A 72,089-nucleotide genomic window follows, 5' to 3' on the forward strand; every position below is an offset into this window, starting at 1 on the left:
TTCTGAGAAAGTGATAAAATGATTGATGAGGGTAGGGCAGTGGATGTTGTCTACATAGACTTTACTAAAGCTTTGACGACTCCCTTCTAGTAGACTGGTCCAGAAGATTAAGTCACATGGGATCCCCGGACGGTTGGTAAGTTGGATACAAAGTTAGCTTGGTCGAAAAGACAGAGGGTAGTTGTGGAGGGGTGTTTTTCCGACTGGAAGTCTGTGACCAGTGATGTTTCACGAGGATCTGTTGTTTGTAATATATATATGAATGACGTGGATGAAAATGGAGGTGGTCTGATTATTAATTTTGTAGATGAACAACAATTGGTGGTGTTGGGGATAATGAGGAGGCTTGTCAAAGGATACAGTTGGAAAGTTGAGTGGCGAAATGGAAGATGGAGTTTAATCCAGACACGTGTGAGGTAAAGCATTTTGGGAAGAGGAAAGTATACAAGAAACGGCAGTACCCCAAGGAGCATTGAGAAATGAAGGGTCTTGAGGTCAAAGTTCATAGCTCCCTGAAAGTGGCGAGACAAATGGAAAAGGTAGTCAACAGGGTGTACGGCATGATTGCCTTCATTAGTCATGGAATTGAGGGCAAAATTTGGCAGATCATGTTGCAGTTGTGTAAAACTTTAGTTAGGCCACATTTGGAATATTGTGTGTAATTCTGGATGCCGCACTATAGGAAGGATTGGGAGACTTTGGAGAAGGTGCAAGAGAGGTTTACCAGAATGATGCCTGGATTGGAGTGTACCAGCAATGAGGGGAGGTAGGACAAACTTATATTATTTTCACTGGAGCCTCAGAGGTGAGGGAGCGACTTGGTAAAAGTGTAAAAAATTATGAGAGGCATGGATTGAATGGTTAGTTGGAACCTTTGCCCCAGAGTAGAAATGTAAAATATTAGGAGGCATAGGTTCAAGGTGAGAGGGGAAAGGTTTGAAGGAGATGTGTGGGGCAGGTTGCTTTTACACAGAGGGTGGTAGATGCCTGGAACGTGTTGCCAGAAGAAGTGGTCGAAGCCGATATCATAGCAATATTTAAAAAGTATTGAGACAGGCACATGAACAGGCAGGGAACAGAGGACCATGTGCAGGCAGATTTTAGAATTGTGCTGTAATGTTCGATATTCGATGTTCTAATGCTGTTAGGGAGGGAATTCCAGGATTTTCACCCAGCAACACTGAAGGAATAGCAATATATTTCCAAGTCAGGATGGTGAGGGGAACTTGTTGTCCCCATGTATCTGTTCCTCTATATATTTAGCACCGCCTCGTACTCCCATGAGGAGGTTGAACAGTTCATCAGCTTTACCTAACACCTTCCACCCCGACCTCAAATTCACCTGGCTTATCTCGGAAACCTCCCTTCCCTTCCTGAACCTCTCCATCACCATCTCCGGTGACCGACTAACCACAGACATCAACTGCAAGCCCAGCGACTCCCACAGCTACCTAGACTACACCTCCTCCCAGCCTACCTTCTGTAAAAATGCCATCCCTTATTCCCAATTCCTCCGCCTCTGCCACATCTGTTCCCAGGATGACCAATTCCACCTCAGAGAGTCCCAGGTGGCCTCCTCCTTCCACAATTGCAACTTCCCTTCCCACGTGGTTGACAATGCCCTCCAGCGCATCTCGTCCACTACACTCACCACCGCCCTTGAACTCCACCCTTTCCAATGCAACAAGGACTGAAGTCCCCTAGTCCTCACCTTCTACCCCACAAACCTCCGCATACAACACGTCATCTTCTGCCACTTCCACCACCTCCAAATGGACCCCACCACTAGAGATATATTTCCCTCTCTACCCCATCAGCATTTGAAAAGACCATCCTCTCAGCGACTCCCTCGTCAGGTCCACACCCTCCACCAGCCCATACCGCACTCCTGACACCTTTCCTTGCCACCGCAGGAAGTGCAAAATCTGTGTCCACACCACTTCACTCACCTTCATTCAAGGCCCAAATGATCAGTCCACATCTGTCAGAAGTTTACTCATACCTCTACCAATGTCATCTACTGCGTCTGTTGCACCCAGTGTGAACTCCTCTACATTGGGGAGACAGAACGCCTTCTTGCAGATCGTTTCAAAGAACATCTCTGGGACACCTGCACCCACCAACTGCACTACTCCATGGTTGAAATCTTCAATTCTCCCTCCCATTCCATCAAGGACATGAAGGTCCTGAGCCTCCTCCACTACCAAACCTTTACCACCCGAAGCCTGGAGGAGGAATGCCTCATATTCCGCCCTGGGACTCTGCAACCACACAGGATAAATGTGGATTGAAACAGCTTCCTCATTTCCCCTCCCCTCACATTATCCCAGTCCCAAGCCTCCAACTCAGCACCACCCTCTGGACCTGTCCATCACTCCCCCCTCTGACTTATCACCTCTTCCCTCACCTTCATCCACCTATCAATTTCTGAGCTACCTTCCCCCAGCCCCACCCCCTCCCATTTATCTCTCAGCCCCGACCCGCAAGTCTCATTCCTGATGAATGGCTCATGCCCTAAACGTTGATTCTCCTGCTCTTCGGATGCTGCCTGGCCTGCTGTGCTTTTCCAGCAGCACAACCTCGACTCTGATCTCCAGCATCTGCAGTCCTCACCTTCTCATCTCGTTTATCTGTTGCACTCACTTCCTGAACCAACATAGACTGCATTCACACTCTGAGAAAATCACTTGCCTATTTCCCATTGGGCTTACTAAATTCTGATCTCTGAGGAAATTTCCTTTTTGCAAGTGAATATGGGCGACTGCTGGTCTCTTACACATTGCCAGTTTCAATCACTTCACCGTTGACCAACACATATTTTCTTGAAAGCTCTTAAAGACTTGGGCATGGGTCAAGTGAAAATTTCAAAACCTTAAGGCTGGGTGACTCCTCTCACCTTCATAACAACATGAACAGTTTGAAAGCAAGTCCCACTAAAAATAATTCCACAGCATAAAATACCATCTAAACAGAGAGAAGGACAGAGTGTGCCTGATGATTATTTTAGAGAAACACTGGGAATATAGGACAAACGTCAGCAGGTCTGGTAGCATCTGTGGAGAGAAAGAAAAAACTGACTTAACATTTCAGGTCTGATATGACATCTTCATAATGGTCATAATTTTACATTCAGTGCAAAAACATTGTAATCATGCTTGTGAAGATGTCGTCTGCTTGGCCATTGTGTTAAAATTATATGAAGTTGACGTTCATAGCAAGGAAAAAAAAGTTTCAAATTTCCTGAAGGACAGCAGATTTTGACAAAACAGGAACAACGCTGATATTGAAGTTAGAGTTATGCAATCGTAAAGATCTACAACATTGAAAGAGGCCCATCATCCCATCGAGTCTGAGCCGGTCAATGACAAACACCTGCTATAAATTTATTTTCCAGTATATTGCCCATAGCCTTGTATGCCTTGGCATCACAGGTGCACACATCTGAATGTTTCTTAAACGTGATGAGGATTTATGCCACTCACACCCTTACAGTCAGTGAGTTCCAGATCCCTACCACCCTCTGGGTTTTTGTTCACTCACAGGATGAGGCATCATAGGTTAGGTCAGCACGTATTGCCCTTCCCTAATTGCCCAGGGGGCAATTATGAATCAACCACATTGCTGTGGGTCTGGTGTCACATGTAGGCCCGACCAGGTAAGGATGGCAGTTTCCTTCACTAAGGGACATTAGTGAACCAGATGGGTTTTTCCAACAATCAACAATGGATTCTTGCTCATCGTTAGACTCTTAATTCCAGATGATCTTTATTGAATTCAAATCCACCATCTGCCACAGAGGGTGTAAAACCTGACTCCCCAGCAAATTCCCTGGGTGTTTGGATTAACAGTCCAGCGATAATGCCATTAAGCCATTGCCTCTCCTTTGTGAAAATCCCTCCAGTCATTAATCCCTCCATCAAGGGGAGAATTATTTTCATGTCTACCCTACCTATGCACCTCAGAATCATCTCAATGATTTCCCTCACAGTCTCTTCTGCTCCTGGGAAAATCACCTCAGTCTATCCAATCTCTCTCAATAATTAAACTCTCCAGCCCAGGCAACATCCTGGTAAATCTCCTCTGCGTCCTCTTCAATGCAATCATGTCACCCTTATAATGTGAATTCTAGAACTGCACATAATACTCCAGCTGTGGTCTAACCAATGTTTTATAGAGTTTCAGCAGAACTCCCCTATTTTTAAACTCTGTGTGTTGGCTAATAAAGGCAAGTATCCTATTTGCCACTTAAGCACTTTATCTATCCGACCCCTACCTTAAGGGATTGGGGGATGGACGTACATAACAATGTCCCTCTGATCCTCGGAGCTTCTCAGCGTCATACCATTCATCAGGTACTCTCATGACTTATTTGTCTCACCGAAGTGCATCACCTCATATTTAGAGGTGCACTTAGAGTTATAAAATGAGAAGTCTAATCTATATTTAACTGAATACTGGAAGGACCACTGCTGCGTGGAAATGTAGTGAGTCCCTTATAATCCTATTCCTCAAATCAGATCGTACAAAGTCCCCTGAGCTGGTGAGCAAGATTCTATGAGCTGCCAATTCCATGCCATAGAGAAGCAGAATGCTATTGAAAGAATCCAAACCACAAATTAATTTCACAAAGGACAGGGTTTTATCTGGACTTGTACAATGCAGTGGATCAATGCTCTTAAAAAAAAAGGACATTTTGAACCAATGCACTTATTATCAGCCATCAAGATATGTTACTGGTCTCCAGAGATTTACAACAAAGACTACTGATGACTACTGAGGTTCTCACAGTTGTCACTGTAATCTTCTACAGCTCAGTCCCTGGGGTGCTCCAACACAGAAGAGCCAACCTTCCTAAAATGCAAGCATTAAAGAGCTGTACTTTCCACTTTGAGCACTTATTTTACGAGTTGTGACTTATCTTGAATCTAACTCTCAAGGGGATGGATGGTTGTCCTTGAAAGCAGCTTAAATTGGGCACAGGCAGTGATACTCACAATTGTTTCACAATATCACTCCAAGACAGTGAACAGCATGTGTGCATTTTCTATAATATATTTATTATCAGCCCACATTTATTCAATTAAAGGCAGAAAACATTTCTGATACACTCCCATTCCTGGAGGGTATGTAATGTTTAAACATATTCCTATTTTCACTGATTAAATTTGGGTAGCTTTATGAGATTAGCATGCTAGATCTCAATGCCACTAACTTATATTATTACTTGCAACACCCACTGACACTATTTTCACTCAGCTAGAGAAGGCACTGTTTCATGAATATTACTCATTTATTATCACCATAGTCTTAGAGAGGCTGTTGCCAGTAGTTAGTTTCTCCTCTGCTTTATTTCAAGCCTCCCTCAGTTCACAGCTTCATACTATCGACTCAACCAGACTTTTCTTTTTGCCTGTTCTGTTTTTCAGTCAATTTCTCTTTCTTTTGTTCCTATGGACATATTACCAAGAATTCATTTCCAATTAAGTCCACACTTGTCTCTATTTCTCTCTCTTATTGTACTTAATGACCTTTTTGGCTCATGAATTTCTGTTGGGGTCTAATTCACTGACTTGTCTTTCTATCCATCCAGCTGATCCTGAATGTCCTCCACATTTCAAACACTCTTAACCTCCTCTCTTTCTTCAGGGTCCGACTCTTACATCTGTAGTATGCAACATCCTGTCAGAGAGTTACGGCTGGGTGTTTTTATCAGGTGAACATGAATGCTTTTGAAGTTCCAAATGTCAGATGCTGCTGTTGCAGATCCTCCCACCAGGAGGTTTGCTGTCATGATACGTCACACTTATCCATCTATGCACTATCCTCATATGTCCAGTGTGGCTTGTCTGCAAGCCCCTTGTGCTATGCTCCATCCAACTTTGGCTAGATTGAGTCCTCTTTCAGCTGCTCTTCACATTGGCCTCTCGAAGCAATCTCGGTAGCTTTTCAGCTCTGATCAGACTGATTGTCACTTTGCAGAGTTCTTTTCATTTTCAAGTAGCTGTTCCTTTGTCTTCTGCCTCAATACAGAGTGGAGTCATCGCAACCCCTAAATGGTGGTGAGACACTTGGGAAAATCGGGTGAGGTGTCCAGTGGGAACCATATTGACATTGAGAGCAAAACCACCCATTTTCCAACCAACTATTTAACAGCGAGAAGTGATTCTCACTCATGAGCAGTGAAAGGCCTATGAACATGGATCAGCATTTGTTACTACTTCATCCTGTCTTACTAATGTGCAGTTACCATTCCACACCCCCAGATAGAAACTTGACTCCGAGAATTCCCAACCTGAATGCCATAGCCGTTATCTGGAGACTCCAGCTTGCTGCTTGTTCCTCTGGACCTGTAACGGTTCAGGGCACATTTCGTTGGCAGTGACCACATGCACAACATATCCATGGACCTGGGCAAATGGCATGGACCAGGCTCACTGCCCCATCATGGCACACCTCCGATCTACTTCTGGTATGGTTCTGAATGTCAGTGCTGCACTTTGGAGTGTACTGGCATCTTCCATTGTAATGCTGCTACCAGGACACTATGCAATGCAGGGTAGAGCAAGCAGCTTATGGATAAGACTAGGATATACCTCAGAACTCCTCACTCGCTGGCTCAGAGATCACTCACTTTGTGCCTACTTTGATGCACACAGCAATCCTGTCTATTAGCACTTTGCCCCCTCCGCCAGACCTGAAAGGATCACGGTGCTTCTATCTTGCCTTGCTGCTTAGCCCAGACACAAAGCCTGGCAGCTTGCCATGTTTGTCAGCAGTCATCAGTTGAGGAGGTGGGCATGTTGTTGTATGGCACTGTGCTACGTCAGTCTCACAGTCTCACAGTATTTCTCAGCAGCCTACAGAGCCAACACACTGTAGGCACATCAATCAAACAGCCATATCATAAATTTAAAAGGGTTCAGTCAAATCGAGGGGTGTTGTCATCAAAATGCCCCAGTGCAGTCAGTCAATGGCAAGCTCAGGTGTCTGTTCGGGATGGTCAGTGCCAATGGTTCTGTATCCCCAAATTCCAGGGAGTGGGCCATGGTCATGGGTGGTACGATGACTCAGTGGGCAGCACTGCTGCCTCATAGCATCAGGGATCCAGGTTCGATTCTACCCTCAGGCAACTGTCTCTGTGTGGAGTTTGCATGTTCACCCCCTTTCTGTGTGGCCTTCCTCTGGATGGTCCATTTCACTTCCACAGTCCAAAGATGTGCAGGTTAGGGGGATTGGCCACAGTAAATTTCCCACAGTGTCCAGGGATATGGTGCATTAGCCATGGGAAATGCAGAGATACAGGGATAAGGTAGGGGAAATGGGTCTGGATGGGAAGATCTTCAGAGGTTCACTGTGAACTTGATGGGCAAAATGACCTGCTGGCCACACTGTAGGGATTCTATGATTCCAGGGGTTGGGCAATGGTCAGTCCTGGACATCAATGCAAAGTCTAATGGGATTCACAGAATGTCAGTCAGTCTTGGGATCAACACAATGCAAGTCAAGTTGAGCCATTGGGGATGTCACGGCTTTAGGAAAATCAGTGTTGGGAATTGGAGGTAGCAAACCCGGGATGTGAAGGGGACAAAGAAGGAAGGGTCAAGTGACATATAGTGGGAGGAATATGGTCGTGCAAAGTAGCACATGGAAAGGTGCAGGAGAGGAGTGTTTATTATTGGGCACTAGTACCATAGCCTTAATAATTGGGTCGGGCCAAGTTTGTGTGTATGTCTTGTGGGAAGGACTAAACTGGAAAGAGCAAACTCTATACCCGACTAAATTAGGGCTTGGGGGATGTAATGACAACAGTGGCAGACGTCTTTAAATGTAGTGCGTGGGAATGTGTGGGAGATCAGTCATGATGGGCTGGATGACCATAGAGTGCCAGGTAGAAAAGGAAGTGGACGCTTGAGAGGCGAGGCCTTCATGACCAGGATGAGCCTGGAATGCATGGTGCCTAGGGCCATCCATGTTGCTTTCCATGTTCACTTGAGTTCCAAAGGTGACCTATGTTTGGAAAGTTATTGCAAATATACCTAGAGTGGGTGAAGTGAAGTGAGTAATTTGGTTCTTTCCTGTTCCCATGCACCACCTTCACGTCCGAGGAATGGGCTTCCCTTCATGGTGCAATTCCATTAACCAGTGCACTTGCAGAGTACAGTCATTTGTAATCTCACTGTGCATGTGAAATGCATGCAGTGTACAACTGAGCAATGCAAATGCTGGTCACAACACACTTTGAAGAAGTATTAACACAAGGGAGTCAATGAATGGAAGGGCCCTAGGCTGCTCAGAAGAACAGAAGAAGCATGGAGTTGCTTGTCCACAGATCCCTGAAGGCAGAGGGACATGTTAATAGGGGAGTTAAGAAGGCACACAGGACACTTGCCTTTGTCAGTCATGGTGTAGATTATAAGAGCAGGGAGGTTTTGATGGAGCTGTACAAAACTTTCATTAGACCTCAGCTGCAGTTCTGGTCATCCCACTCTAGGAAGGATACAATAGCACCAGAGGGGATAAAAAGAAGTTTCACCAGGATACTGCCTGGACTGGAGCAGTTTGGTTATGAAGAAAGGCTGGATAAGGTCAGGTTGCATTCCTCAGAGCAGAGAAGACTGAGGGGGGATCTGATTGAGGTGGATAAGACTATGAGGGACATGGACAGGTGGGTAGGAAGCAGATGTTCCCTTTAGTCAAAGGATCGATAATGAGGCGGTGCAATTTTAAGGTGAAAGACAGGAGACTGAGGAAAATGTTGGGGTTTTGAAAAGCATTTTCTGAGAGAATAGTTGAGACTGCAAATGTCATAACTTTTAAAAAATACTTGGATGAGCACTTGACATTCAAGGCTATAGGTCAAGTGCTGGAATGTTGAACTAATGTAGATTTAGAGTGTTTTTTTTTGTCAGTGCAAGGGCCAAAGGACATCTTCTATACTGTGTGACTCTATGATTCAATTCGAACTAAGTTATTAGTCAAAGTTTGAAGTTAGTAATCTCTTGTGATGGTGCCAGACACTTGGCTCTGTGGCTCAGTAGTTAAACAGCAATAGTGTCGGAATGTGTATTTGCATATGGAAGAAAGTGTCTGCAGTGCCATCTCTGTGCCCAGTGAAGCACTAACTTCTAGTTGTTGTCCCACCACATGTACAGCGAAAGACAACTCCAGACCACTATGAAGGACAATTCTGGACCACCATGAAGGACAATTCTAGACCACTAGGAAGGGCACTTCTAGATCGCCATGAAGGACAATTCTAGACCGCCATGAAGGACAATTCTAGACCGCCATGAGGGACAATTCTTGATCACCATGAATGACAATTCTAGACCACCATGAAAGACAATTCTAGACCGCCATGAAGGACAATTCTAGACCGCCATGAGAGACAATTCTAGATCACCATGAAGGACAATTATAGACCACCATGAAGAACAATTCTAGATCGCCATGAAGGACAATTCTAGATCACCATGAAGGACAATTCTAGACCACCATGAAGAACAATTCTAGACCGTCATGAGGGACAATTCTAGACCGCCATGAGGGACAATTCTAGATCACCATGAAGGACAATTCTGGACCGCCATGAGGGACAATTCTAGATCACCATGAAGGACAATTCTAGACCGCCATGAAGGACAATTCTAGACCACCATGAAGGACAATTCTAGACTGCCATGAAGTACAATTCTAGATCGCCATGAAGGACAATTCTAGACCTCCAGGAAGGAAAATTCTAGACCACCATGAAGGACAATTCTGGACCACCATGAAGGACAATTCTGGACCGCCTGAAGGACAATTCCAGACCACCATGAAGGACAATTCCAGATCACCATTAAGGACAATTCTGGACCACCATGAAGGACAATTCTAGATCGCCATGAACGACAATTCTAGACCACCATGAAGGACAATTCTAGACCACCATGAAGGACAATTCTAGACCTCCAGGAAGGACAATTCTAGACCACCATGAAGGACAATTCTAGACCACCATGAAGGACAATTCTGGACCACCTGAAGGACAATTCCAGACCACCATGAAGAACAATTCTAGACCGTCATGAGGGACAATTCTAGATCACCATGAAGGACAATTCTAGACCACCATGAAGGGCAATTCTAGACCGCCATGAAGAACAATTATAGACCGCCATGAGGGACAATTCTAGATCACCATGAAGGACAATTCTGGATCGCCATGAGGGACAATTCTAGATCACCATGAAGGACAATTCTAGACCACCATGAAGGACAATTCTAGACCACCATGAAGGAAAATTCTAGACCGCCATGAAGGACAATTCTAGACCACCATGAAAGACAATTCTAGACCACCATGAAGGACAATTCTGGACCGCCTGAAGGACAATTCCAGATCACCATGAAGGACAATTCTGGACCACCATGAAGGACAATTCTAGATCGCCATGAACGACAATTCTAGACCACCATGAAGGACAATTCTAGACCGCCATGAAGGACAATTTTAGATTGCCAGGAAGGACAATTCTAGACCACCATGAAGGACAATTCTAGACCACCATGAAGGACAATTCTGGACCACCTGAAGGACAATTCCAGACCACCATGAACGACAATTCCAGATCACCATGAAGGACAATTCTAGACCATCATGAAGGATAATTCTAGATCGCCATGAAGGACAATTCTAGACCACCATGAAGGACAATTCTAGACCACCATGAAGGACAATTCCAGACCACCATGAAGGACAATTCCAGATCACCATGAAGGACAATTCTGGACCACCATGAAGGACAATTCTAGATCACCATGAAGGACAATTCTAGATCGCCATGAAGGACAATTCTAGACCTCCAGGAAGAACAATTCTAGATCACCATGAAGGACAATTCTAGACCGCCATGAGGGACAATTCTAGACCACCATGAAGGACAATTCTAGATCGCCATGAAGGACAATTCTAGATCGCCATGAGGGACAATTCTAGACCACCATGAAGGACAATTCTAGATCGCATGAAGGACAATTCTAGACCACCATGAAGGACAATTCTAGACCACCATGAAGGACAACTTGGGACCACCAATCCTAAGCATCTGTTGTTCTAAGATGGGATGCCATCCTGGAATGTCCTGGCACATGAGAGTACGTGCTGAGGAGCACACTAAAGCCCAGTGGGGAAAGGCCACTGTCTGAGGTCTTTCTGCTGAAGGTAAATGAGGGTCTGTTCAGTTGTCAAACCATCCTGGTGCATCAAAGGCATGTAAATATAGTCTGGTTGATGTAAGAAATGCCCTTAGTTTGTTGGATAGAATCAAACTCCAATATTTGTTTGTTGCCTTTGTGACTATGTGTGTATATGTGTAAACATTTTTTATGAATAAAGTATATTTTTGAAATAAATAGAAACTTCTGCCCACAGCAAGATGGAGGATCGGCTAGCATCAGAAGATTAGGGCACTGTAGGTATGTGACATCCAGCTACTGAGGTGAGTTGATACAATAGCATGAGAAAGCCCTCTCAGTCTCACAGAGAGAAATGCTCAACGAAACTCAAAGGAAGTGACACTGAGCCATTTTCTGGTAAAATTTAGCCCATTGAATTTTTAGAATATGCAACATTTCAATGGTCTAAGGTTTCTCCAAGGACCTTTACATATTGTCCAGCTTTTTGCGGCATACAGGAAAGTGAATAAAATGTATCATCTTATCTTCCAATCGTCACAGGTTTGAAAATCCATCTGGATAATGGTAGAGAAAGGAGTTGAATCAGAATGACTGTGCATTGTACGCAGGTTCCAATAGTCAATTCACTTGGTGGTTAATGGGATTAAGTTTGAGCCACTGTAGCAGCTCATTTTGTGGTGCCATGAGGATTTCTAGCCCTGAGTGCATTGCATTATATGAATTGTTATTGTTGAGTAAAATTATAGGCATATGCCCTGTTAATGTTACTAACTCTAACTGCTATTCACATCGGGTCACGTCAATTAAGAGGCTGCAGATATTCTGGCTTGGGAGTCCTGCGATCCAGAATCATTCCGTTATCTTTGCATGTGTTAAAATAAATAAGGCACAGAAGTGTACATTCAATAGTATGTATACTGCACAGAGTGTGCACACAATATCCAAAATGATTTTTAAAATGTAGGAGCAGATTACTGCAGATGCTGGGATCTGTACTGTAAACAACAAATGCTGGAAATCACGGAGGGGGGTCAGGCAGCATTCATGGGGAGAGAGCAAGCTAGCATACCGAGCCTAGATGATTCTTTATCAGAGCATTATGGTAGCTCCCTCATAGCCTTGCTCAGTAAGTAAAGGATTATGTGGTTTTATAACAATAAAAGGATTATCGACAAAATGAAAAAGTGAAAATATGGATGTAGAGAGCACTATAGGAAGTGTGAAACTTAAAGCAAGTGCCAATCATATTCAACACTTTCAGTACCCTGACAGATAACCATATTAAGGGCATTGTTATATTTAGGTTTCAGTTTGATGGAGTTTAGTTTGGATAGGTGCAAGGTGCAGCATTTTGGGAAGGCAAGTCTTAGGGGGACTTGAACACTTGGTGGCGGTGTCCTGGGGACTGTTGCTGGTTGGGGAGACCTTGGGGTGTGGGTTCATGGTTCCTTGAGGGTGGAGTCGCAGGTCGATAGGAAAGTGAGGGGGGCGTTTGGTATGCTTTCCCTTATTGGTCAGAGCGCTGGGTGCGGGAATTGGGGAGTCGTGTTGCGCTGTGCAGAATGCTGGTTGGGCCAATTTTGGAGTGTTGTGTGCAATTCTGGTGTCCTACCGATCAGAAGGATGTTGTGGGACTTGGGAGGTTCAGAAAGGATTTACATGGATGTTGCCAAGGTTGGAGGGTTTGGGCTGTGGGGGGAGGCTGAGTGGGCTGAAGCTGTTTTCCCTGGGGCATGGGGCCTGGGGTTTGGCCTCATGGAGTCTTGTGGAGTCGTGAGGGAATGGATGGAATGAATAGACAAATGGCCTGGGGTGGGGGCGTCTGGGGTGACAGGGAAAGATGTGGGAGGGACCTGGGAGGGCAACGTTTTCACATAGAGGGTGGTGCGCGTATGCAACGAGCTGCTAGAGGAAGTGGTGGATGCTGGTACAATTACAGCATTTAAAAGGCATTGGATGGGTATATGAATAGGAAGAGTTTAGAGGGATATGGGCCAAGTGCTGGCAAATGGGACTAGATTAGGTTAGGATATCTGGTCAGCATGGACGAGTTGGACCAAAGGGTTTGTTTCCATGCTGTACATCTCCATGACTCTGTGTAACTACTTTGAGCAACGCAGATCAACTTGTCACCCAAGTATGTGTGGTGTTGGAAAAGTACAGCCAGTCAGGCAGCATCTGAGGAGCAGGAGCAGAAGGGCGTAAGCCCTTCATCAGGAATGAGGCTTGTGAGCTTACACTGAAACGTTGATTCTCCTGCTCCTCGGATGCTGCCTGACCTGCTGTGCTTTTCCAGCATCACACTTTTTGACTCCGATCTCCAGCATCTGCAGTCCTCACTTTCTCCTTCTCACTCAAGTATGCCTGGGTTTGTCGAATGTTTGCCTCTGAGTCAAAAGATTCCTTGATGTCAGCCCAAATTTGGCTATTTAAGCTGAATCCTCACACTCAGTCAGCAATAATCTTCTGGTTATTTGCATTCTATCTTGTGCTGATGCACACATTTCTGTTCAACCTCAGGTGCAATTTTTTTATTGGCTCATGGGATGCTGGCTGGGTCAGCATTTATTGCCCGTCCCTAATTGCCCCTTGAGAAAGTGGTGGTGAGCTGCCTTCTTGAACTGCTGCAGTCTACTTGTTGTCTGTGGAACCACACAGTGCCCTTAGGGAGGGACTTCCAGCAGACGCAGTGATACGCAGCACCAGGTGGAGTTAACAACACCTCGTTTTCCAATTAGGCACCTTCCAGCCTTCAGGATTCAACACCAAGTTTCACACACCAAAACAGAACATGCTGGAAAAGCTCAGTTCTGAGGAAGGGTCACTGCACCCGAAAGGTTAACTCTGATTTCTCTGCATGGATGCCGTCAGACCTACTGAGCTTTTCCAGCAATTTTTGTTTTTGTTTCTGATTTCCGGCATCCACAGTTCTTTCTGTTTGTATTAAGCTCAACAATTTCAGACCATGAACTGTGCCCTCTGCTTTGATAGTTGTACCTGCCCTGAGCCTTGTGACTGTATCTTAGAGTCATAGAGATGTACAGCATGGAAACAGATCCTTCGGTCCAACCCGTCCATGCCGACCAGATATCCCAACCCAATCTAGTCCCACCTGCCAGCACCCGGCCCATATCCCTCCAAACTCTCCCTATTCATATATCCATCCAAATGCCTTTTAAATGTTGCAATTGTACCAGCCTCCACCACTTCCTCTGGCAGCTCATTCCATACACATATCACCCTCTGTGTGAAAAAGTTGCCCCTTAGGTCTCTTTTATATCTTTCTCCTCTCACCCTAAACCTATGCCCTCTAGTTCTGGACTCCCTGACCCCAGGGAAAAGACTTTGCCTATTTATCCTATCCATGCCCCTCATCTTGTTGATATTATTTCTGCTTTTATCACAGCTGACCTTTATTTTGCACTAACATTTACACCGGACCTATGCTTTCCTCTTACTCCACAACTTTTGCTCTATGGTCGGTCTCCATCTCCTTCTGCCCCCTAACCTTCCCTTCTGTTCCACTTGTCCATTCCTATTGTTTTTCAACAGCATTACACCCATCACCTTTCTCGCCCCCTACAGTCCTGAAAAAGTCACATCGGATCCAGAAAGTTAACTTTGTTTCTCTCCAGAGAATGCTGGGAATCTCCAGCACTTTTTCAACTATGTACAAAAGTGAAACTTTATCAGCTACAGCTGCAGTCAAATGCCCCACCACAAGACACATTTGGTCTGCCACTCCAAGTCAATACTGAGGAAGTGCAACACAGTCGGATCTCATAGAGTCATACAGCACGGAAACAGACTCTTCAGTCCAAACATAATCCGAGCGTAACCCTAGCCTAAACTAAACTATCCCTCCTGCTTCCCCCTGGTCCATTTCCCTCCAAACCTTTCCTATTTACGTATTTATCCTAAAGTCTTTTAAATGTTGTAACTGTACCCACATCCACCACTTCCTCAGTAAGTTCATTCCACACATGAACCACCCTCTGTGTTAAAAAAAAGCCCCTTGTGTCTTTTCAAAATATCTCTCCTCTCACCTTGAAAATATGCCCCCAAGTCTTGAAATCTCCTATCCTAAGGAAGAGACAACTACCATTAACCTAATCTATACCCCTCATGATTTTATTAATCTCTATAAGCACACAACCTTCTACGCTCCAGTTAAAAAAAAGTCACAGCCTTTCCTTATAACTCAAACCTTCCACACCAGGCAACATCCTGGTAAATCTCTTTGGAATCCTCTCCAGCTTAATAATACCCTTCCAATAACTGGTCGACCAGAACTGCACACAGTATTCCAAAAGAGGTCCCACCAAACTCAACAAGATAATCCAACTCCCATACTCATCTTTGGGATGAGAGGGTACATGTAGCCTGCTTTCTGAATAGGTCTATTTTGAGGATGTAGGAGCGATCTTAAGCTCTTTGTTGCCTTGCTGATGTAGTTCCAGTTGGGTCAAGGAGCTCAGATCTCAGCGACAGGATAAACAGTCTCTTGTTAAACTCGAACCCAAAGCCTGTCTCCCATTAGAAGCTAACCATGCAGGAACAAAGTTAACAATCACACCGCACCAGGTTATAGTCCAACTATGGAAGCACTAGTTTTCGGAGCACTGCTCCTTCATCAGGTGGTTGACAACCTGGCGTTGTGTGAGTTTTAGCTTTGTCCACTCCAGTCCAACACCGGCATCTCCAAATCATGCAAGGAACAAGTCGCTTTGAGTCCTATCCAAAAGACAAGGCGCCAGTCCCTCTAGTGGTGGGTGTGAGAGCGAATTTGCTTCGATTCCAAACACACGGCGCCCAGAGAGGAAAGGGAAATTATTGCAGGTTTCCCATTGATTCAGTGCATTTGCTAAAACCCGCTGTCAATACACGAAGCAGCAACAATTATAACCTCCAGTGTTTCAGTGCTTATTAAAGACTCATTAAACTGGGACACTTGTCAATTATTTGGGATGGGGGGGGGGAGGTGAATGTCTTGCAAAACGTATAAAAGTTGCATCTTGAAACCCCAAATCGATTGGGTAGATGTGAAGTTCGCTGAGAACAATTTGAAAATCTGTCGCGTCGTTTTTTTTTAAAAAAAAACTGTATATTTGTTGTTTAATTTGGTCAGTTCCTCGATGTGAGCGATTGCCTTTAAGAGCAGTCCACGCGATATTGCTGTTCGGTCCTGGGTCAGGCAGGCACTGGGTGCAGATATAAATTATTGGAGTTTATTTTTCCAAATGCAACGTAATTTGGCGACGGGGAAGCGTCGCTTTTTTTCTCTCTCTCTCTCCTTCCTGGAGTGTCGTGTCTTGCAAACGGACTGAATTAGCTCGGGTTGCTGTGAGTAATCTGACGCAGAGAGGAACGGGGAAGCCAGGCCGGTTGAACAGCGCTGGCGTTCTTTGAGGTGCTTGGCGACAGCCTGCAACACACCAAATCCGCAATGAGTAGCTCTGTTTTTCCTGCTCCTGGTCGGGAATTCCAAAGAGCTGGGTAAAAGATGGACTGAGGTAAGCACGCTTCAGATAAAGCATTTTTTTTTAAAAAAGGTAGGGATGGAGAGAGATGTAGGAGCAGATCACTGCAGATTGCTGGGATTTGTACTGTGTGTGCATTTTAAATATTGCATTCAAATATTTACTAACGATTGCACACCCCTCCCCAATAGAAATGAGCATCTCTGCTCATCCTTCTGGCTGGGAGAAGCAGATGTTTGACAATTAACTTGATGTCTCCCTTTAGAGAGAAAAAAATAAACATGAATTGAGAGATGGGGAGGACTTGCTTTCAGATGGCTTAGCTCATTCGGTTTGCTCTTGTCTGCTGGCATTCCGCGTGAGTTCGCCCCCTCCTTTCCCCACCTTACAGTCTGCAGGTGGAAAGTTGGTATTTCATACCTTTGCACATTTCTGATACTTGTTTGGTGAGCGTATTCCCCCCCCCCCCCAAAAGCCCTCCCCTCTCCACATGAGTCTTGGGGGTGATAAAGGGAGGTGGTAGGGAGGCTGGATATGAGGAGGATTAACATTAAGGAAGGGTTTGTGCTTTCTGCTTGGTCTCAGGGCAGCCAAGAGACAGAGACGCCAGGATGTCAGACCCCAGCCTCGAGAAGTTGCCCAGCACTGATTGCGAACAGCAGAGTCTCTCAGGACTGACCTGCAGGTGAACAGCGAGTTTCAAGCTTTTAAATAGCAGAGCCACCTTTTAAATAAACAGAGACAAGAGAGAAAGTAAATATCCACACAGAACTGCGGATGCTGGAAACCTGAAACGTTACAGAAAGCACAGGAGAGGCGCTGAAGAAATTCAGCAGAGTCTGCGTGCATCTGTGTGGAGATAAAGACCGTTCTCTTCGGGTGACTGCAGAGAAAGGGAACAAGATTGGTGCAAACTTGTGACTCTCCACCCTTTGCCTCTCTCCTAAACAATCTACTCCCAACCCACAATCCAACCACCACCATCCAGGCTGTGCCATGTGAAAAAACAAAAGCCAGAGAGAGAGAGAGAGAGATCGATCCCTGGGCAAGGTTTTGCTCCTGGTGTTAGTGTGAAGATGGTGGATCCTGTTCCCCTGTGTCAGCCAGTTCCACGCAGGGTCTACCAGGGAAGCGGCCAGGAGCATGGGTGGCGAGGGCCGCCTCTTGCTAGCTCTCTGAATAATGTCAACCAGAGAGATCTCTCCCAGGCACAACAGTGACAAGGCAGCAGCAGCGCAGACCCCAGTCAAGGAGGTGATCCGGAACCGCATGAAAATGGTCATCGACCAGCTCGAAGTTATTCTGCAGGAGCTCAAAGAAGTGGCGAAGGAGCTGAAGGAGGTGAGGCTGATTTATTCCCATACCCCCTTATTCTCACCCACCTCTGTTTTGAACAACTCCCAGACCGACTCCTCAAGAGAGTCGTTCCCCCCCCCCGCCTTCCTTGCATTTCTTTGAATCGTTTGCATTCTCACAGAGGCCGCTGTTAATTTTAATGAAGCCGTGCAATTTAAACATTTACTGTGACTAATATCCAGACCGTCCTCAGTTTGGTATTCAAGAGAATCCTCCCCCCCCCCCGCATCTATTTAAATCCTTTGCATTCTACTGGAGGCTGTTGTTAGTTTTAATTTTGTATTTGCCTCCCCTCCCTTGCACTTATTTTAACCGTTTGCATTCTCACACAGGCTGCTTTTAGTTTTAAAATATGCCTTGCAATTTAAACATTTATTGTGACCAACTCCAATACCGTCCCCCTGTTTCTTATTCAAGAAAATCGTGCCCCCCCCCCCCCAACTTTCCTTGCATCTATTTTAATCCTTTGCATTCTCCTAGAGGGTGTTGTTAGTTTTAATTTTATATGTCCCATGTAATTTAAACATTTATTGTGACCAACTCCCAGATCATCCCCCTGTTTGGGATTCAAGAAAACCTTGCCCCCCACCCCCTTTCCTTGCATCTATTTTAATCCTTTGCTTTCTCTTAGAGGCTGTTGTTAATTTTTTGTTGCATTTTTTTAACATGGCAAACGTGCACCATAAAGATTTGAGGGTAGACCGAGCTGAGATTTGCAGAGGAAGGCGAGAGAAACCCCCCCCCCCCCCCCCCGCCTCTAACAGTTTAAACTTTGTCCGTCCCCCTCGTGTTGTTGCTTACTGAAGGACAGGGAGGGTGAAGTTGCTGAGCTCTAATTGCCTTGACACTGCAGGCTTTGTGCAGAGATGGTCTGAATTGTGGAGACCTCTCCAGTGTTGCACCTTCTGACAACATCCTGCAAATATTGGCCAAACATTTTCAACCTAAGTCTCGAAGAGAAACACCAGTCCTAGTTACGATCTGTCCTTCAGAGCCGCTTGCTCCCCACGTCTTGGCTAATATTGCACATTTAATCTGAAACCACCTCGCTCTAGCAATACGAGACAATCTGCTACCTCTTCGTGATTGCTACTTTTATTTTGTTGCTGTATGTCTCGCAGCGAGTCTCTTGCCTTTGCTTTAATCGATTGTTTGTTGTTACAACGATCTGTCTCAGTAAATTCACGGGCTGGAAGCGGATTTCTGCCCCCCCCCCAGTTTCCTAATCATGCTGGACGCATTTGCCACATGTCCCCGGTCCTAAATTAATCCCGATTGACTGAAATCTATTTGTTGAAGTCCTGACGATTACTATATTGTACAGCTTCTTGTGAAGAGCCAGTTGCCATTAGTGACTAAGATTGCTGGGGGGGGGGGGGGGGGGGGGAGGGCGGTGGTGGGGAGAGCCAAAGAAGGGGAGGAAAATAGAGGGAGAGATACAGGGGGAGATAGAGAGAGAGAAAAATAGAGGGAGATATAGAGGGGGAGATAGAAAAATAGGGGGAGATAGAGAGGGAGAAAAATAGAGGGGGATAGAGGGAGATATAGAGGGGGAGATAGAGAGAAAAATAGAGGGAGATATAGAGGGGGAGATAGAGAGAAAATAGAGGGGGAGATAGAAAGGGAGACAAAAATAGAGGGGATGATAGAGAGGGAGAAAAATAGAGGGGGAGATAGAGAGAGAGAGAAAGACAAAAATAGAGGGGGAGATAGGGAAAAATCGAGGGAGATATGGGGGGAGATATAGAGAGAAATAGAGGGGGAGATATAGGGAGGGAGACAAATGGAGAGAGATATAGGGGGAGATAGAGAGAAAAATTGGAGACAAATAGAAAGGGAAGATAGAGAGGGAGAAATATAGATGGGGAGAAAAATAGAGGGAGAGATAGAGAGGGAGAAACAGAGGGAGATATAGAGGTGGAGAAAAATAGAGGGAGAGATAGAGAGGGAGAAAATAGAGGAAGAAAAATAGAGGGGGAGATATAGAGAGGAAGACAAATAGAGGGGGAGAAAAATAGAGGGTGATATACAGGGGGAGATAGACAGGGAGAAAAATAGACAGGGAGATAAGGACCAAATTAGAAGGAGAGACAGAGGGGTGATAGGGAGAAACACAGCCAGGTTTATGGAGGGAGAGACAGAGAGGGATTGTTATAACAGTGGGGATGTTTAATTTTTGGCACAGATTTGATGCTGTCCAATCCATGTAAGTATTTTCTTCCCCCTAAAATCATTAGTATTCCTAAGGTATGATTTCTTGAATATTTTCAGAGCTGCTTGTCTCTCTCCACTGTAGGTAGTGAAACAAATCGACAAGTTGACATCTGATTTTGATTTTGAGATGGAGCCAGATGACTGGACAATTGCCACAATGAGTAGCACCTCCAGCAGTGACACAGCTAGAAACCACGACAGATGTGGGCCTTTTTCTGATTACGGGCAGCTCGGGTTCCTGACTCCTGACATCCTGTCGGATAGCTGGGAGTTCTGCTCCTTCTTGGAGCTTCCAGGAGAGTCGAGTAAGGCCGAGGCAGGCAGTGACGACAAGGAGCTCCCCCACACCCCGTCTGAGGTGGACTACAGGATGATGAACGGAGGATTGATCCCCAATGGGCCTGAGGGGTGTGTCCCTGACACATCCAGCGAGGACACCATTAGCAGTGCCCCTAGTCACAAGGCCCTCCTGAGGACCTCTGGCACCAGGGAGCGGGTGCGATTCAGCGATAAAGTTCTGTACCACGCGTTGTGCTGCGATGACGATGAGAACGAGGAGCCCGAGGAGGAGGCAACAGCAATCTCTGCAGCGAGCCCTGGTGCAGGCCCCAGTGAGATCCGCGAGGGGGCGGGCAGTGTGGCACCCAAAGCATTGTCCTCGCCATCCGCTTCCAAACCCCATCATCACGGCCCGCCGTCCACAGTGCCAGCCAAAGGAAACCCTTCCTCCAGGAAAGTAACCATGAGGAATAACAGCACACAAACCGTGTCCCACAAAAGCACTCAGACGCTCCTGTCCTATGGGTCCTCTAAGACACAACAGAACTCAAAGAAAGAGGGGCCAAAGTAGCCATCAATTCCTCTGTCCCATCTCCCCCACCCCACCCAACCCTAGATGGGATACTGCTTGACTACCTATTGGCATCATGAGACTCAGGGATTTTCAATAGAATATATTAAGAAAAAAAATTGTTTTACAGAAAAGGTAGATTCCAAAATTTTGCACCCATTGACTAATTGCATAAAAATGCACTTTAAGAATCTACTTTTTTTTAGCTTTATTTTACCTGGTACCCTCAAGATTGTAGGAGGCTTTTATTTTTGTCTTAACTCGCAGTATTTAATCTTGCCTGAGTACTGTGCCTGTAAATAGAGCGTGCTTCCAAACAAGTCTTTCTGTCTTTGTGCTCTGCTTTCTTGGCAATGTCCTACAGTTAATAATGGTTTTCACTCCATTCTATATTAATTTCTAAAGCAATTAAATCTGTCCCAATTTAATTGGTTCGTTCTTTATTTTCTAAAAAAAAGGAGTTCCAGCTGCTGATACCTGTTCGCCATCCTTGCAGGTGTTTTTGCTGAACCACTATCCCATTTCAGATGATCCAACATCCACATTAAGTGACACTAGATGGAACCACAATGAATGGGGGAAATATAATCCTATGTGCTGTTCCTTAAGCCAATTCCATCAGTTGAATGAACTGAAAAATCTGAATTTTATGATTTTTTAAAAAAAAAATGCATAAAATGCTTCCATAATCTTCAGCAGGAGATTTAACCCATCGAATGCTATCAAAGTCTAGTTTGGAGATTGCCTGAATGGGTACAGTCTGTAATGTTACCATTTTAGAAATCAGACAAAGGACAGAGCAGTGTTTTAAATCAAGACAGAGCATTTTGTTCCGACAAGATCTTTCTTTGAAAGACACTGTGAAGCAGTCTGCTTGGAAAAAAAGTTTACACGTTTGATTTGTAAGTCATATGTATGGTTTGTTTGATGCAGAACATTGACTCATTTGATGCAATAAATTAGTGTCTACTTTATCTAAAATATCTTGAGTTTCAAGGTTAATTTAAAGAAAAAGTGCAGACTGTACGTAATGTCTAACTCAGCTGACCATGAAAAAATTGTCACACAGCAAATGATGGTTAACATAAGAGCTGAAAGAATAGATGCTGGAAAATAATAATCACCCAGCATCTGAGATATGTATCTTTTTGTTAGATTAGTGTCAATTACATGTATTTACACTAAATTGGATTCATGGTTCCTTGAAGTTGGAGTCACAGGATAGTGAAGAAGGCATTTGGTATGCTTTCTTTTATTGGTCAGTGCATTGTATATGGGAGTTGGAAGGCTGTGTTGTGACTGTGCAGGACATTGACTAGCCTACGTTTGGAATACTGCATTCAGTTCTCCTCTTCCTCTACAGAAAAGATGTTGTGAAACTTGAGGGGGCTCTGAAAGATTTGCAGGGATGTAAAAAGATTTGGGGGGGCTCGGAGAGTTTGAGCTATAAGGAGAGGCTGGAGTGTCGGAGGCTGAGCAGTAACCTTATAGAGGTTTATAGTAACATGGAGGGGCGTGAATACGATGAATAGCCAATGTCTTTTCCCCAGGGTCGAGGAGTCCAAAGCTAGAGGGCATAGGTTTAAGATGAGAGGGGAAAGATTTAAAAGTGATCTAAGGACAACATTGTCAAACAGAGTGCATGTGTGGAATGAGCTGCCAGAGGAGGTAGCTGAGGCTGGTACAAGGCATCTGGATGGTTACATGACAGGGAAGGGTTTAAAGGAATATGGGCCAAATGTTGGTAAATGGAACTAGATTAATTTAGGCTATCTGGTCAGCATAGACGAGTTAGACTGAAGGGTCTGTTTTTTTTGTGCTGTACAGCTTTGTGACTCTAAAGTATGACTTCTGGAGTTAAAAAACAAAAGAATTGCAGATGCTAGAAATCTGAAACAGGAACAGAAATGACTGGAGAACTCAGAAGACCTGACAGTATCTGAGGACAGAGAGAGAGAGAGCAGAGTCAGTGTTTCTTCAGAACTGATTGTAATTGGGAAAAGCTTATAAACCAACTCTTAGCTACAATTAGTTCTGAAGAAGGGCCACTACCTGAAACGATGACTCTGCTTTCTGTCCACAGATGCTGCCAGACATGGCAATGTATTTTTTATGGACACCGATATGTACAATATTATACTGTTGGGAGAATAATGATCAGAACTATCTCTTTAATACCAGAATGTCTGATCAGCACAATTTGTGTTGTATACATTTATATATTTTTAGAAACCAGGAAGATATAATATTTTGTGCTAAATGAGTGGAAAAGAAATGGCCTGTGTGACAGGTGAGTTTCAAAAATATATATTTTGAATGCACAGATGTCAGTGTGATTTAGCAGCAATTAACTCATTGAAAGAAAATATATTAAGCGTCCCTGTGTTTGTATTAGTGAGTGAAAGACAAAAAGCTTCAGCAACATCTTTTAGGCATCAACAAACGAAACAATAGAATCGGTGTTGTCAGTTATGAGAGAATGGGAAGTTAATTATGGAAAATAATGGCTGACTATAAATTAATTAGAGCATCTATCAATGAAAGGATTTGCATAATACCAACAGCTAATGTTGGAACAAAGTGCTAGAGGTTTGCAACATTGAGTGTAAAGTTGGTGAATTTCTCCTTCAGTAAGGTTTCCGCTGTGGCCAATGGGTATACACTAATATCCTATGCAATCTGAAACCTTCTGATTGTGTATTCGGATTACCTTGAGTTGAATATCTTAGAATATAAGATGCTGCCAGTGATCAGATATGCAAGTATTTCGGATGTAAGGTATACTGTTCCGTAAGAATCTGACAAAATGCCGAGTCATTCTTAAAGATGGGATGTAATTCAATTTGAGTTTCATTCAGATCTGCATTTACATGGCATCTGTACACTTATTGATATCTCTCATCACTTGCTTGCTCTGTGTTTTATGATTTTTAAAACTGCTGATTGGGGAATATTTTGTGGACAATTTACAAAAATCAAGTTTACTCTGCAGGCAGTGTGGCAGCTGGCCCAGTTTATGTCACTGTGACACCATTGAGGTGGGGTTTCTATATAAAATTCTTGCTCTGGGCTGCCTATAGCCAGCTGTCATGAAATATAGTGCAGCGACAAAGGGATACCAGCAAGTACATAGAATTTAAAGCTTTATTTGTCAGTCTAAACCTGATTAGATTTTTTTTAGATTAGATTAGATTCCCTACATGGTGGAAACAGGCCCTTTGGCCCAACCAGTCCACACCGACCCTCTGAAGAAAAACCCACCCACACCCATATTTACCCCTGACTAACACACCTAACTCTGTGGGCAATTTAGCATGGCCGATTCACCTAACCTGCACATCATTGGAGCACCCAGAGGAAACCCACACAGGCACGGGGAGAATGTGTAAATTCCACACAGGCAGTCGCTGGAATTGAACCCAGGTCCCTGGCGCTGTGAGGCAGCAGTGCTAACCACTGTGCCACCGTGCCACCCCATGTATTTCCCGTTGTGCCCCATAACTTCACATCCGTGTCATTAGTGCGTGTCAAAATCATCAGCAATCCTAATTCTGAACTGGTTCAGCAACAGTGATTCACAATAACTTTACTCAGTGGATGAAAATTAATAGCACTATTGATTCATTTTCTTATTGATTTCCAATTGATGCCTGGATATAAATCATGTTACATTGGCTCCTGTAAAGTACCGGGGAACAAGTCACCTGCAGGTATGTAATTTTAAAAAATACTACATGAAGTTCCCGGTATATGCTTTGTTGAACTGCATGGGAACATAGTATTGGGTTTATACTTTACTGGATTTAAAGTTTAGGAAGTACTTTACAAGTCTTCTTCAGACCCTATCACACAGTGTGATCTTGGATACACTTTCCATACTCTGATTAACCATAGGGTGAGAAAACCAGAATCGCCCTTGATCTGCCTGCTAATAGCTTTCATTTATTTAACTAGAAGCATGGTCCATTTTGAAATAAGGAAATTTGAAGCAATCCAAACACTGGAGTATTGCCTTAGACATACATAATAGTGTGATAGTAGTGTCTAACTTGATGTTACTGCTTAAAAGTCTGTTATCTCAGGCTGTCTGATAGGGACTGAAGAACACTTTTAAAGTACTTAGTAAACTTTAAATCCAGGAAAGTAGGAACCCAATATTATATTCCCATGCAGTTCAACAAAGCATATACCGGGAACTGAATATAATATTTTTAAAATTACATACCTGCAGGTGACTTGTTCTCCAGTACTTTACAGGAGCCAATGTAACATGATTTATATCCAGGCACCAATCAGAAAGAATTCTAACTTGATACGATGTAGAGAGAGGGTGGTATGGTGGCTCAGTGATTAGCACCGCTGCCTCACAGCACGAGGGACTTGGGTTTGATTCCACCCTCGGGTGACTGTCTGTGTGGAGTTTGCATATTCTCCCTGTGTCTGTGTGTGTTCCCCTCTGGGTGCTCTGGCTTCCTCCCACCACCCAAAGATAGGTGGGTTAGCCATTGGAGGTGCAGAGATAGGATAGGGAGGTGGCTGTGGGTGAGATGCTGTTCAGAGGATTGGATGAGGGCCTGTTTCCACACTGTAGGGAGTCTATGAATAGCGGCTTAGGCCCCTTCACAGATTTGAGCACCAACTCCCAAAGGGTTCTTGCACCCCTGTTAACTTTGTATCATTCAGCATGGGTTAGCCCCCTCATTTTTCTGAACAAAATGGCTTCGCAGGTTTCTGAGCTAATTTTGAACCACCATTGCAGTGGATTCTTATTGCAGCATCCTGTCAATGTCCTCTTCAAGTGTATTACCATCTTTCTTACTGTTTATTGCACCCAACAGGTTTTGTAACTTGTGCATATGTAATCATTGTGCCTCATAACTTCACATCCATGTCATTAATGTGCATCAAAATCATCAGCAATCCTAATTCTGAACTGGTTCAGCAACAGTGATTCACAATAACTTTACTCAGTGGATGAAAATTAATAGCACTATTGATTCATTTTCTTACTGATTTCCAATTGATGCCTGGATATAAATCATGTTACATTGGCTCCTGTAAAGTACCGGGGAACAAGTCACCTGCAGGTATGTAATTTTTAAAATATTACATGAAGTTCCCGGTATATGCTTTGTTGAACTGCATGGGAACATAGTACTGGGTTTATACTTTACTGGATTTAAAATTTAAGAAGTACTTTACAAGTCTTCTTCAGACCCTATCAGACATTTTTAAGCAGCAGTGGAGTCATGGGTTTTGTGGAAAAAGCAGTAATGTGGAGTTGAGGATTATCAAATCAACCACTATGTCATTGAATGGCGGAGCAGGTTTAATGGGAAGACAGGCCTACCTCTGTTCCTGTGATCTTACTGGTGATCTTAAAATTTAGAGAGACTGTTTAGGGAGTGAGTGTGGGGCCCACGATTATGACATAGGTCGATCCATCTGGAGGTTAGATCATCAGCCTTAAGGTCCGAGGGAGTGTTGCTGAGCAAAGAGACCTTGGAGTGCAGGTTCATAGCTCCTTGAAAGTGGAGTCGCAGGTAGATAGGATAGTGAAGAAGGCATTTGGTGTGCTTTCTTTTATTGGTCAGAGTATTGAGTACAGGAGTTGGGAGGTCATGTTGCAGCTGTACAGGACATTGGTTAGGCCACTGTTGGAATATTGCATGCAATTCTGGTCTCCTTCCCATTGGAAGGATGTTGTGAAACTTGAAAGGGTTCAGAAAAGATTTACAAGGATGTTGCCAGGGTTGGAGGATTTTGAGCTATAGGGAGAGGCTGAACAGGCTGCGGCTGTTTTCCCTGGAGCGTCGGAGGCTGAGGGGTGACCGTATAGAGGTTTACAAAATTGAGGGGCATGGATAGGGTAAATAGGCAAAGTCTTTTCCCTGGGGTCAGGGAGTCCAGAACTAGAGGGCATAGGTTTAGAGTGAGAGGGGAAAGATATAAAAGAGACCTAAGGGGCAACCTTTTCACGCAGAGGGTGGTACATGTATGGAATGAGCTGCCAGAGGAAGTGGTGGAGGCTGGTACAATTGCAACATTTAAGCGGCATTTGGATGGGTATATGAATAGGAAGGGTTTGGAGGGATATGGGCCGGGTGCTGGCAGGTGGGACTAGATTGGGTTGGGATATCTGGACGGCGTGGACGGGTTGGACTGAAGAGTCTGTTTCCGTGCTGTACATCTCTATGACTCCATGGTGTTTGCTGCCAGACAATATACCCACAGCTTCTTGGAAAAATATGCATAACGATGCATACTTCATTTAATGTGCAAATTGTCCAACAGGTTCAGGAGGTTAGAAGAAATGCTGTGAGTTATAAATCTCCAGAACCTGTCATCCGATTTATGCCACTCAACGATTTCCTTTTCATTAATGGCATCCTGCCCTCAATATCCTCATTATGTATTAGAATTTTGCTGAATTTCCATATTAATTGACCATGAAACTTTCTGCAGAAAGTTTTAGCACTCATAACGGAACGGTTTAAATACCCTTTTGATAAAGCAATAATTGTTACGGAAATGCTAATCAATCTCTGATGCCCAATTTAAGCCTCAAATAAATTCCTCTGCAGGATTTAAAATACAAAGAAATGTAATTATTTATTTTCCTTCCTGCCTTTTGTTCCTTGTCTTAACTCTTAATTCCCTCTTTTTATTTCCTAACTATACACAATTTATCTCTTTCTCCAATTCTTCCTTTTTCAATCCTTCAATCTCATTGGCTGTACAGAAATATAATGTTGGATTCTGCCTTTCATTGAGGTACACTTTTAACAGCTTGCTTTCTCTATAAATTATGTGGCAAAACATTCTCAAGCTGGAAGTTGAGGCCAGTTGAACTCATGCACTGGCTCAGTAGATGCCTTCTGGAATGATTTAGGTGAATTTAATTTGTTCTGACTCATTTCATCATCCAGATCTCTGATGTGTGGAAAGCACTTTGTTATCACTGGTTAATCAGAAGGCAATGCTCTTACCAATGACACAGATTAACATATTGTTAAATTGCAGACCAATCAACTATCTATTTGAGCACAGGCTAAAGATTTACAGATGAGAACTAAAAACCATTCTAATGACATATTTCATTTTTTTTCCTAATTCTGGTTTATGTTTAAAATTAATACAGCACACATCACTGTGATAAACCTACAGTGCCTGTTATTAAACATTAAGTAATTACCTTATGTTTTGCATTGTGTTTAACATAGCCAAAGACCCATTCAACTGAATAAACATGTGTTTATGCAGGTGAGTAATTTCTAATTATAATATCCATTCCTATATTAAGCCCTTTTGAAGCAACTTAATGCCCGAATACTAATGCCACATACCTTTAAGAATTCTGGCAAAAAAATGATTTATTTTTTAATCTAATGGTTTGGAAATTCAGACTCATGATTGTATTGGGCTCAAAATGCTCTCAATGAAATCTATGCCATGAATTAGTATCAAATTTTTTGAAGAGTTGACAAGAATATAAATAGGAATTTCAACAGTTGATTTGGTAATGCTCGAGCACACATTTCCTGAAGCAATATGGGCATCATTGATTGGACCAATATTTATTACCCATCTCTATTCGCCCTTGAGAAAGTGGCGTGAGCTACTTTCTTAAGCCAAAACAATCATAAGAGTTGGGATGTCATGTTTTGGCTATTCAGGACATTCATTAGGCCACTTTTGGAATACGGTTTTCAATTCTGGTCTCCATACTATAGGAAAGATGTTGTGAAGCTTGAAAGGGTTCAGAAAAGATGTACAAGGATGTTGCCAGGGTTGGAATGTTTGAGAGAGAGGTTGAATAGGCTGGGGCTATTTGCCCTGGTGTGTCGGAGGCTGAAAGGTGACCTTAGAGAGGTTCATAAAATCATGAAGGGCACAGATAGGGTGAACAACCAAGGTCTTTTTCCCACGGTGGGGTAGTCCAGAATTAGAGGACATAGGTTTAAGGTGTGAGGGGAAATATTTAAAAGGGACCAACCTGAGGGGCAACCTTTTCATGCAGAGGGTAGTGTAGAGGTATGGAGTAAGCTGCCAGAGGAAGTGGTGGAGGCTGGTACAATGACAGCATTTAAAAGGCAGCTGGATGGGTATATAAAACAGGAAGAGTTTAGAGGGATATGGGCCAAGTGCTGGAAAATGGGACCAGATTAACTTAGGATATCTGGCCAGCATGGACGAGTTGGACATAATAAGAACCAGGAGTAGGCCATCTAGATTTTTGAGCCTGATCATTGCTGATCTTTTTGTGGTCTCAGGATTAGTGGTGCTGGAAGAGCACAACAGTTCAGGCAGCATCCAAGGAGCTTCGAAATCAACGTTTCGGGCGTGTTTTTACCTTTTTGTGGTCTCAGCTCCACCTATCCATGCTCTCACCATATCCCTTAATTCCTTTACTGCTCAAAAAAAAATCTGCCTTAGCTTTAAAAGCATTTACTGAAGCAGCCTCAACCGCTTCACTGGGCAGGGAATTCCACAGATTTACCACCCTCTGGGTGAAGAAGGTCCTTCTCAATTTAGACCTAAATCTAAAACAGATGGAAGATGGCTGCTGTACATCTCTATGACTCTGTGTTGAAGAGATGCATCAACGTTGCTATTAAAAGAAAGTTCCAGGATTTTGACCCAGCAACCGTGACGGAATGGTGACTTAGTTGCAAGTCACAATGGTGATTGGCTTGGAGAGAAACATGCCCCTTGTTACAGCATCTCCTACGAAGGGAAACATCACGTGGCGGTATCTGCTGCCTGTGTGCTTTTAGGTGAAAGTCCTTGTGTGTTTGGAAGGTACCATCAAAGGACTCACCACTGAAATATTTCCTTACAGAATAAAGCATGACTGGATGGATTTTCAGGTGATGTTTTCTTTCATAGGAGAGGGGGCGACATTGTTTGCTTGCTTTTGAAATGGAGGAGAATCTCTCTCTCTCTCTCAGAGGGATGTCAGTCTGTGCAATTCTCTTTACCAGAAGACAGCGGTAACTGGATCTCTGAATTTATTCAAGGCTGGATGAGATACGTTTCTGATGGACCTCAGGGAGTGTGACTATCTGTGTGACTATGGTATATTGACCATATCATGCACAGAGCTTGACTGTAGCCTATCCCATGACGTTGCCTGTGGATGTAATAATGTGAGCAGTGGGTTTGTGATAAATGTGACCCAAAAGGAAATTATACGTCATTGTGCTTTAATTGCTTGTCAGCTTCGCACTACAGAAAGATAATTAAGGTTTGAAGCTCTGAAAATTACATATGTACATTCCAGTTTCCTTGTCTGTTTTAGGTGAGGAACTAACACATTTTAAGCAACTTTGCACCCTCTTCACTAAGGTAACACTGTGGGAAATATTGCACGCCTTCAGGAGACCCCAAAGCACTTGGAAGCTAATAATGTATGTTCAGAGTGTAGTCAGTGTCCGAACAATATGAGGCAATGTGTATTTAAATAGGAAGCTCCCACAATTATCAAGACATTTTGATATTTTCTGTGGTGATCTTTTTAGATAAATATTGATCAGGAAATTGGACAGAACACCCCTGGTTTTCTTTGAATAATATCATGGGATCTTTTTATAGGCTAGATGGTCTCTTTATGTAACACCTCATCTAAAAGGAGAAAGAGAGGACTGCAGATGCTGGAAATCAGAATTGAGAGTGTGATGCTGGAAAAGCACAGCAGGTCAGGCAGCATCCGAGGGACAGGAGAATCGACATTTCGGGCATAAGCTCTTCATCAGGAATGAAGGGCTTGTGCCCAAAATGTCGATTCTCCTGTCTCTCGGATGCTGCCTGACCTGCTGTGCTTTTCCAGCATCACATTCTCGACCCCCAGCTCATCCAACAGTCAATACTTCTGATGGTGTTAGCCCAGATTTCTAACTCGGAGAGAAGAATATTACCCTTTGAAGAACGTAGGACTGAGGAGAAAGTCGGATATTCAGTTCATCAGGCGTGTTCTGCAATTGAGTAATATGGCTGATCTGATCATCCAGTCTCCTGTCTGTCCTCTACCCCTCCGCCCCCACCGTCCCATAATCCTTGACTCCCTGAGGTCCATCAGAAACGTACTTCATCCAGCCTTGAATAAATTCAGAGATCCAGTTACCGCTGTCTTCTGGCAAAGAGAATTGCACAGACTGACATCCCTCTGAGAGAGAGAGAGAGATTCTCCTCCATTTCAAAAGCAAGCAAACAATGTCCCCCCTCTCCTATGAAAGAAAACATCACCTGAAAATCCATCCAGTCATGTTTTATCAGGATCTAAGGCCCAATCCGTTCACTCTTTCTTAAAAAGAAAAACCCTTTGTCCCATGTAAGCATCAAATGATATATCTTCGAACAGCCTCTTAGGTATTTATATATTTTTCTGTAATAAGGAGACCAGATTGAAGCTTGAATTGACAACAGAAATTATCTGTTATACTTGATTTACCCTGCTGTTGCAGGTTTGATTACTCTGCTCAGAATCTGCTAATTTTATCAGCAGTCTCTACTGTATATTGTAAGACAACTGAAAGCCAATAGTTCATTCTTAAAGGTCAAGAAAGGCATTGTTCTATTCTGGCTTTGCCAGCCTCTCCATGATTTCAAAGAAATATAAAGCATTCTGTTCTTTAGAAGGCCTCACCGGCTTGCCATTATATGAAATATTTACCTTTAATCATTTAGGTTGAGGGGTTACTAACTGAATGGTCATTAGTCTGGAATTAAAATGGCACTTTGATGGAATTTTACATGGTTGAACGATAACGAGAAATGATCTGCCGATCAAATATATTATTAATCAAATTGAATCCATAGCGAACTGGTTATTAAAAGCTGATCGAGGCATGAAAGTGCCTTAATGCAACTCTTACCCTTCTGGCTATCAGCTCTTGTTAACTTTCCTGTTACTCATTGAGACAGCCTAGTACCATGGGTTAGAAAATCATAGCTCTAAACGAACATTATCACATCAGCCGCCTGTTATACAAAAGCTAATATTGAGAAGTTAATGAAACTGAATGTCTGTCTGGCTGGATGAGACGTGACTGATGTGTTTGGACTCAAATAATGCTGCTATGAAAGCAAATGTCTGCCCCTGTGTGTTTGGTTCTGTTATATTACCCACAAGGTACTGAGAATTATTGTAGCATACCGCTGTCTTGCCCACAGTACACATACCTCATCACATCTTGCTGTACAGTTTAGCATCCACTTCAGTCAGTAACCCCTGCCAGACTGAAATACCAGCTGAAGCCTTTCTGCTGAAAATTAAGATCTGAAACAACTGGTGTCAGATTACCAAATGGGCACTTAACAAAATCGTCAAAAATTCCCCTCTACTATATCAACACAGCAACTATTCAGTTGTTTTAAACAGCGTAACCAAGTAGACTGAAAGGTCCCTCCTGTGACACGGTGGTAGTGTCCCTGCCCCTCCACTGAGAGGCCCACCTGCACTAACATCTCTGGACAGGTTGAGTAGAAAAATAGGGTGAGCTTTATATTTTAGCACCACATTACAGAATTGTCACTGTGCGAAAGGAGGCCATTCAGCCCATCATGTCTGCTTTGGTTCTCTGAATGGGCATTATAACTCAGTACCACCCTCCCTTGTCTTTTCCAATAACCCTAAACATTATTTCTGTTTAAATGATCATCTAATGTATTCTTGAATGCCTTGATTGAACCTGCCTCCACAGTTTCAGAACCTAACTACCTGCCATTTTCATAAAAAGGTTACTTCCATTGTTTTTGCTTCTTCTGTAGGTTACCCTATATCTGTGCCCTCTCATTCTTGACCTTTTTGTGAAGGGGAGTAGCATTTCCCTATCGACTCTCCAGCCCCCCCATTATCCTGAAAACTTCTAACAACTCCCTGAGCCTTCTCTCGAAGGAAAGCAGTCCCACCTTCTTCGATCTGCCCACAGAATTTAAGTTTCTCATGCCTGGAGCCTTCAGTGCACTGGTTGTATCTCTTGCTTAAGCGAATAAATTAGGATCTCACCGGGCCATGGTACGTGTTGAGGCCTTGGTGTTAGCTGTGATTCAGTTGCTGGTACTTTTGCCTGTACGCTGCAACATTCATGGCCCACCACAAGAATTGAGCTCAAAGATCACAATTGACATTGTAGCACAATACTGACAGGGTGACTGTTGGATGAGGTTCCTTTCCACTTGTTTGAGTGGATCTGAAAGATTCCATGTGATTAAGAGCGAGGGAATTCTGCCATACAATCTGCAGCACAAAAATAGATCATCTCCTCAATATCACATTGCTGTTTGCAAGGTCTTGCTGTGGGCAAACTGGTACTGGGGTTACATCCACTACTGTTCTCCAAATGAAGTCCGTTGACTGAAAAATGCCTTGAGGCAGCAGGTGGTCATGATAAGTACAACACAAATGAAAAGTCTTTTTTCTTTCTGTTAACAGGAAAGCCGAGTTGCCAGTTGCGGGGTGGAGGTGGGGTGCCCCAGTAATGGGTACAGATTCTGGCAACAAGAAAATGAGGACGGCTAATGCTGGAGAGTCAGAATTGAAAAGTGTGGCGCTGGAAAAGCACAGCATCCGTGGAGGAGGAGAATCCTTTTATGCCCAAAACGCCAACTCTCCTGCTCCTCAGGCACTGCCTGACCTGCTGTGCTTTTCCAGCGCCACACTTTTCCACACAGATTCTGGCAAGGCTGGGGAATCTGGTGATTTCAAAGGTGCAGAAAAATCTGCAGACCCTCCCATTCATGTACCTGGGTTGATTGAATCCATTTTGGGTGGGACTGAGGACTGAGTGGCATTGGGCTAAAGTCAGAGCTCTGATGGAGTAGTCTCAGCAGATGGTAAAAGACAGTGTGATCTGAGGCATCCATGGGGCAGATGCCAATGACATGAGGAGCTCCCACTCCCCCCTGGACTCAGCAGTTCCAAAGAAGAACTTGCTGACCTCACGGAGCTACCTACCTTGCTTACGTTGGTCAGTTAGCACCTCCTACCCAGTCTGCCTGGCAGTCGGACTCAGGGTTGCTTATTTCAATCAGTTAAACAGGCAATTGAACATAGAAAATTACAGCGCAGTACAGGCCCTTCGGCCCTCGATGTTGCGCCGACCTGTCATACCAATCTGAAGTCCATCTAAACTACACTATTCCATGTACGTCCATATGCTTGTCCAATGACGACTTAAATGTACTTAAAGTTGGCGATTCTACTACCGTTGCAGGCAAAGCATTCCATACTCTTATTACTCCATCTTGTATCACAGCAGCCCACATGCTGTAGGAGGATCCAAATGCATGGAGGGACGGAATTCCAGGATTTTGACTCAATTGAGGTGCTCCTCCAGGGCTACCATCCATTTAAGATTGTAGCCCATTATCAAGGGCTGGTGACTTAACTACAAGGATGCCATCTTTGTGGACAGCTCAACACCCACCACACTACTGGGGGGGCAACATGGTGGCTAAGTGGTTAGCACTGCTGCCTCCCAACACCAGGGACCCAGGTTCGATTCCAGCCTTGGGCGACTGTCCGCGTGGCGTTTGCACGTTCTCCTCATGTCTGCATGGGTTTCCTCTGGGTCCTCTGGTTTCCTCCACAGTCCAAAGATGTGCAGGTTAAGGTGAATAAGTCATGTTAAAAATGCCCTGTAGTGTCCAGGGCTGTGTAGGTTAGGTGTGTTTGTCAGGGATAAATGTAGAGTGATAGGGAGTGGGTTATTCTCCGGAGGGTCGGTGTGTGGACTTGCTGGATCAAATGGCCTGTTTCCATGCTGTAGGGATTCTATGATAGTTCTCATGGTGATTACTGAGGCAGCAAAACCCAGGTTGTGAGTTGCCGCAGTCAGGGTCAGGAGACAGCGTTTTATTATTAGTTCATGGAGTGTGGATGTTGCTGGCTGGGCCCAGCATTTATTCCCATCCCAACTGCCCCTTGAGAAGGTGGTGGTGAGCTGCCTTCTTGTATCACAGCAGCCCATGTGCTGTAGGAGGATCCAAATGCACAGAGGGAGGGAATTCCAGGATTTTCACCCAAACAGTGAAGGGACAGTGATATATTTCCATTCAGGATGGTGAGTGACTTGCAGGGGAACTTGGGTGGTGTTCCCATGTCTCTGCTGCCCTTGTCCTTCTTGATGCAAGTGGTCGAGGGTTTGGTCTGAGGAACTTTGGTGAATTTCTGCAGCGCATCTTGTGTATAGTACACACTGCTGCTACTGAGTGTCGGGGTGGAGGGTGTGGTGCCAATCATGGAATCACTACAGTGTGGAAACAGGCCATTCGGCCCAACAAGTTCACACCGAGCCTCCGAAGAGTAACCCACTCCCTATTGCTCTACATTTATCCCTGACGAATACACCTAACCTACACAGCCCTGGACACTACAGGGCAATCTTAGCATGACTTATTCACCTTAACCTGCACATCTTTGTCCTGGATGGTGTCAAGCTTCATGAGTGTACTTGGGGCTGCACCTATCCAGGCAAGTGGGGAGTATTCCATCACACTCCTGAATTGTGTCTTGCAGATGGTGGACAGACTTTGGGGAGTCAGGAGGTATGTTACTCGCTGTAGTATTCCTAACCTCTGACCTGCTTTTGTAGCCGCTATGTTTACGTCGTGAGTCCAGTTGAGTTGTGAGAACCATTATGGTCCCTCCGTTAGAGAAAGCATCCCCAGCTCTCCTCTCCTGCAGATAGAAGGGAAAAAGACTTTGCATTTGTGTAGCACTTTTCAGGATTCCCAGGTGTCTCATAGCACTTCACAGCCAATGAACTACATTTGAAGGACAGTCACTGCTGTAACAGATGAAACATCGGAACCAGTTTGCTCAGAGCAAACTTCTGCAAACAGCAATGTGACAATTAAAAAAAAATGCCAGTTAACATGGGTTTGTGATATATTGGCACTAAAATCGTATGTTTGCATAAAATCAGAGTGCAGTAGTGCTGGTATCCTTTTGTTTTGACAATTACAGATGCAGCATGTACACGTGAGGAACGATTTGAAATCACGTCACCTCAATCATAAAGGAAGTCAAAAGTCTAAAGACATGGACGAACCTACAGGCAAGAGGAGAATGAAAAGGATTAAAATGTCCTTGGATGATGATTATTTTCTTGCCTATTCCGATTCTTCTCACAAGCAGAGAGAGAGAGAGAGAGAGAGAAAGAGAGCCACTGTGAGGTTACAGTGAACGGTGCTTCAACCCAGTCCTGATATCTCTGGTGGCCATGCAGAATGCTTCATGTTATCTGTGCAGTCGCTTCTCACAGCTGGGACTTTTCTGCTTGTGTGCTTGCAGACTGCCGACTCAGAAGACCAACATGAGTCAGTGAACAGAAAAGCAGGAGAGAACTGGACAAATGGCAGCTTATATAAACAGGGGGTGCCAGTTTGTGAATGTTGAGAAGACTTGTACTTACGAATGCAAACCCATGCAGGGATGTAATGTTAAAAATCTTGACATAGGGTCATTTCCTGTACTTACGAACGGCTGCTTTATATTGTCCACATTGTGCTCTGTGTTGCATTTAAATGGGGTCAGGAATGGGATTACCTGTAGTACAGAGGAATATCTGAGTTGGCAACAAACTCTTCACTAAGCAGTCACTTCTAAGTGTTGTCTTATTGCATGGACCTTAATGACACCTCTGTATCACCAATGTCTCTCCTGACCCCTGCACTGACCTGATTTGTCACTTTGCCTCAACTTACATGGACAATTCGACATTTTCATTAGCTAAATAGTGAGAAGACTAAAGCCACATCTCTGCATTACTATGAACCTATGCATCCTCAGTCACAATGTTTACAGTAGCAGACTCTTGTGGTGCAGTGGGTAGTGTCCCTACCTCAAGACCTAGATACAGTGCAGGACTGGTAATATCTCTGGCCCAGTAACCTGCAGGCCAAGGCTAGCACCCTGGGGGTGGATGTTCAAATCCCAGTGTAGTCACTGGTGCAATTTAAATTCTGTTAATGTACCACAGAGGTTCAAGAAAGCAGCTCAGCATCATCCTCTCGAGATAGATAGGGAATTATGATGGCCAAAGCAACGATGCCCACATCCCATGAGTTAGTCATATTTGAAGTCAGTATCAGCAATGGCTAACCCTGATATCATTGATTGTTGAAAAACTCTTGTCTGGTTTGCTAATGCCTTATCTAGAGTCCAACAGCATGCAAACAGACCCTTCGGTCTAACCAGTCCACACTGAACATAATCTCAAACTAAACTAGCTCCACCTGCCTCCTCTTGGCATATATCCCTCCAAACCTTTTCAGTTCATGTATCTGTCCAAGCATCTTTTAAACATTGCAATTGTACCTGCATATAGTACTTTCTCAGGCAGTTCAGTCCACAAGTGAACCACCCTCCATGGTAAAAAAAAATTGCCACATGTCTTTCTTAAATCTCTCTCCTCTCACCTTAAAACTGTGCATCCAGTCCTGAAATCCCTCATCTGTGGGAAAAGACAGCTACCACCAACTCGATCTATACCCCTCATTATTTTATAGCTTTCTATCAGGTCACTTCTCAACCTCCTGCACTCCAGTTTGCCCTCCTAATTTCCATCTTAAGAATGCCCTTACACTCTTGAAGTGATTCACATGATCCCATTTGTCTATACCTAACATAGGCCTCCTTCTTGATCAGATCCTCAATATTTTTATTCATCCAGTGATCCCTATTCCGACCACCCCTATCTTTCTCTCCATGTCTGACCCTTAATTGCTGTCTGTAATGGCCGAGCAACAGACCAATTGCACCAGATCAGTTTAAAAAACTCAAAAAGAGATGAAGCTGGATGGAAAACCTGGCGTCAACATGGGTACCAGCACTGGTACACTTAACCCTACCAAGTGCTACTCACTAATGTGGGTGTGTGTGCCAAGTGCTCCTCACTAACATGTGGGGGCGTGTGCCAAAATTGGCACTGATGTCCCACAGGATAGCTTGTAATTCTGACAGCTCATGCTTTATCACCAGGCTTAGACATGGCGTGAAAGAACCCAGCAGAGTTGGTGACACAGTGGCATTCAGGCAGTGACAGAGTTTGCCCCTGAATTAACCCTGACGTTTTTCTAGTCCTCCCACTAAATGAAACATTGAGCTGTGAAGCGCTGCCGCTATTCTAAATAGTTGGCCCGGTGGCTCAGTGGTTAGCACTGCTGCTTCATAGAGCCAGGAACCTGCATTCAATTCCACCCTCAGGTGACTGTGTGGAGTTTGCCCATCATCTGTGCAGGTTTCCTCTGGGTTCTCTGCCTGCCATAACCCAAAGATGCGCAGGTTTGGTGAATTGGCCATGGTCAATGCAGGGTTACAGGTTTGGGGTGGATCTGGTGTGGGATGCCCTTTTGAGGGTTGATGTGGGCTCAATGGTCCAAGTGGCCTGCTTCCACACTGTAGGGATTCTATGATAGATTTTAAAGAGATCGTTTACCTCAGCTCAAAACTCTGCATCTGCAGGCAGTATGGGTCAACAATAGCAGTAGATTTCAACCATAGTCTATCACCTCATGGCCTCTCATATCGCCCATTGTATTATTGCCATTACACCAAGGATTCAACTGCAGTTCAATCAAAAGGGTATGTGAGGAACAGTCTCAGGAGCCTGATGGGAAAAATGCACTGGGAACAAAGCACTGGTAATATAAAAGTGCTCATAAATGAATAAATGACCAATTTAATCATAAGGATGGTAATTTTGTCTGACTGTGACCACTATCTAAAAGAAACTCATATAAATAAACAAAAAATGTATTTGTTACAACAAACATATCCTCTAACAAGTGGCAAAATGGACTATTAAATATTAACATGCAAACTTAAACGACAATCCCTTGAAATCCAAACATGCACACAATCATTCACAAATAGAATTTACAAGACAGACAGTCTTGCACGAACACTGTGGATTGAAATATTAGGCAAAAAGGAACAAATTGAGTGGGTCAAACCACAAGGGGTGGAATGAATTGAGCTTCTGTCAGATTTTTGGTGATCATATCACATTGTTATTGACTAATCCTCAACTCTACAGCCTGTTATTTGGACCAAGCTGCTCGCTCAAGTTAGTGCTTTGCTTTTTCAAGAGCCTTTTACTGTTACCTTTCACTTGAGGAAGGACAAAGAGAGAAATTGAGCTTTTTTTGCAGGGCTTTTGCCAGTGTATATACAACTGCCCCCTCAGATCTACAACTTATAGCGAATCCAAAAGCTGTTGTTGGGCAGATTTTGTTCTTAATCCAAAGGCAGCACACCAGCTAGTTTCGCAAATTTACTAAATGCAACTTCTCCATCAAAGTGACATGCCCTTGTGTAACCATTAAGTGGACATCATACAGTTCCAACTTTCCTTAGAGTTGAAAAAATATCCAAGAAGCCATTTTCCAGTTTATGTTTCCAGTTAGAACATATGTAACTCTTACACCAGGCATATTTAAAACGAGGTGTCAATCTTTAACTCAGACTACTTGCTTGGCAAACAGCAGAAGCAGTTAAGCAGTCCCCATAGTCAGCAGATCAGATCCAAACTCCGCCATTTCCACCGACGAATGGTGGTGGACAACTCAACAACTCACAGGAGGAGGAGACTCCACCAATGTTCTCGATGATGAAGGAGCTCAGCAGTACATCAGAGGAAAAGACAAAGGAAGGGGCAATTTTTCTGAGTGGATGATCCATCTCAGCCACCCCCTGAGGTTCCCAGCATCACACATGCCAATCCTCAGTGAACTTGCTTCACTCCACTTAGGATGAAGGCAATATGGTCCAGGCTAATATTGCCCAATCCTTGGCAAGGTGGTGTGCTGCCGTATTCAATTGCTGCAGTTTTTGGGGTGTTGTGCTGCACTAATGCATATTCCAGGATTTGACCCAACAACAGGGAAGAATTGATGATATAATTCCGATTCAGGGTGCCTTATTAATCGGAGGAAACTTGCAGGTGATTGTGTTTCCACGTTTCTATTATCCTTTTCCTCCGAGCTAGTAGAAATCACAAGCTGAGAATGTGCTGGCGGGAAGGCGCTTTGGGTGACTTGCTGCAGTGCATCTTGGTACACACTGCTGACACTGTGCATCATGGAGGAAGTGGAGTGCCAATAAACAGGCTGTTCTCTTCTGCGTTGTGTCCGTGATTGTGTCCATCACTTTATCCTGCCTGATCTGGGAATCAGAAACGGAGCTCGACCAACCTTATAAATTTGGTGGCTTCAAGAACAAGTCAAAAACTGGGAATTCTGAGTTAAATATGAATTCCAAAAGCCTGTCCACCATTCAAAAGGCAGAAGTCAGAGTTGTCATGGAATGCTGTTTACTTGTCTTGGTCAAAACAGTCCTACACTGGCATCATTGTTAGCTGCTCCAAAAGCTTGCACTTCCAAATAAACCTGTTGGACTTTAACCTGGTGTTGTGTGACTTTTAACACAGTCCAATGCGGGCACCTCCACTTCATTCCTCCTTCAGGTATACATAGTGGAGGCAGTACTATGCACAAGATGCTCTACAGCCACTAGCCTTGAACAGCACACTCCAAACCTGCAATCTCTGGTAGGACATGGGAGGCAGCCAGTTGGGAAAACGATCAAGTTCCTGACTTGGGATCTGTAAGTGCCATTCCTTCACTCTCGCTGGATCAAAATCCTAGAAATCCCTCACCTCCACCAACATCATTGGTGAGAATACCAACAGCACGTAGGCTGCAATTAGGAGGGGGCAAGAAATGCTGGGCTTGCCATCAACACCCACATTTGATGAAAGAATTTTTAAAAATACTCACGCATAGCTACGCAAAAAAAAAATTATATGAGCCACACAGTGAAAAAACTGGTCACGCACAGCCACATTGTGATGGGGACAATGTTGAAAACATTCTGAGATTCCTGTGCTCCTCTGACCTTTGAAGTTTCTAAACTGCTTTTCCCACCTCAATGGGGAGTTGTAATTAACAGCTTAGAATACAGTCTATGAAATTCACTCACTAAATTCCTTGCCTCTCTAGCACTGGTTGTAACTATTACAGGTTATCCAAAAGTAGAGCGTTCACAGGGAGTCTTTCATAAGCCAAAAATGGCACAAAGCGAAGGTGCATGATTTACATGGGAAAACTGTTGCTATTTTTCGTAAAAGCAAAAATCTTTTTCGGATTCGCAAAAACAGGTGCTAATGAAGGTCTTTCATAAAAGTGAACTGCGAATGTTCAAAAAGCAGGGGTTGCCTGTGCTTCCTTGTCCAAGATTCAAAGGTCCCTAACATCTGTTCACACGTGTCAGTGTCCAATTCTGCTTGAGAATGTTACTGTGAAGTTTGAGACATTGGAGGTGCTATATCAATGAAAGCTGTTGTTGTTAGTGCGTGAAAATATGGACATTGTGTATATGAAATGCTGTTAACAATTGTATTAGCAAGTGGGAAAACTGCTAAAATGGCCAGTTAATTGCAGGGGGTGAGAAAGTGAGATTCCGATATTTAAGAATTCAGCCTGCATATATGTCTTACGGTGTTTTTCAGCAGTGCAGATGTGATTGATGGAAAATAGCAGTAAAAATACAAACTCTTGAGAGCTGAGGCTCCAATTTTATTTCAGGAATTTAATGCAATGGCTACAGCGTCATAAAACCTGATACTTACTTTTGTACGTGTGACTGATTGTCTTAAGAGAAAGAACTCTCCATTACTTAAGCCTAATAGTTTCTATCTGATCTATGATTTGTTTGCACAAATAATATAAATGTAACAAGAACAACTTCATCACCCAGAGAGCAACTGATTTGGAGCAAGGCAAGCTGTGATGTATGTCAGGCTTGACTATCTGGCCAAAGCTCCCTCCATTTTGTAGCCCTGTTGATTGTATGGGGAGCAATATACAACAACATCATAGAGTGAGGCCTGAGTTCCCCAGAAAAGGGTTCACAGCAATAATGAATCTGAATCCAGCTTCAAATGTCAACTTTATATCAGCTACCAAACAAAACTCCCTTCCTTCCTCCAGATGTGGATATTTTCAGCATTGTCATCAAAACTAGGAACAGGAATAGGCCTTTCAGCCCATTGAACCTGCTCTGTCATTCAAGATCATGGTTAATCCTTTATCTCAATGCCATGTAGCCACTTTCTCAATACTACTTTATACTTTTAATACCAACAAAAAATCAGCCCCCTTCTAGGATATACTTGGTAGCCAAGCTTCACAGCCTTTTATGGTAGTCAATGTCACAGGCTAGCCAATCTGAGTGAAGAAATGTTTCCTCATGTCACTCTTAAACGGCCTATTCTGGATCCTGAGATTGTAACTCCTAATTCCAGACTCCACAACCCATGGAAATATCCTCCCTACACCTAGTCTGTCCAGCCCTGTACAAATTTCATATATTTCAACCAGATTTCCTCTCATTCTTCTAAACTCTAGTAAATACAGACCCAAGTTATCGAGTCACTGAGCTGGACAGGACAGAAGCAGACCCTTTGGTCCAACTCGTCCATGCCGACCAGATATCCTAAATTAATCCAGTCCCATCTTCCAGCACTTGGCTCATATCCCTCTAAACCCTTCATATACCCATCCAGATGCCTTTTAAATGGTTGTAATTGTACCAGGCACCACCACTTCCTCTGGCAGCTCAGTCCATATGTGCACCACATTTTGAGTAAACAGGTTCCCCCGTAGGTCCCTTTTAACTCTTTTCCCCCCTCACCTTAAACTTATGCCCTCGTGTTTTGGATTGTACAATCCCGACTTTTCACTATCTCCATGTGCCTCATAATTTTATAAACCTGTATAAGGTCACCCCTCAACCGCTTATGCTCCAGTGAAAAAAGTCTCTGCCTCTCCAGCTTCTCGTTGCAACTCAGACCCTCCATTTCTAGCAACAACCTAATAAATCTCTTCGGAACCCTCTCCTGCTTACTAATATCATTTCTGTAACAGGGAGACCATAACTGGACAGAGAGACAGACACCTGTTGGGAGTGGTGCTGATTTATTGATTCTAGAGTTTGAAATGAATTTCTCAAAATCATTTGAAGATAAACAATTGGCTTGGTTCTTTAAGCAAGCAGCTACCTACAACATGGTAAATTGCACAGAGTGTTCAGGGATGTGTACATTGGGTGAATTAGTCTATGGGTGGCACGGTGGCTCAGTGGTTAGCAATGCTGCCTCACAGCACCAGGGTCCCAGGTTCAATTCCAGCCTTGGGTGACTGTGTGGTGTTTGCACATTCTCCCCGTGTCTGCGCGGGTTTCCTCAAGGTGCTCCGGTTTCCTCCCACAGTCCAAAGATGTGCAGGTCAGGTGAATTGGCCATGCTAAAATTGCCCGTAGTGTTAGGTGCATTAGTCAGAGGGAAATGGGTCTGGGTGGGTTACTCTTCGGATGGTCGGTGTGGACTGGTTGGACCAAAGGGTCTGTTTCCACACTGTAGGGAATCTAATCTAATCTAACATTACAAAGCACTGGTGTCACAGGCATAGTGAGGTAGTGAATTGCAATGGCAGAAAACACAGCCTCAGTTTAATCCCTTAAGTGACAGATAGCTCATCTGATAGTGGGAGTACTCCCTTCATATGTCTGTACTGAAATGTCAGCTGGATTGAGATGTTATTCTGTAAATAATTTCTGCAAAACGTGACAGCAACTGATTAAGTCAACACTGCATCACTCTCAAAACCCAAAGCTAATTTAGTGAGCAATATCAAAGTCACCATGAACTTTCATAGTGTTTCTGGAGAAAGCAAAAGGTAGGTAAGATACAGACTAGTGCAATCATCCAACAGAACAGGCTTTACATCAAACTTGCTTCATATCTATCATTGATTCTGTAGCTGGACGGTATACTCAGTGACTTACAAGTTGGTAATCAAATTGAGGAGTCCCCACGTTATTTTATTATTGTGAGTCAGTCTGAGCCATTCCTGGTCAAACTCTTATCTATAAATGGAAAGGTGTCATAACTATCTGCCACATTTTTTTTAATATTCATTGACAGGATGAGAGCATCTCTGGCTAGGTCAGAATTTATTGCCCTGAGAGCAGTTAAGAGTCAACGGTATTGCTGTGGGTCTAGAATCACACGTAGGCCAGACCAGGTGAGGATGGCAGTTTTCTTCTCTAAAGGACATCAGTGAACAAGATGGGTTTTTCCAGCACTTGATTAATGGTCATTGTTAGACTCTTAATTCCAGATTTTTAATGAATTCAAATTCCACTCTCTTCTGTAGCGGGATTTGAACTCAGACCTCCAGAACATTATCTTGTCGCTGGATTAACAGTCCAGCAATAATGCCACCAGGCCATTGCTTCTCCAAATGGCATTTAAAACATGAAAGTCATTTCTTTTCAATCTCCTCCGCACTTTGTCTTCACATCATTACCTCATCGCTGAAATACTTTCTCTTTGGATTAAAGATCATCTTCAGCTCATCAACTGACAAACATGACATGTACCTGCACTGACAACACACAAACTCTGTTCAGATCCAGAGAAAGGGGCTAAGGATTGCTTTATATTACCAAGAGACTCTCAAGAGGTTGGCAGAAAATGTGCACTAACATTTCGGGAGAGATGGGAGGAGGGAGAGAAGGAAACGGGGAAGTCAAGAGGAAGGAAAGGACGCAGCCAATCTCTGCTCCATAGCCAATCAGAATCTACCTGCCTGGTCCGAACATTAATTATTCTTGCTACATCTGCATCTCAAAAGCCCAGCCAATCAACACCCTCTTGTCTACCTGTATAAAGTGGTATCCATCTTTTTTAAAAACTAGAAGGCGCTGGAGAAGCTGAGCAGATCTGGCAGTATCTGTGAAGAGAAATCAGGTTTGGTGACCCTTCTTCAAAACTGATGGTAGGTAGGAAAATATTGGTTTGTATGCAGCAGATAGGGTGGGGGAGGGGTTAAGGAGTGAACAATAGGTGGGAGTAGAGCCCAAAGAGAGAGAAGAACAGTTGGACAGACAAAGGTGTGGGTAATGATCTGGCTGGGAGGGTGAATAGCTGTTAATGGGGACTGTTTGTGACTAAAATTAATCTGTAATAACAAGGCCTGGTGTGTCAGGTAAGGGCCTAGGACACGGGACAGTTCAGGCCCTAAACTTATTAAACTCTATATTGAGGCTGGAAGGCTGCAGGCTCCCCAAATGGAACATGAGATGCTGTTCTTCCAGCTTGTCCTGAGCTTCACTGGAGCATTGCAGCAAGTCTGAGACAGAGATGTTGGCTGGGGAATTGTTGGTGTCTTAAAGTGGCAGGCAACTGGAAGCTCAGGGGTTTTTTTTGTGGGCAGGACATTGGTGCTCTGCAAAGCAGTCACCCAGTCTATGCTTTGTTCTCCCAATGTAGAGGAGATCATGTTGTGAACAGCGAATGTAGTCATTTACATTGTGAGAAGTGTGCAGCTTCACCTGAAAGGTATGTTTGGGCCCCTGGATACTGAGGAGGGAGGAAGGAAATGGGCAGATGCTATACCTTCAGCAGTTGCAGGGGGAATGTTAGATAAGGACAAGGAGAACCCTATAGTTGTTTTGGGAGGGAGGAGAGGATGGGTGTGTGAAGTGTGGGAGATGGTTCAGACTCAGTTGAGGGCCCTGTCTACAATGGTGCTGGGGAATCCTCAGTTGAGGAGGAAGGTGGACATTTCGGAGGTTTTCTTGTCAAAGTTCGCCTCATTGGAACAGTGACAGAGACGGAGGAACTGGGAGAATGGAATGGAGTCTTTACAGGAAGCAGGGTGTGAGGATGTATAGTCCAGGTAACTGTGGGAGTCGGTGAATATACAGTGGATATTAGTGGCCAGTCTATTCCCAGAAATGGAAACAGATGTCGCGGAAGGGTGGAGTCAGAGATAGATCAGGTGAAAGTCAGGGTAGCAAAAACAATGAACATTTTCAATTCCTGACGAGAGGGAATCAGCGAAAGAGGAAGAGTCATGGGTGGGGGCCAGAACAGGAGACTGGAACAAGGAATGTTCCACATAACCCTCAGAGAGACACGTATAACTGGGGCCCATGTGGGTACCCATGGGCACCCCTCTGACCTGAAGGAAATGCGAGGAATTAAAGAGAAGTTGTTGAGCATGAGGACGAGCTCGGCTGGGTGGGGGAGGGTAGTGGGAGGGGGTGGGCACGGTTCAAGCCTTTGGTCCAGGAAGATGTGGAGAGCCCTGAGACCATCCTGATGGTGGATGGATGTGTCAAGGGATTGTACATCCATGATAAAGAGGAGGCAAAATTCCAAAACTGACATAAAGCGTCAGAGGACTCTGGACCAGGCGAGAAAAGACTGATTCAAGACTTCCCTCTCTTCAAGTGCATTCTTGTGACCTGGTCCTGATGACTGCAAGATGAAAAGATTTGACTTCTCATCTACTTTTGGCACTCCTCACAAGAGTGGTTTGTAATCTTTTACACTCTAACAGTGTCAAAGGGCAGACGGGATTTTGGGTGAATGTATGATTTAAACTGTATTTGCACCAGTTGCCTTCCCCGATGAGAAGGTGAGAAATGACGAAGCTCAGAGCCCCTAAAGAGTGTGTGGTGTTTACATTGAGGTCAGCGCAACCAATGTTTGGCACCCACAGATAAATTCAGAGCCCTGGGCTGCAGAATTTGTAAAAGTCTTCTGTGCTTCCAAGGCACACTCTCAAGTGAGAGCCTACACCGGGACCTCATTCTCTGATAATGTGCCATCCTCTATTTACAAACAGGCTATCATACATGCTGCCAGTCTAGGATCTACACTCGCCTCCTTTTAGCAAAACCCATACATGTTCTTTCTTCGAATCCCCACAGTGCAGAAGCAGGCCATTCAGCCCATATCAACCCTCTGAAAAACATCCTATCCAGATCCACACCCTATATTTCCCATGGCTATTGCACCCAGCCTGCACATCCCTGGACACTGTGAACAATTTAGCACAGCCAATCCGCCTAACCTGTGGATCTTTAGACTGTGGGAGGCAAACTGGCTCACCCAGAGGACACAGGGAGAGCGTGAAAACTCCACATAGGCAGTCACCTGAGGGTAGAATCGACCCGTGGTCCCCGGTGCTGTGAGGCAGCAGTGCTAACCATCGAACTACCACACTGCCTTCAATTCTTGCCTTCAAATATTTCAAAGGGGGCAATGGCAGAAAGAAATGGGTTAAACCCATATTTACTTCCCCACAGCGTAATGTAGATTGAAATCTTCCTTACCTTGGTCTACGTCTGCGCCTTTGTCCTTAGGTATTATGGTCTTTGGTGAAAGTTGGAAGAAGCATTTTTGACTGACTTCATTGTAAAGGGCACTTGAGTCATTATTTAATGCAGAAGGATTTGTTTTAACCGAATAGACACCCTCTCCAAATCAGTGCATAATGGGTGGACCAACTGATCATCTCTTTGACTTTCTGTGACTCCAATGATTCGGAATTGTGGGAAGCCAAATCCATCCGAACCTGTTAGCTTCATCTGAGGGAAATTCGATTTAAAATTAATCACAAGAGGGAAGAAGCAAATGAAGTTTGTGACTTATTAAGGTCTACTTGTGCCTTCACATGACCGTGAAAAATCGAGAGGACAGGATTAGCTGGTCCTTATGGAAAGCAGCCAGATAATTCTTACACTGAAATTAATGAAATGTTAACTAGTGCAGTACTCCATTGCTCAATTACATCTATTGAATTGTGATGAATTTCTCATAATGGGAGGCTCTGATGGCTTCCCATCTTGATTGTCTTGTTTAATTTGTTTGCTATGGTTGTTCCTATAGGTTTTCAGAGCTCTTTGGATCATTTCTGACTCAGGTTGACGTGAGTTGGTGCATTCTTCTATTCTCTTTTGGGAAAAAAAACTATGTCCACAATGGGTTCCACCACCCTGATGGTCCTGAAGTACTTTGCAAAGTGAGTCAATGCTTGTTAAAATGCAGTCACTGTCACAAAGCACTGCTGCCGATTTGCACACAGGAGGTTCTGACAAGCAGTAATGTAATAATGATCAAGTCATCTCTTTTTTGATGTTGGTTGAAAGATAAATCATCAGGGCACTGAGACTAACTCCCACTCTTTCGAGTTTGCTATGCGGTGTTCTGTGTCCACAGCTTGTGCCCTGGTTTGTCACTTCAGTCAAAAGATATTGCATTTTGATAAAACAAACGATGGCAGGGCTTATACAATTAGAACTAGGGCCCTGAGTAGTGTTTCAAACAGAGAGAGCTAAGCGTTCTGGTACATTATTCTTTGAAGTTTGCTTCACATGTAGACAGGGTGGTTAAAAAGGCATTTAGCACACTTGCCTTCATTGCTTAGACCTTTGGCTATAGAAGTTGGGACATCAGGTTGAGATTGTACAAAACGTTCCATAGAATCCCTACAGTTTGGAAAAGGCCATTCAGCCTGACACTCTGAAGAGCAACTTACCCAGACTCACCCCCTAGGACATTGGTGAGGCCTCTTCTGGAGTACTGTGTGCAGATCTGCTTCCCCCCCGCCCACCCACCACCGCTCTTTCGACCCTGTTATCGGAAGGATATTATCAAAAAGGTTCAGAAAAGATTTACCAGGACTGTGCTGGGAATGGAATGATTGATTTACAGGGAGAGGTTGGATAGGCTGGGAATTATTTCACTGGAACATAGGAGGTCGAAGGGTGACCTTATAGAAGTTTTGAAAATCATGAGGGATATCAATAAGGTGGATGGCAGAAGTCTTTTCCTTAGGGTGGGGGGGTTTCAAGACTGGGGGCCATATTTTTAAGGTGATAGATTTAATCAAAAGACATGGGGGCAATGTTTTTATGAAGGATGGTTAGTTTGTGGAATGAAGTTAGACATTTGGATAAGTACATGAATAAGAAAAGTTTTGAGGGATATGGGCGAGGAGCAGACAGGTGGGACTATGAAGTTTGGGATTATGTTCGTCATGGACTGCATTATGAAGATGTGGCTGTACTGTATGTTTAAGAGAGTTAAAAGCTAGTAGTGAAAGCACCAAGTGTTCTCAATAAACTACAATGTAACATGTGCTCCAGCTACTGAGGTAGCTACAGTAGCTGGCTGCCTGGAAATGACAAAACAGATTTGAATTAGGCCAATCAGTTTAAATTATACCCTGAAAAACACCAAACTCCAATCCAGTTTGAATTGAGTATATTGACAATCCTAAAATCCAATGACGCAATCTGATGCTTTGGGGATATAAGACCGGGGAAAATTGAACAGTTAGAAGGAGGGCTGCCAATCTATCAGCATGTAAAAATACTGCCTGAAAAATAGCTCTCTTAAAAGTACCTTTATTGATCAGTAACCTGTGAAACAGAAACCCCAAGAAGGAGAAAAGAAGACGCAGGAAAATCCAAATAGAACAACCAAAAGCTGCCTGGTTTTGAGGCAAGGAGTTTTGCTTTGTAAATTGTAATCAGGAGTTTTATTGGACTAGTGATGCAGAAGGGAAGGTAAAAGGTAGGTTAGTGAAACCACTTGTAAGTAGTTGTTAGTTAATTATTCTCTGTTATGCTTTAAGAAATAAAGTTGTTAATTTTAACTTGAACTAGTTCTTGGCCTATCGAATTTTCAGATTGCTGCATGGGATAAATCTTTTCTGTGTTGCTGATTTTAAATTAAGCAGGAGGGTCTACCCCATGTTGTAGCAACTGTTTGGACCAAAGGGTCTGTTTCTGTGCGGTGTGACTCTATGATTTTATGACTCTATGCTGGCAATGTAGATTTCTTTCAATGCACCACAGGGAATGTCAGCTTAGAGTGTGCAGACAAGCAAATATAGAAATTGCTGGAGAAACTCAGCAGGTCTGGCAGCATATCTAGAAATGCCTCATTTTCCCAGATGCCATCAGTTCGGAAGAAGCATCAGTAGATTTAAACCGTTACCTCTGATTTGTCTCCACAGATGCTTCTCATGTGTAGACAATCCTCAGGAGCGAGACTTCAATTCATGACCCCTTGTCAGTAATTTAACCACAACTGAGGACATTGGAATAGTGTCTCATTCCATCTTCCCCTCTCCCCATTCCCACCCAAGATGAGTTCAAAAATTGACTGCCAAAGGAAAACTTACAATTTAGCTAGTCGTAGATAATTCTGACTTCAGTAGAGGTACAAAACTATGAAAGAGAGATAGAGTGGGCAGATAGATTGTTATCATTATTTCCATACGGTCATAAACATCAAAATTATTCCCAGAGTTATAATAAGCAGGGCTACTGGGCTCCCCTGGAATGCTGTTGTACTAATGTTAACTGGCAAAACAGTTGCAATGTTAGCATTCCCTACAGACATGCAGGTTCCTGCCTCCTTTATTATTCTTATAATTTACTCATAGAACAATGCCACAAATCTGTTGATTTGAATACAACCTTTTGGGTAGCGTGACAAGGATCAAAAGGAAAATTGAGACTGGCACTAAAGATGAGAGAGTGAATCTAGGATTGCATTTTCCTCAAAGTGCAGAAAAGTTCAAAGTTGTTTGATTCCAGAAATCAAAATTATGAGGGCGGTTTTAATGGGAGCAGTTATTCCCATAGGCTAGCGAGTACGGATTTGAAATAATTGGGTGAGAACTCCAGGGAAGAGTTGAGTTGGTTTTCTTCCTTTAAGTTAGTGAGTTAAGATCTGAGGTGTGTTGCCTCAAAGACTATGAATGGAAATTGAAATCAACTTTCCAAAGGAAGTGGCCTCAGTTGTTAAACTAGAAAGGGTTCTGAAAAGATGTACAAGGATGTTGCCAGGGTTGGAGAGTTTGAACTATAGAGAGAGGCTGAATAGGCTAGGGCTGTTTTCCCTGGAGTGTCGGAGGCTGAGGGGTGATCTCAGAGAAGGCTATAAAATCATGAGGGGCATGGAAGGTTAAATAGTCAGGTCTTTTCCCCAGGGTGGGGGAGTCCAAAACTAGAGGGCATAAGTTTAGGGTGAGAAGGGAAAGATTTAAAATGAACCCAAGGGGCAACCTTTTCATGCAGAGAGTGGTGCGTATATGGAATGAGTTGCCAGAGGAAGTGGTGGAGATTGTTTACAGCATTTAAAAGCCATTTGGATGGGTATATAATTAAGAAAGTTTAGTGGGATATGGGCCAAGTGCTGGCAAATGAGACTGGATTAATTTAGAATATCTGGTCGGCTTGGACGAGTTGGACCAAAAGGTCTGTTTCCATGCTGTGTATCTCTATGGCTCTATATCACAGAATCATTGAATCCCTACAATGTGGAAACAGGCCATTTTGGCCTAACAAGTCCACATCAACCCTCCAAGGAGTAACCCACCCAGACCCATTCCCCTATCCTATTGCTCTACATTTCCTCTGACTAATGAACCTAGCCTACACATCCCAGAATACTATGGGCAATTTAGCATGGCCAATTCACCTCACCACAACGGAAGAGAGAACAAAATATGATGGACTGCACAGCAAGAAGGACAAAAGACTGGGACTATACAGATTACTCTTCCAACTAGTTAACATGGGCACAATGGAACTGAATCGCCTCCTGTGCTGTCGGACTTTATTGTTTTTTCATTTCTCTTTCACAAGATGTCGGCATCACTGGTTAGGCCAGCATTTATTGACCATCTCTAATTGCCCAGGAGGAGGGGGGAGCATGGCTAAGTGTCACTCACCTTGCTGTGGGTCTGGAGTCACATGCACTCCAGACGCGGTAAGGATGGCAGTTTCCTCCCCAAAGGATATTAATGAAATAGTTGGGTTTTTCCAATAATCAAAAATGGTTTCATTGTCATTGTGAGATTTGTTGTTCCAGATTCCTTTTCAGATTCCAATTCCACAATCTGCTTTGGGGATAGGCTTTAAACCCCAGCACCCCAGAATATTGTCGAAACATAGGAAATAGGTGCAGGTGTAGGCCATTCAGCCCTTTGTACCATTTGATAGCCACTACCATTCAATATGGTCATGGCTGATCATGCAATCTCAGTATCTCATTCCTGCTACCTCTCTATAGTCCTTAGTCTCTTTAGCCACAAACGTCATACAGTTCCCTCTTGGATATATCTAATGAACTGGCCCCAACAGCTTCCTGTGGGAGAGAATTCCACCGGTTCGCAACTCTCTGAGTGAAGAAATTCTTCTTCATCTCAGTTCTGGCTTACCCCTTATTCTTAGACTATAGCTTTGGACTTCCCCAATACTGGAAACATTTTTCCTGCATCTAGCCTGTCCATTCCCAGCTGCTAATTTTGTGTGGTGAAGCAGAGTAGATGGTATCAGCAGTAGGGTGGCTATCTTATGAATGTATAAACAAAATTGGTTACAATAAACATATCCCTCCAACGGGAAGGTGATAGCTGAGTGGTGTTATTGCCAGATTTAAGTGTTCCTATGAGATTCCCCCTCATTCTTCTAAGTTCCAGTGAGTACAAGCCCAGTTGATCCAGTCTTTCTCCACATGTCAGTCCTGCCATCCCAGGAATCAGTCCTGGTGAACCTTCACTGGACTCCCTCCACAGCAAGAAATCTGTGGGTCTCTGGATTGATCGTCTATCGATAATGCCAATAGGCTATTGCCTCCTGTAAACATATTCAGTATATTGTGGTGATGTCAGTCAGGCCCACTTTCAAAGTGCACAACAAGCAAGAAATACATTGCTCTGGCTAATAAGCACCTTTCTTTGAAGAATGGATCTTACTCATAAATACACATAAACTGATTTGATGCTTTTGTGGCTTGAGTGTAATTTTTATGATAAATGACTAGCAACAGCCTGCTGCAACATTTAGTTCCAGCTGCTAACGCCTGAGTTAGTGCTTTGAATTTTTTGTGGTGAAGCAGAGTAGATGATATCAGCTTGCGTCCAGCAGTAGGGTGGCTATCTTAGGAAGGTGTAAACAAAATCGGTTATAATGCAAATTAAAGATGAGTAGAAATAGGTTTATTCAAGCTCTTTAACATAGTACCCTACAATAAACGCACTACTCCAATGACGAGGTGATAGCTGAGTGGTATTATTGCTGGATTGTTAATCCAGAGACCCAGCTAATGTTTTGGTTCAAATCCTGGCACAGCAGATGGTTGAATTGGAATTCAATGAAGACCTGGAATCAGGAGTCTAATGGTGACCACAAAACCATCGTCAGGGGACCAAAAAAAAAATCAACCTGGTTCACTTCCCTATAGGGAAGTAAACTGCCATCCTTACATGTGGCTCCCGACCCACAGTGATCTAGTTGACACTTAATGGGGCAGGATGATAGCTCAGTGGTTAGTACTGCTGTCCCACGGCACCAGGGACCAGATTTGATTCCAGCTTCAGGACACTGTCTGTGTGGAGTATGCTAATTTTCCCCATGTCTGCGTGGGTTTCCTATGGGTGCTCTGATTTTCTCCCACGGTTCAAAGATGTGCAGGTTAGCATGGCATGACGATGCTAAATTGCCCGTAGTGTTCATGGATATGTAGGTTAGGTGCTTTAGTCAGGGGTACACATAAGGGAATGGGTCTGGGTGGGTTATTCTTTGGAGAATTGGTGTGGATTTGTTGGGCCACAGTGTTTCCACACTGTAGGGATTCTAAGTTTCTAAGTTAACTCCCCTCTGTGTAATTAGGAATGCGTAATAAGTGCTGGCCCCATTAGTGACACCCACAACCTGTGAATCATAGAATCTTTACATAGTAGAAACAGGCCATTCAGCCCACCAAATCTGCACTGACCTAGACCCACCCCTTACCCTATCCCTGTAGCTCTGCATTTCCAATGGCTAACCCACTTAGCCTGCACATCCTTGGTCACTATGGGGCAAGTTAGCATGGCCAATCCACCTAACCCACACATCTTTGGACTGGGGGAGGAAACTGGAACACCTGGAGGAAAGCCGCACAGCCAATTACCCAAGGATGGAATTGAATCCAGGTCCCTGGCACTGTGAGGCAGCACCACTAACCACTGAGCCAAATGATTTTTGGGATCTTGTGGTCCAGTGGTATTATCCCTGCCTCTGAGCAGAAGGTCTGGGTTGAAGTCCCACCTTTTGCTGAGGTATGGAATAATATCTCTGAACAGGTTGATTAGCAAATATTTAAGGATACTGCACGCTAGGACAGCATCTAATGGAACCATTGGGAAGAGAAGGCTTGCTGCTTAGTTTGCAAAGCTGCTGTGGAATCAAGAAAAAAAATTACATTTCTATAACCCCTTTCTAAACCTCAGAGCATCCTGAAGCACTTTATAAGGGCGGCACAGTGGCTCAGTGGTTAGCACTGCAGCCACACAGCACCAGGGTCCCAGGTTCAATTCCAGCCTCGGGACACTGTCTGTGCGGAGTTTGCACATTCTCCTTGTGTCTGCTTGGGTTTCCTCTGGGTGCTCCGGTTTCCTCCCACAGTCTAAAAATGTGCAGGCCAGGTGAATTGGTCATGTTAAAATTGCCCATAGTGTTAGGTGCATTAGTCAGAGGAAAATGGGTGTGGATGGATTACTCTTTGGAGGGTCAGTGTGGACTGGTTGGGCCAAAGGGCCTGTTACCACGCTGTAGGGAATATAATCTAATCATAACAAGCACAAAAATTTTGAAATGTGTTCACCGTGGAAGGAAAATGGTAGCCAATTTACCCACAGCCAGCTCCTGCGAGAGCAAGGCTGACCAGATAATCTGTTTAGCTAGTGTCGATTAACAAATACATTTTGGCCAGGAGGCTGATCGTGTTTGATTGTACTGTGTTTTATCATGTGAGTCTATTAATAATCAATGCTGACTGTGCTTTATTGATTAAGCCTGGGTGTTGACTTACCTCAAAGTAATCAGTTACAATCAAAATTAAGCTGGCAGGATGGTGTAAATATTTTAAAACGTTGGCATAAAATCTAAACAAAATTCCTACACACTTAGAAGATGAATTTCCGAGAGGGTGAGATGACTCCCTTAATATTAAGGTTTAATTGCTGAGAAAATAGCAGCTGCACACACATAGGGTGTGTTAACGAATCGCGATATTCATACTGTGACACCAAAAACATGATTTGGAGATGCAACCACCTGATGAAGGAGCAGCACTCTGAAAGCTAGTGCCTCCAAATAAACCTGTTGGACTATAACCTGGTGTTGTGTAATTTTTAACTCTATATTTATAACAGGTAGAGTGAACATGGAAGGTTATTAATGTGTTTTCAGTTCAGAATAATCAAGGATCGATTTTTAGAAAACCCACAATTTGAGAAGCTCAGAGCACATTCAGTAGTACATACAGTTTCCTGTTAGTGAGTTTCAAGAAGGTTTGTAGCTCAGGTTGAGGTTCTGGATGTAGGTTTGCTCGCTGAGCTGAAAGGTACATTTTCAGACAATTTGTCACCATACTAGGTAATATCATCAGTGAGCCTCCGAATGAAACTCTGGTGGTGTAGCCCGCTTTCTATTATTATGTTTGAGTTTCTATGGGCTGGTGATGACATTTCCGGTGGTGACACCATTTCCTGTGGTGATGTCATTTCTGGTTCTTTTCCTCAGCAGGTGGTAAATGGGATCCAAGTCAATGTGTTTGTTGATAGCGTTCCGGTTGGAATGCCATGCTTCTAGGAATTATCAAATAAATTTTCTGTCCTTAAATGTATACAGGACAGGTTACAGCAAACACAGTTAGCTAAATAGAGAAAAGAAGTACCATTTGTGCAGCTTGCAGATCAGATGATTTTGGTTACAACTCTACCGTTTATTAGAAGCTGAGAAAGTTTAAGCTTTCGGTTTTCACCTTAGAAGGTTTGACAGTTCACAAGGAGGAAAATGAGGAGAGTCAGTTCAGCAGGACTTAAAGATTTGGTTTTGAGAGGTAATTTCTGCACACTTGGAGCTCTGTAAATTGATGGTGTTGGGAAATAAATTGATAAGCGTTTTAAAATGTTTCCAAACTGGCTTCTATATTTAAAGATAAAGGAAAACAGCGGTTGCTGTAAATCAGGAACAAAAGCAGAAATTGCTGGAAAAGCTCAGCCAGTCTGGCAGCATCTGTGGAGAAAAATCAAGTCAAGTGACCCGAAATGTTAACTCTGATTTCCCTCCACAGGTGCTGCCAGATCTGCCGAGCTTTTCCAGCAATTTCCGTTTTTGTTTCTATATCTAAATAGCTTGGTTTGTTTTATTTTCCTTGTCTTCGTCTTTTGAGTACAAAAAAAGCTTCTGTCCTTTTTGTTAAAAACTCGGCAGCTGTTTTTTGTTTTGGCAACTGACCAGCACGTTAACTAAGATTTTTTTTTAGAAATCGAGTCAAATACCATTCTGGGCTCTGACCTGTCCCATCAGCTGGGATCACAACTTTAGGCATCAAGATTTGTGATATCATATCCTGCTCACAGGACAGAGGCCTCTGTTAAAGTTACTGCTCAGTCACAGTCTCCCAGATGGAGTTCAGCATCCCCAGGCACAAATCTGAATATTACTTATGTGCTATTTTGACATTAAAGCATAGTAAACACTTAAGGCAAGAAGAAAACTAACAGGAAAATCATGCAGACGTGACATTGTTTGAGGGAAAAAGATACAAAGAGAATTAATTTGTCAATTTGTGGCATACGATTTTCCTTTTTAACATCTGAAAGCAGCACACATGAGTTCAGTGAACGTGTAGCACATTCCAAACTGTAGCAGCCTTGTTCTGGGTTTGAAAACGAAACCATCTGAATCAGAGCTAAGAATGATACACGGAGATTGAGGCTGTCAGCTCATCATGTTCTGTCAGCTGGTGATAGCAGCATACTTAGCTGGAATGATGTGGCCACTGATTTGGGATCATATGCTTTAGGTCCACAGAGCCCTTTCTATAGTGAGAGTAGCGCTTTTAAATTCTGCAATAAATCTGCCCCACTTTCTTTTCTGTGTCGTGCATCAATATTCGCGTCTGGATGCCATTAATTCTTCCAGAGGAGAAAGCAGCTTAACATAATGGGAGTTTCTAATTTTCCCTGGAGATGTAACATTGACTGCGCTAAGAATTCTTGATCATCTAATGCATTATAAAGTGGAAGAGTATTCCTTTTCCATCCCGGCCATCCCATTACTTCCCTGGCCCTGTAAATATTCATAAAGGCTTACATCATCTGGCAGCAGCCTGAGAGCTTGTGAGTGTGGCAACGGCTTTCGTTCAACATCATCCTGGCACCAAGCTTCAAGCCGCACCATCAGTTTAATCTGTTCCTCAGCCAGCTTTGAAGCTGCACCGCCACCTCCTCTTTGAAGTTGTGCATGGGTGATGAGATGACAGCCCAAGAGCCCCTGCAGGACGCCCAGCTTTGCAAAGTCCCAGAGGCCTGCAGATAAATCAATGAACACGATGAGAGTGTTTGCTTCCATTGTAAACACGAATCACCATATTTCAGACATTGCATTGACACAAAACCTTGCGCCTATAAGAGCACATTTGTAAGATATTGCTCCTTGCGCTGCCACGTCCCTAATGGGAAGCATGTCAGTGCATAAAGCAGTGAGACTGAGAGCTTGAAAGACATCCTACTGCAGTTATTTTTAAATCTCATCCTGACATTCTATTGCCAACCTTACTTCAAAAGCCTCTCTCTCTACTTGATAAAGAAAGTCAGTTCTGTTTATATTGGAATAAATGGCCACCCTCAACCATCTGCCCCTGTAGCCATGATGTCTCATCAGCACACCATGACATTTTTAACTAGCTGTGAGATCTAGGTAAACACAGCCCTGATTATAATCAACCTGTGAATCCTTTGCAGATCTGGAAAATGTCAAGTGGCCTGGACTGTATACAGGTACAGCATAATGTTAAAACTGCAACTAGAGCCTATCTCACAGTCACCAGAAGGTCTGATTTGCAAAGAAATTCCTTGACTGCTATAATCATTGCTATGTTTTCCCTGATCTTACGACCAGTTGAAAATTTGATGTAAGGACATGTTACAACTTGGTTACTTGTTCAGAGTGAATTTCAGCACAGCCTTTTTTTTTGCTAAGCTCCTCACCTCTCACACTCATGGACAGTTCCCCCAAGTGGTGACGTTACCAATAAATGCAGCCTGTTTGTAGATATTTTCTTCTCATGACACATGTTTGGATCAGTTGGGGCTTGAACCAGGGCCCTTTGGCCCAGAGTTAGGGACACTCCCACTGCACCACATGAGCCCTATGCAGAGTCTGGTTATATGGCGACATCAAATCTCTCTTAAAGAATGATTACAGCTAATTAAACCTTTTTGAAATGTACTTAACAGTTACAATGGAATCCATTTGAGAGAACGGACTGGCTTCAATGCCTGATGGGTAAAGCAAGGGTCTTGACCAACAGTGTATCACATTCCCAGTATTCTACTGGAGTCATAGTCTTGGGTCTGCATTCAATTCTCTGGAGTGGGACTTGAACCCCACAATCATCTGACCTAAACGCAAGAACACTAAGGTGAGTCAGATCCCTGTTAACCTCCCTGGTTTAATGAAAGGAATTTGGGCAGAGCTTAAGCCTCGAAATAAAGATATCCCGGATGGGCCTTGCACGTTATGAGATCACAGATTTAATGGAGAGGGTGGGAAGATCATGGACAGGTGAACCACGATTTGGAAACCCAGTAAACAAGACTTCGGACCGACAGTGGAACACAGAAACTGGCCCAAAGTAACATCCAGCTGAGCATAATGATTATAATAAGGTCAGCCAGCTGATCTTCATAGAATACGAGGTCCCTGATTGGGGCTGTTAATCTGGTCCCATCAGGGAGCCCTGGCTGACATAAGAGGATGGATGCAAACAGAAATTGTTGGGAAAATGCCTGAGTCGGCCATTCAAGGGCTCAATATTCCTGACTTTCAAAAAAACCGGAAGAGCTGAGGATGCTGGAAATCAGAAACAAAAGCAGGAATTTCTGGGAAAAAGCCCAGCAGGTCTGGCAGCATCTGTAGAGAGAAATCAAAACTAACTTTTCAAGTCCAGTGACCCTTCCACAGAACAGTTGTCTGATTTCTTTCCACGGAGGCTGCCAGAACTGCTGAGTTTTTCCAGCAATTTCTGCTTTGGTTTCTGATTTCCAGCATCCGCAGTTCTTTCTGATTTTTGAATGTTAGGAATATTGAGCCCCTGAATGTCCGACTCAGGGAGAGGCAGTGCTATTGTCAAAGGCTATGCATTTGCAAACAAAGGGTGATTGGTGATGGGATGCCAGTCTCTAGAGAGTTATTTCACTTAGAACGGACAAAATCTCAGTTGGATTGATGTTATTTACCTTGAGTCTTCAGATTAAACTGACAACACATCAGATCAATTGGGAATGGGCATTTGAGTATTAAATCTGAGGTGGTGCCATACTGATAATGTCATTGGACTAGCAATGCAGACTGGATTAATGATCTGGGGGAGGACGGAATCGTGGGTTCAAATCCTACCATGGCAAATGATGAATTATAGTGCAGAAGAGGCCAATTGGCCCATCAGAACCATGCTGATCCTCTGAAGAGCATCCCGCCCAGGCTCAGACCCCCACCCTCCGTCCTATCCCTGTAATCCTGCAGTTATTGTGTGTAATCCACCTAGCCTTCACATCCCTGCATACTACAGGACAATTTAGCATGGTCAATCCATCTAGCCAGCCCATCTTTGGGCTGTGGGAGGAAACCCACACAGATGCAGGGAGAATGTACAAACTCCATACAGACAGACTCCCGAGGGCAGAATTGAGTCTGGGTCCCTGAAGATGTGCGACAGCGGTGCTGACCATGGAGCTGCTCAATTTGAAATAAATGGAAATCAGAGATTAAATAGCTAATCTATGACAAGGAGGAACCCAATATGGATTGCCAGGGAAAGAATCATCTGGTTCATTAAGGTTCTTCAGAGAAAATAATCTGTTATCCGTACCTGACCTGGCCTGCATCTGACTCCAGACTCACAGCAATGGGGTTGACTCATTATTGCCCTCAGGACAGTTTGCAACAGCAATGAACATTGGTCCAACCAGAAATACCCACAATTTAAAGCAAATAAATGAAAAACATGCTATTGTCACTAATAAAAGGCACGTATGTTGCTCAAGTGAGGATTCAGCTGGTTAAGTCAGTGAGTGATGGGGACCAAGATGTTCCTACCCTCTGCTCATGTTGAGCTCAGCTGAGGCGTTCCAATTAGTTCACCTTTATATGCTTAAACATGGTGAAACTTTTCAGAACTACAGATAGACATGAGTGAGTGGGACTTACCGGACAGGAGCCCCCAGGTGGACCAAATGGCCTGCTGTTTGTGTAAGTTATCGTGTGATATCTACACTCCCTGCAAGATCTTAAACAGAAGTATAACTTGTCCGGCATTCAAAAATATCACAGAGCTGCTCTGTAATATGTTCATAAATAAACTGCTGTGTTTAATTTATGTGCATTTTAATTTGTAGAGGATTCCTTGGGTAAGGGGCTATTTCCTTGTGCAAAGTCTAGGGCAAGAATACAAAAAGTGATGAAGAGGAGATTCACAGTAGCTAACACTCTCATTGATACTGATCAGCAGTCAGCAGGCTAAGGCTATTGCTGGGTTGACCCGCTTGGGTATGATCAAATTGTTGGTGGAACCTGAAAAGTAATAGTGACCTTTGAGCTCCTGGCCAAAGAAAGGGAAAGCTTTACCTGTTGAACCTCCTCTGTCCATAACTCCTCTACCCACTGTCCCTGCAGTGCGTGACCTGTTGAAGCCAACAGTTAAAATTGCACATGGTTCTCAGTGATGCCATCCCAATCTGATATCTGTGAGGAAAGAAGGTACCTGTTCACTTCAGACAGCTGTCTAAGAACATAGAACATAGAACATAGAACAGTACAGACTCTTCAGCTCTCGATGTTGTGCCGACCGTTTATCCTACTCTAAGATCAACTAACCTACATACTCTTCATTTTACGATCCTCTGTGTCCAGTCAGTTCACCACAACTAGGGGTTAACTACCTGCCTGGGTGAGTTTGGTTACTGTATAGCCCAAAGGATTAAAATTGCCCCATCACATCACTTGGGTTTTGACCGGTAGCTTTCACGTTAAAGCCACACCTACAAAAGCAATGTATGGGATATATTCAAGGCTGAATTAGACAGGTTTTCAATTAACAAGGAAGTCAAGAGTTTTGGAAGACAATCAAAAAAGATTCTATTGCAAAGTGACAATCAGAACAATGTCTCAAATGGTGAAGCAGGATCAACTGGCTGAAAGGCCTTTTCCTACTTCTAATTAATAAGATAGTTTTAATCTTTATGAAATTATGCTGTTACATTTAAAAAAAATGCTGTTCACCCATTGTTAATAAAGTCGTTTTTCAATTTCAGTTTCAATTCTATCAAATTTGCTGGGGCAGTTATTAATTCATTCTTCTTGTGACATCCAAGTTAGAAGCAAAATTAGGGCCCATAAATATGCTCTACTATTCAATTAAATTATTGCTTTGTCTCAACTACTCATTCCCACCTACCCCCCCGATAACCTCTGCTTGTCCGTCCCTAATTGCCTCAAGGGTAATTGTGAATCAAACCTGCTGCTGGGAGGTCTGGAGACACATTGTCAGCCAGCAACAGGGATTGCATCCATAACTGGGATTAATGAACCAGACGGGCTTTTACAACAGGGAGAAAGTGAGGACTGCAGATGCTGGAGATCAGAGTCGAGAGTGTGGCGCTGGAAAAGCACAGCAGGTCAGGCAGCATCCGAGGAGCAGGAGAATTGACGTTTTGGGCAAAAGCCCCTCATCACTCTCGACCCACAGCAATATGGATGAATCCCAGCTGCCCTCTGGGCAATTGGGGATGGGCAATAAATGCTGGCCTGACCAGTGACGCCTACATTCCAGGAATTAATTTTAAAAAGTTACCCCTCAATCTCCTACACTCCAGTGAAAAAGTCTTTCCGATCTATTTTTATATCTAAAACCCTCCATACTCGGTTCAAGATCATGTGTCTAGTGACTTTATCACTGCCTCCTCCAGCCTATATATTGGAAAAGGATTGGGCTGGCTGAATTGCCTATTCCTTGTCCTGTACATTGCCGCTAGTGAACAAAACTGCTTTTCTTAATAATCCTGAACTCTCTAACTACATCTCCGTGCATCATAATCAGTTTCATGTCCACCAATTACATCTGGCAGACTTGTTACTCACCATTTGCCTCAAAGAAGGTGTTAAATTAAGTGTCAACAAAAATGTTGGCTAATGTTGTTCGGAGTCATCCATTAATAATACAGTTTAATTGATGTCTTAGTTATTGTGTGACAACCTTTGTGTTATTTGTAATTACAGCAAAAGTGGGGTCACTGCCATATAATCAGTCCATCATAGCTTCCAAATGGATAGAGATGACACTGCAGTGAAGGCAGCTGTAATCAGGCATATTCATGTTTGTCATATTCTGATGAAGATGATCAACTAAAACAGTAGGAAAACAAAAATAAGAACATAGATTACCAAACTGTCAACCTACTTTCATGTTTCATGTTGATTGCACATCCAAAGAATGTCACGCTTCTAAAGGTCCTGGGAAAAGAAAATCCACTCATGACGCATTCACTTCTCGCCCAAAAGGTTGTGGGTTTGAGTCCCACTCCAGTACACCTCAGTGCAAGGACTGAGGGAGTGCTGCGCTGTCAGAAAAGATCCTTGTTCTCGACTCTCTGTCAGAGATCTTGTGGTCCCATTCAAAGATGGGCATGTGTATTATTCCCAATGCTGTGGTCAACATTAATCCGTCACAAAAAACAGCCTTCCTTCCATTGACTCCATTTAAACTTCCCACTAGCCTTTGGAAAGCAGCCAACATCATCAAAGACCCCTTCCACTCCGGTTATACTCTCTTCTTGCCTCTTCCATTGCGCAGAAGATGCAAAAGTTTGAAAACACAGATTTAAGAACAGCTTCTTTCCCACTGTTATCAGACTTATGAATGAACTTCTTATTTATTGGAGTTGACCTTTCTCTGCACCTCCTCTGTAGCTGTAACACTATAGTCTGCATTCTGTTCCATTACCCTCCTGTGCTTATGTAAAGTATGCTTTGTCTGGTTAGCACAGAAAACAATACTTTTCATTATGTTTTGGTACATGTGACAATAGCTGAAAATGTGTTGCTGGAAAAGCGCAGCAGGTCAGGCAGCATCCAAGGAGCAGGAGAATCGACGTTTCTGGCATGAGTCCTTCTTCAGGAATGGGGCTTATTCCTGAAGAAGGGCTCATGCCCGAAATGTCGATTCTCCTGCTCCTTGGATGCTGCCTGACCTGCTGCGCTTTTCCAGCAACACATTTTCAGCTCTGATCTCCAGCATCTGCAGTCCTCACTTTCTCCTCCTACATGTGACAATAATAAATCAACTCAAATCAAAATCAAATCGACCAACATCTCAATGTAATATTAAATGCTGTTTGTAGGAGTTTGCTGTGTGTAAATTGATTGCAATGTTTCCTACGTTACCATAGTGACTGCAGTCCCAAAATACTTCATTGAGTCACAAAATCCCACAGAAATCTAGAGCACAGATAAAGGCCCTTTGGCTCATCAAATTTGGGCTGATCAAAAACAACCACCTAACTCCAATTTCCCAGCACTTGGCCAGTAACCTTGATAGCTGAAAATGTGTTGCTGGAAAAGCGCAGCAGGTCAGGCAGCATCCAAGGAACAGGAGAATCGATGTTTCAGGCATAAGCCCTTCTTCAGGAATCTCTTACAAGGATGCCTTCCTTGAAGAAGCTCTCTTCCTCCCTCTACAAGGATTTCAGTGAGTCCTCACTTTCTCCTCGAAGATTTTAACCTACTGCGAATCCTCTTACAAGGATGCCTTCCTTGAAGAAGCTCTCTTCCTCCCTCTACAAGGATTTCAGTGAGTCCCTCTCTCACTGCACACCCCAGTCTCCTGTTCCTTGGATGCTGCCTGACCTGCTGCGCTTTTCAGGAACACATTTTCAGCTCTGATCTCCAGCATCTGCAGTCCTCACTTTCTCCTTTCCAGTAACCTTGATAGCCTTAGCATCGCAAGTGCACATACCTAATTATTTTATAAGTGTTATGAGGGTTTCTGCCCCTAACACCCTTACAGGCAGTGAGATCTATATTCCTACCACCCTCTGGATGAAAACTGGTTGAAATCCAATACTGACACTTCTTCAAATGAATGAACAGAGCTGATTGGAAAGGCAGAATGGCCTACTTCTGTTCCTACATCTTATGGTCTAAATATTTTATTTGATATTTACATTGGATTGAGCAAAATGAAATGAAAACCATCATTGGTAATTGTGTGACAAATATGAGGAGAGGCCAACTCATCCAACAAATACTCCCAGTGAGGGCTAGTTGGTGTTCATGTATCCTGATGGCTAGTTTTTTGCCTTTTGGTCCAGTGTAGTACAAGTCTTCTCAAACTCGCTAGAATGAGGGGAAACCTAGAAGAGAGATCCAAATGTACACATTTGTGGAGATTAATTCCACATAACATTCTTTTTAACATGCTCACTATCACGTCCACTGTTTAATTTGACCAATTATTGTCATATGCACCTAGCTACAGTGAAAAGTTTTGTTTTGTGTGCAGTACAGGCAGGTTAATACTACACAAAGATCATAGGGTGATTGAACAGAACGAGGAACACAATGTTACAGCTGCAAAGAAGGTGTACAAGAAAAAATGATCAATATTAGACTTGAAACTTGAGAGGTCCATTCAGCAGTCTAATAACAGCAGGGAAGAAGCTATTGTTGAATCCGTTGCTCTCTGTTTTTAAGCTTTTGTATCTTCTGCCTGATGGAAGAGATTATAACTGGGGTGGGAGGAGTCTTTGATGATGTTGGCTGTCTTCCTGAGATAGTGAGAAGTGTAGATGGAGTCAAAGGTTGGCTTGTGTGGTGAACTGTGTTTACAACTCTCTGTAGTTTCTTACAGTCCTTGGCAGAGCAGTTTTAGCTTCGATTACCTACAGTGTGGAAGCAGGCCCTTCGGCCCAACAAGTCCACACCGACCCGCCGAAGAGTGACCCACTGAGATACATTTCCCTCTGACTAATGCATCTAACACTATGGGCAATTTAGCATGGCCAATTCACCTAACCTGCACAGCTTTGGGCTGTGGGAGGAAACCAGAGTACCTGAAAGAATCCCACGCAGACACAGGGAGAATGTGCAAACTCCACACAGACAGTCACCCAAGGCTGGAATTGAACTCAGGTCCCTGATGCTGTGAGGCTGCAGTGCTAACAACCGAGTCACCGTGCTGCAAGTTTCATCATCTGCCTTGGTTGGGTTTGAATCCAGAACAAGACATTGGTTAGGCCACTTTTAGAATATTGCGTACAACTCTGTTTGCTCTTCCTTGGGAGATTGGTGTTAAACTTGAGATGGTGTAGAAAAGATTTATAAGGATGTTAGTAGGATTGGAAGATTAAGTTATAGGGAAAGGCTAAATAGGCTGGGGCTTTTTTTCCCTAGAGCATTGGAGGTTGAGAGATGACCTTATAGATGTTTATAAAATCATGAGGTGCATGGTAAGGGCAAATAGATAAGGTCTTTTTCCTGGGGTGGGGGAGTCCAAAGCTAGGTTTAAGGTGAGATGGGAAAGATTTAAAAAGGACCTGAGGGATAACCTTTTCATGCAGAGGGTGGTGTGTGTAAGGAACTTGCTGCCAGAAGAAGTGGTAGAGACTGATGTGATTACAACATTTAAAAGGCATCTGGATGGATACATGAATAGGAAGGGTTTAGAGAGATATGGGCCAATGCTGGCAAGTGGCATTAGGTCAGATTGGAATATCTGGTTCGTACGGATGATGGACCGTACAGTCTGTTTCCGTGCTGTATGACTCTTTAACATTAATCGTTCCTGAATCACGAGGAGTTTGCAAAATTAATACAAATGCACCTTCTACTTCATTAGCAACATCTGTAAGACCTTAGGATGGACTCTATCTGGACTTGGAGACTTGTCAGCCTGCAGCTCCATCAGTTATCTTAGTTCTATATATCTCATGATTGTAATTTGACTAAGCTTCTCTCTCTTCAATATCCTGATTTCTGGAATACTTCTTGTATCTTCTACAAAGAAGACAAAAGCAAAATATTTGTGCACTTCCCCTGCCGTTTCCTCATTATCTATTACTAGCTTCCTGTGTTCACCCTTTAGAGGATTAACCCTCACTATACTTACTCTCTTCACTTTTAAATATCTGGAGAAATTTTCTTGCTTTTTGTTTTACATTCCTAGCTTGCTTTCTCTCATTCTCTAATTTCTTCAAGCTGGTTCAGCTTTCAGTCATTTGTGGTCATTAGCCAAAATCTTGGCAACACGGTGGCTCAGTGGTTAGCACTGCTGCCTCACAGCACCAGGGTCCCAGGTTCGATTCCAGCCTCAGGCGACTGTCTGTGTGGAGTTTGCACATTCTCCCCGTGTCTGTGTGGGTTTCGTTCGGGTACTCCAGTTTCCTCCCACATTTCAAAGATGTGCTGGTCAGGTGAATTGGCCATACTAAATTGTCCATAGTTGTTAGGTGCATTAGTCAGAGGGGGGTGGGTTACTCTTCGGCGGGTCGGTGTGGACTTGTTGGGCTGAAGGGCCTGTTTCCACACTGTAGGAAATCTAATCTAAACATCTGACTTGCTACTCTTCTACTGTGCCCTTATATGCTTGTTTGACAAGACTGATGATTTTCCTGCTTTCTTCAGTTAACCACAAGTGATGGGCTCACCCTTTAAAACTTCCTTAATAATACAAGCACTATTTATTCTGCTAATTTTAAAATAACCCACCATCATGTGACTATTGATCTATTTCCTGAACTGGATTGTCACTTCATTTCAACTAGCTCAGCTTTCTTACTTGCAAAGTTCCCAGTTTTTAAGTTTATCATACTAGTCTTAGACCCAATCTTCTCCCTTCCAAGCTCGATATAAAACTCAATCAGTTCTGATTACTGCGACTTAAGGGGACTTTCATTCTGTGCTCATAAATTAATCCTGTCACTTCACACAATACCAAATATTGAGACTGGTTTCAGTGTTCCTGTAAAGAACTAACTCAAAAAACATTATCTAAATTCCTCATCCAGACCTATTTACTGCCAATCTGATCGCTCCAGATTATATGTAGATAAATATCACTCAAGGTTAATTAGGGTTATATTGGATATATGACCCAAAAACCCAACCATACATATTCCATTTTTTTAAACACAGAACCCCTACAGTGTGGAAGGAGGTCATTCGGCCCATCAAGTCCACACCAACTCTCTGAAGAGTATCCCACCCAGACCCGGCCCATTCTTTTGACCCTTCATTTCTTATGGCTAATCCATTTAGCATCAGGACTCTATGCGTAACTTAACTTGGCCAATCCACTCTCTCCTGCACATCTTTAGACTGTGGGAGGAAACTGGAGCACCCGAAGGAAACCCACACAGGCATGGGAGAATGTGCAAACTCCACACAGACAATTGTCTGAGCCAGAATTGAACCGAGGCACCATGCCACTACCTTGTGCTGCATCAAATATTTTCCCAATTCAGTCTACCATCTATGTTTCTACATATCCCTTCTTCTTTATACCCATGCCAAGTTTCCCCTTATATTCATTGGTACCACTAACTTGAACGACTTCTCACGGTCACGAATATCACATTCTGGACACAGTAGATTAAAATGCTTCCTTTAAATCCCAACTGAATTTCTTGGCGAGTGTCTTATAATCACAGCCACTAGTTATGCACTTCACCACACAAAGAAGTATTCTCTTTATATCCACTCAAACAGAACTTCTCAGAATTATTAAGCCACTCCTCAACTTTTTTTGTTTGAGAGGGTGTCAATTGTTGCCTGACCTGTATACCAAATATTTCATGATAACATCCTTGTAAATGCAGGTGACTGCTCTGAAAAATGTTCTCTTGTAGTTTTGGTGGCTTACGTTTCTCACCAGTCTTTGCACTAAGGTGGTTTTTAAACCATTTTCGTTTCCATGGGCTATTTAATGCTGTCATTGAATTGCTCACATCAATAATTCAAATGGACAAATTTCCCACTAATATATATTTGAGGCAAGTGTCAGAGATCAATGTTTCCCTCCTTTACACTCCGATATGCCAAAATTGTTTGTCAAACAACAGAGCAATGATGTTCCAATTCTAAGCAAATTCTGAAACCATGTTAATCACTGGGGTGATCTACGAGGGAAGAGCAAAAAGAAGCTCTCTCCTCCAAGTGCTGAAGACAAGATACATCCATAGTACTTGACAAATCGCATGCAAGTGAATGGAAGACGTACATGTTATAGGGCTTTTCATCAATGAAGTATCTTTGAAATAAAGTTAGATTTACAATGTAGGAAAATGTTGTGGTTCTGTTCGCCGAGCTGGGCATTTGTGTTGCAGACGTTTCGTCCCCTGTCTAGGTGACATCCTCAGTGCTTGGGAGCCTCCTGTGAAGCGCTTCTGTGTTGTTTCCTCTGGCATTTATAGTGGTTTGTCTCTGCCGCTTCCGGTTGTCAGTTCCAGCTGTCAGCTGCAGTGGTTGGTATATTGGGTCCAGGTCGATGTGTTTGTTGATAGAATCTGTGGATGAGTGCCATGCCTCTAGGAATTCCCTGGCTGTTCTCTGTTTGGCTTGCCCTATAATAGTAGTGTTGTCCCAGTCGAACTCATGTTGCTTGTCATCTGCGTGTGTGGCTACTAAGGATAGCTGGTCGTGTCGTTTTGTGGCTAGTTGGTTCTCATGGATACGGATCGTTAGCTGTCTTCCTGTTTGTCCTATGTAGTGTTTTGTGCAGTCCTTGCATGGGATTTTGTACACTGCATATTTTAATTAAGTCAGGGTGGCACAATGGCTCAGTAGTTAGCACTGCTGCTTCACAACACCAAGGACCCATGTGCAAATCCAGCCTCGGGCGACTATCTGTGTGGAGTTTGCACATTCTCCCCATGTCCGCCTGGGTTTCCCGTGGGTGTTCCAGTTTCCTCCCACAATCCAAAGGTGTGCAGGTTAGGTGGACTGGCCATGCTAAATTGTTCCCAAGTGTTCAGGGATGTGTAGGTTAGGTGTGCCAGCCATGGGAATGGCAGGGTTATGGGGGTGGATCTGGTTGGAATGCTCTTCAGAGGTTCGGTATGGACCTCTTGGGCTGAATGGCTTGTTTCTGCATTGTATGGATTCTACGTTCTATTCTAAGTTTGAGAGTAAAAATCCTGGTCACGACACATGGAGAATGGTCACATGGTGCCTTAAGATCTGTTGCACCCATCTAGGGGAGCAGATTCCCTCAGAACTTCATTAGACTGTTGGCATGGATTTTGTGCCAGTGTTCAGGATTGGGACTTCAATCTTAGAGGTGAGAGTAAAATTATCCCCCATTCTGAGAACAAGAGAGTAACTGGCAGGACCTTAGCAATCTTTTCACATTCATCCATATTTTAGGAACTGGAGTATTTCCACTATTAAGCTATAACACTGAATTATATCAGTTTGAAGAGTAATTTCAAAGAGGTCTTAAATTAATGCAACGTGAATATTGTTGAAAAGATAGCCATGTTGACCACACATTTCATCTCTTACTCGTTAGACCAAACACAAGGGTGTCAAGTATCAAACAATTACAATAGTTTCATCTGTAGAATCCATCTACCAGGCCCGCTGTCAAGGAAAGACCGCCAGCATTCTCAAAGATTCATCCCACCCTGGCAATGTTTTCTCTACAATCTCTACCATCGGGGAGAAGGTACAGAAGCCTGAACACACACACCAGCTGGTTATGAAACAGTTTCTACCCGACTGTTGTTGGAATACTGAATGGAATCACAAACTCTTAACATTCGCCTGTACCTGTGTTTTTGTTTTTGCCACTGCTTACCTATTATTTACTATCTATGCTAATTAACTCTGTGATCTGCCTGTATTGCTTGCAAGACAAAGCTTTTCACTGTGCCTCAGTACATGTGACAATCAATTCAATTCAATTCTGTTAAACAAACAAAAATCCCAGGAGAAATTGCTCAGTTACTTGTCCTCGTATGGTGAAGCCTGACATTGGAGAAAGCAAAAGACCTGCGAGTGGTTCCGGAAAGTTGCCAAGCTTGGAGATGTTCTGTTTGTTTGCAGGGAGTGGCTCCCTGCTTTCGAATGCATGATGTTATCAAACTTTAATCAGTTGTGCTGTGATTTTGACTGTTTATCTGAAATTGGCTGTTGTTGCAGCAATTTGTACATTGGGATGTATATGTACAATGTATATCCCAACGAGAGTGTGAGGTTGTTCACTTATTTAGTGTCATTGTACAAGTTTAGCCCAAGATGGCGGCAAGTAAGATGGCTCCTCTGCTCGCCAGATCCTTTTCCTCTTTGCAGTGCTTTTTGTATTCCGGTCCGCTCCCCCCAACCACCACACCACCCTCCAACCCAACCCACATCCCTAACCTCTCCACCCACGATTTTTAACCACTCCTACCTGGAGGAAGGTGTCAAGGGAGACGAGTCGCGATTGGAGACTGGGCAGGAGACGCATGCATGCCCCGCAGCAGCAGCAGAGTGAGCACGGGCCAGGCTGAATATCAGAGTGACGGCTGAAAGGGAGTCCCGAGTTCCAGAGTGGCACATGGGGAATCCCGTGTCCCAGAACGACAGCAGCAGGGGAATTCCAACTCCTGAAGCGGCAACTGGGCAATCCAGCAACCTGGAGCGATGACTACAGGGGAATCCTGAGTCCTGGAGGGGCACATGGGGAATCCTGAGTCCCGGAGCAGCACATAGAGTCATAGAGATGTACAGCATGGAAACAGATCCTTGGGTCCAACCCATCCATGCCGACCAGATATCCCAACCCAATCTAGTCCCACCTGCCAGCACCCGGCCCATATCCCTCCAAACCCTTCCTATTCATATACCCATCCAAATGCCTCTTAACTGTTGCAATTGCACCAGCCTCCAGCACTTCCTCTGGCAGCTCATTCCATACACGTATCACCCTCTGCGTGAAAAAGTTGCCCCTTAGGTCTCTTTTATATCTTTCACCTCTCACCCTAAATCTATGCCCTCTAGTTCTGGACTCCCCAACCCCAGGGAAAAGACTTTGTCTATTTATCCTATCCATGCCCCTCATAATTTTGTAAACCTCTATAAGGTCACCTCTCAACCTCTGACACTCCAGGGAAAACAGCCCCAGCCTGTTTGGCCTCTCCCTGTAGCTCAAATCCTCCAACCCTGGCAACATCCTTGTAAATCTTTTCTGAACCCTGTCAAGTTTCATAACATCTTTCCAATAGGAAGGAGACCAGAATTGCATGCAATATTCCAACAGTGGCCTAACCAATGTCCTGTACAGCCGCAACATGACCTCCCAACTCAACACTCTGACCAATAAAGGAAAGCATACCAAACACCTTCTTCACTATCCTATCTACCTGCGACTCCACTTTCAAGGAGCTGTGAACCTGCACTCCAAGGTCTCTTTGTTCAGCAACACTCCCTCGGACCTTACCATTAAGTGTATATGGGGAAACCCGTGTCCCGGAGCAATGACAGAAGGCGAATACCGATTCCTGTTCTATTTTATTCACATGCAATTTAGGCACAGAACGTGCAAAGTCACCTTTTCTTGTTTTGTGTCCCGACAGGTGTCTGCTGGCTTCTTTCAAATGTGCTGCAGGTGGGGAGTGAGCATTACTGAGTTTCTTGGCAGCTATCTGAGCTCCAGACAATTCAACTGCCAGCTGTATAATGGGATGGTGCAAAACACTCTCGGAGCATTCTACAGGCAATGAGGAGATTAGGCCAAGCAAGTAATCTCTGCAAATCGTAAAATTTAAACCTCTTAACCTTTCATTTTAAATCCCTCGATAATCACATCATTGTTCAGTTTGACATAATTTATCGAAATCTTCAATGGGGGAAGTCCACTACCTGGTAGGATATGCCATTTGGGTCGTAAAATAAATTCCTAAAATGCACTGAGTTAAATATTCCAGGGAGATTTTGTTTAAAAATTAGGGATCTTCCATTCATGATTAAGTGGAGGAGCTTTTTTTTCTTTCTCTGACAATGCCATATTTTGGAGAAAGCGAAGGAGATTGAAACGTTGAATATT

General features: G+C 43.6%; 1 protein-coding gene across 1 annotated transcript; it reads left to right on the forward strand.

Moving 5' to 3' along the window:
- Positions 1-16,303: 16,303 nt before the first annotated feature.
- Positions 16,304-40,444, forward strand: insyn1 (inhibitory synaptic factor 1). Its single transcript, XM_072553067.1, has 5 exons — positions 16,304-16,694; positions 17,247-18,002; positions 20,314-23,371; positions 28,305-28,344; positions 36,050-40,444. The coding sequence occupies exons 2-3, from the start codon at positions 17,844-17,846 to the stop codon at positions 21,079-21,081; spliced, it is 927 nt and encodes a 308-aa protein (XP_072409168.1). The 5' UTR covers positions 16,304-16,694; positions 17,247-17,843; the 3' UTR covers positions 21,082-23,371; positions 28,305-28,344; positions 36,050-40,444.
- The last annotated feature ends 31,645 nt before the right edge of the window (positions 40,445-72,089 follow it).

Source organism: Chiloscyllium punctatum, chromosome 33 (genome assembly GCF_047496795.1).
Source record: "Chiloscyllium punctatum isolate Juve2018m chromosome 33, sChiPun1.3, whole genome shotgun sequence".
NCBI lineage: Eukaryota > Metazoa > Chordata > Chondrichthyes > Orectolobiformes > Hemiscylliidae > Chiloscyllium > Chiloscyllium punctatum.

Bases quoted from the DNA above. Each gene is read 5' to 3' on its own strand.
- insyn1 (XM_072553067.1), top strand. From the start codon at position 17,844: ATGTCAACCAGAGAGATCTCTCCCAGGCACAACAGTGACAAGGCAGCA. The intron at 18,003-20,313 runs GTGAGGCTGATT...TCTCCACTGTAG, and splicing joins TGGCGAAGGAGCTGAAGGAG to GTAGTGAAACAAATCGACAA.